Below are 72,089 nucleotides of genomic sequence, written 5' to 3'. Positions count from 1 at the left end.
CATAATTGCTGTCAAAGTGTCTTTCCAGGGCATGGTTGTTCAGATCTGTGACAAAGGGAGCACCTACAGTCAACACAATGTGTTTTGCCATGTCAGACACTCTCAGTACGCAGAATATAATACACAGCAGTTTCACCGGCCCTTCCTGTTAACCACACCCACAGTACCTGATTGGCTAATACCCACAGTGCCATGTCAATTGGGCAACATGGTACGTAGGGCAGATTCCGGTACGTGCACCTCCCAAAGTACGCGAGGGCAACACCCCTGTAAAGATGAAGCAGTCCTTCTTCCTTTTGCACTATCTTCTCTGCAGCACTTTCTCATTGGGTTACGCGTAAATAGGCACACACGCATCCACCAATTGCATCGAAGCCGCCATCATCCAACACTGTCACACCTGTACAACACTTCAAATGTACAAGTGTCGTGCCATTCCAAAGCACGCCCACTACAAAGTTCAGTAAATGTATGCACGATGTCTCCATCCACAGACATCTGCATTGCCACCCAGCATGTGGAACGTGTAATCCCGAAAGAACCGTGAAATCCACTATGTTTTCATGATAGTGGGGGCGGGTCGGGTTGAGGGGGGGCCAGGGGTGTCGGGGTAAGAAATATCAAGCTGGGTAGGGCATTGGTTCTTTCATCGTAGATGTATGAAGTTTTTTTATTATTTTTTTTTATGTGCTTGCCAGCAACTTGTTTTGTTTTTTCTCTATATATGTGTTTCTGTTTGCCTCTCCTCACATTTTTTACCACATTCTGGTCAATGCTTCTTGCACAGTGTGAAAGAAAACATCATTGCCAATGGCACTCAAATAAATGCCATTCCTACGGAACCACTGCATATTTTCGGGACCTCATGATCTCATAGTGGGTGGAGAACATGCCAGCAGTCTGCATAAATTCACGCATAATTCTGTTTATAACACACCTTCCAACCTCTGGCTGGGGACAAATTACACCGTCATGGGCCCATACTCCTCTTGGTGTTATGCATGAGAAAACGATCTTGGCAGTAGGAAAAATCTGCATCATTGCGTTGAGCAACCTCTTCATGTGACGGATTAAACGTACACATGACATGTAACCCGAATGTAAACTTCCATAGTGCACCACAACAAAGTCAACGTTCGTAACGGACACCACATATCTGTAAAAGTGAAGCATCCCGCCGAAACTGCAGTCACCCTGACAGCCCCAGAAAGCATCCACTCCTTCCAACCCGAAATTACCAGCAACGCCTCTTTGCATACAACACCTGTACAGATGGCGCACAAAGGTATCACCGACGATAAGCACTGTGCGTCTCTCCATCTCCACCAACCTCACGACACAGTATTGGGACAAAATGGTACCGCCCCTCTGGTCAACCACAACCTAAAACCTAATTGCCTATTTCCCACAATTCCATTTTCATGTTCACCATGCTCATAATGGCAGAATGTGGCACGTGCATCTTCCCATCTACACTGAGGGGCATGGCCCAGTAAAGCACACACAGTACTTCTTCCCTTTGCACAGACATTATTACAGCACTCCCCCGTTGGGTGCTGTCAAATTTTTGAACACTCATGCAGCAATCACATACAAAACCTCTTCATTGCACACTATCACTTCTGTACACCACTCCATATTTACCGTTAAACTCTCTCAGTACATGTTCCATTTGATTTCAAAGCCCCTCCACCAGAAACTTCTACTAAAGAATGCACAATTGCAGCAACCACAAAGATCCCGAGGCACACCCAGCACACCTTTGGCCATGCACACAACAGTGCAGTGCACAGCTTTCCACACCCACCACAACACTATGGATCTATGCATGCGACCATGAGGGTACCTAAGATTATGCACAACTTACCATATGTAGCAGCACTTCTACCCAACTCTCCCACATCATAAAACACCCATTCACGAAAATGTGTCACAATTAGCAGTGTCCACAAACATACCACTGCCTGCACTACCCCTATCCACTACCATTCACAAAGTATTGTGTCACTGGCAACCTATGCACAACAGCTTCACAACATTGGGCCTACTTCAATACGTCTGAACACAACAGAGAAACCAAGCACATGTAAGCTGCACTTCATCCATACCCTCTTCCATATTTACATTACATAAACACTGCCACCTGTGGCCACACTACACAACTTCTCAGTCCACCATCTCCTACCATACACCAAATACTGTAGCATATTGCAACTATCACCACAACCATGGAACGCACATTACACGCTTTGTAACTCACTTGTGCTGCTGTTGCAAGTCTACAATGTGCTCCACACCCATTCCCCAAAGATCACCACCCTGTGTCTGATGCACTTTCATACCTGCATTGCTGAAGTAGGTGTGCTCCTTGCACACATTCCCCACACCGTAATGCAACCATGCATGTCAGTATGTCACCAACTACCACTATGCACATACGCACCACTGGCGCCAGCACTCCAACCCAACCTCCACACTGCAATGGATATGCATAGGCCTACGGCCTTCAGCCATGCACCCAATAGTCTAGGCCTTGCACACACCCACCGCAATGTAATGCAACCAGGCATGTCACCATGTCACCAACTACAACAATCCACATACACAGCACTGCCACTAGCACTCCTACCCCTACCTGCACACCGCCATGGATCTATGCAGGAAAAAATTGCAACAGTTACCATAATGTACAAATAATCCACTGTCTCCTGCACCACTGTGAACTTTCATTCACATACTACGGCCGTGCCCACTTCCATTCACAAAGTATTGTGTCACTGCCAACCTATCCACATACTGTTCACACCATTGGCCCTACTCCAACCAGTCTGCACACACCACACTATGTACGCACCCCCATCTACCAGATGCAGTGGCAGACATGCATTGCTGTGGTGAGTGAGCTGAAACCCTAGGCTCTTGAGTGCATGGCCTACGGCCTTCACTACATCCAGTGCCCACACTGTATTACTTTTCACTGCACCATCTCCAACCACACATCAAAAACCTTACCATGTTCCAACAGTCACCTGGTCTGCAAAGCCAAACACACACATGGCAGCTCACTTCTGCTGCTCTATTGCATCTAGAAATATGCTCCACATCCGTTCTGTACAAGTCACCACCCTCTAACTGATGCAGAGTCCAAAATGCATTACTGCCATGGGTTTGCTCAAGTCCTAGGCTCTTGAGTGCATGGCCTACGGCCTTCGGCAATACATCCAATAGTCTAGGCCTTGCACACACCCACTGCAATGTAATGCCACCAGGCATGTCATCAGGTCACCAACTACGACAATCTACATATACAACACTGCCACTAGCAATCCTACCCAACCTGCGCACCACCATGTAGCTATGCAGGAAATAATTGCAACAGTTACCATAATGCACGATAAACCACTGTCTCCTGCACCCCTGTACACTTTCATTCACATATTACGGCCGTGCCCACTTCCATTCACCAAGTATTGTGTCACTGCCAACCTACCCACATACTGTTCACACCATTGGCCCTACCCCAATCAATCTGAACACACCACACTATGCACGCACCCCCCTCTACCGGATGCAGAGGCAGACATGCATTGCTGCGGTGAGTGAGCTGAAACTCTAGGCTCTTGAGTGCATGGCCTACGGCCTTCACTGCATCCAGTGCCCACACTGTATTACTTTTCACTGCACCATCTCCAACCACACATCAAAAACTTTACCATGTTCTAACAGTCACCTGACCTGCAAAGCCAAACACACGCATGGCAGCTCACTTCTGCTGCTCTATTGCATCTAGAAATGTGCTCCACATCCGTTCTGTACAAGTCACCAACCTCTAACTGATGCAGAGTCCAAAATGCATTACTGCCATGGGTTTGCTCAAGCCCTAGGCTCTTGAGTGCATGGCCTACGGCCTTCGGCAATACATCCAATAGTCTAGGCCTTGCACACACCCACTGCAATGTAATGCCACCAGGCATGTCATCAGGTCACCAACTACGACAATCTACATATACAACACTGCCACTAGCAATCCTACCCAACCTGCGAACCGCCATGTAGCTATGCAGGAAATAATTGCAACAGTTACCATAATGTACAATAAACCACTGTCTCCTGCACCCCTGTGCACTTTCATTCACATATTACGGCGGTGCCCTCTTCCATTCACCAAGTATTGTGTCACTGCCAACCTACCCACATACTGTTCACACCATTGGCCCTACTCCAATCAATCTGCACACGCCACACTATGCACGCACCCCCCTCTACCGGATGCAGAGGCAGACATGCATTGCTGCAGTGAGTGAGCTGAAACTCTAGGCTCTTGAGTGCATGGCCTATGGCCTACGGCCTTCACTGCACCCAGTGCCCACACTGCATGACTTTTCACTGCGCCATCTCCAACCACACATCAAAAACTTTACCATGTTCTCACAGTCACCTGGCCTGCGAAACTAAACATACATGCATGGCAGCTCACTTCTGCTGCTCTATTGCACCTAAAATATGCTCCACACCAATTCTGTACAAGTCATCACCCTCTTAGCTGATGCAGAGTCAAAAATGCATTACTGCCGTGGGTGTGCTCAAGCCCTAGGCTCTTGAGTGCATGGCCTATGGCCTATGGCCTTCGGCCATGCACCCACTAGTCTAGGCCTTGTAGGTCTAGGCCTCCTAGGCCTCAAGGAGCACTCCTGTGACCCCCTCACCCTCAGTAATGTTTAGGCTTCCCTTCCTTTCCCTCTGCTTTCGGCCACCCCTGCCTCCTGAACCATCATTCTGCCCTGCTCCGCTAAGCAGCCAATGCACCCTCAGAAAGATTGTGGAATGTGAGCTATGACGGATGACCCAATTCTGGATTTGCTGCCCAAATGTTACTCTTCCTTTGGGATTTGTTCCTTTAGTCATACTTGCTACAGAGTGCACTAAGGGCAAAGGACGCATTAGATGTTATCAGACCTTTTATAACTTACGCTTAATCCCCTTTAAGTATCACTTAATCTATGTAAGTCTTGAGAAGAACCTGAATGCCCCTTTCTTCCTTTATTAACCCAGCTGGCCCTATACAAATGTGACTCTTGTCCTCCCGACAGTGACTGCTGTGCCATTTCTCCCTTTTTTAAACTTGCCATGTCTAACAGCTCTTGTTCCTTTTGCCAATTCAAATTTAATCAAGATTGTTTTGTTGAGTGGCCCTGTCCTACGTTCCTGGAGAGAAAAAGACTGGTTCTTCCTAAACATGTATTACTGGTTTATTATTATTATTATTATTATTATTATTATTATTATTATTATTATTATTATTATTATTATTATTATTATTATTATCATTATTATTATTATTATTATTATATTTATTGAGCGCAGACCTAATTTCAAGAAGCAATGGAGCGCTTTACAGCAGTATACACCAATACAGATACATAACGGATCCCTTTACAGTGGTGTACAACATTACAGATGCATAACGGAGCACTTTTCAGTGGTAACAACAGAACAGATATACAGCGGGGGGTAGCATACAGTGGAGGAGAGAGGAGGGGTACAGCTGTACCGGGTGGCAGGGAGAAAAGGAGAGGGCGGCATCAGCGAGTAGGTGGCACGAGGGGCAACATGATGGCCTAGGTGTTGAGGAGGAGAGACTCCTTGAAGAGGTAGGTCTTGAGTTTTTTTCTGAATTGTAGGAGTGTAGGGGAGAGTCTGATGCCGAGAGTGAGGAGGTTCCATAGTCTTGAGGCATAGGCAGAGAAGGCTTGTTTTCTGGTCCTTTCCTTTTTGCAAGTCTGCAAGTGTCCTAGCTTCTGGTGGTGCACTGTCTGCTGGAGATGCAGTTTCTCTGTGAGGTAGCTGGGTGACTTGAGGGCGACTGCCTAAATAGATGATGCAGCAAGACTTGAAGGTGATTTGTGCATGCAGTGGGAGCCAGTGAAAGTCGATGAGGGCCGGGGTGATGTGGTTGTGTCTGCATAGACTCTTGATGAGGCATGCGGCTGCGTGTAGGACACTTCTCAGGGGCACAAGGGAGGATGACGGGAGGCCATCAAGGAGTGGATTGCCCCTATTCAGGTGGGATAGGATCAGTGCTTGAATGGTGGATCTAAAGCCGTCGGTAGGAGGAAGGGCTTGACTTTTCACAGGAGGGAGAGTTGATACCATACTGAGTTGTCTTAGCTATGTGTGTCTTGAAGGAGAGGTGTTTGTCGATGTGGAACCCGAGGGACTTGGCGCAGGAGGTGATCTCAGGTGTGAAGCCCTCAGAGTTCATGGTTGATAGCCAGGTCTGTATGTCTGGGTGTTCGTGTTGTTGGTGAGGAGTAGGAATTTTCTCATGATGGGGCTGAGCTTCAACTATGCACTGGACATCCAAGACTGGATCAGTGAGAGGCAGGTTTAGAGCCTATGGATGTCCTTAATGGAGTCGATCTTGAGGTATAGCTGTGTGTCATTTGCGTATTGGTGGATGTGGATGTTGTATGTGGCTAGGAGGGCTCCCAGCGGCTCCATGTATAGATTGAAGATCACTGAAGAGCGGATGGATCCATGTGGCTCCCCACAGGTGACGAGTAGCATTGGCGATCTCGAGGTGTCTAGCTGAACACACTGCTTGCAGTTGTCGAGGTAGGACTTGAACCGTCATAGGACAAGGTTGCGGATCCCCATGCGCCAATGTCGGGTGTCCATAAGCGCCTAGTGGTCCGCTATGTTGAAAGCGGCCGAGAGGTCGAGTAGAACCAGGAGGCAGTGGTGGCCGTTCTTAAGGATGTTGAGGGCAACATCAACCACCTGTATGGTTGCTGTCTCTGTGCTGCATCTGGGTCTGAATCCAGATTGGTAGGCTTGGATGAGATTGTTGGGGCCAATGTGTTGCTGCAGTTGTGCGGCTACCGCTTTCTCGATGATCTTACCTTGGAAGGGAAGATGAGTGATGGGGCCATAGTTACCTAGGTTGTCAGGATCCAGAGTGGGTTTCTTTAGTAGAGGGAGGATTTGTCCTGTTTTTAGGGTCAATGGGAAGGTGCCTTGAGTTAGGGAGCTGTTGATGATCTCCAGGTAGGGAAGGAGAGCTTTGTGGGGAGGGTCTTGAGGATGGATGATGGGAGGATGTCATCTGTATACAATGTGGCTTTGAGCGCGGCCAGGGTTTCAACCAGGTTCTCTGTCGAGAATGTCTGGAATGTTGTACAGTGTGTGGAGATTTCAGAAGGAGGGACTTGAGGTGGGTCTGTGGATGCAGACCTGGCATTTATGTGCTGGCAAATCTTCTTGATTTTGTCAATGAAGAAGGTGTTAATGACGGTGGATATTTCTATGGAGTCTAGTATGGCAGGGTTGGGTAGCGGGTCGACGAACTGCTTGACTGCTTTGCCGAAGTCTCCGCTTTTGTTGTTGGTTTCTGCTATGGTATTCTGATAGTAGGAGGCCTTTGCTGTGTTGATTAGTTGGAGGTGGGGTACTGAGATTTCATTGAAGAGTGCCAGGCCAGATGCAGACATGGAGTGGCACCAGGTTTTTTCTTGTTGCCTGATGACTCTTTTGCTGGGGTTGAGTTCTTGCGTCTACCAGATTGCTGACTGTTTCGGTTTGCAAGTGTACTGTTTCAGAAGCACGTGTTGGTCAATGGAGGCTGATATTGGGTGGCGTTGAGTGCTTCCAGTCGAGAGTCGCAGTTCAGTTGGGGGTGTTCAGTCTATGTAAGGTGTAGGTTGGCGACATCTTCTGTGAGGGCGTCCACTGGGAAGTTCTTGAAGGACCTGGAGGTTTGTCTGCTGGGTTTCTGCTGGGAGTGCTTGACTGGGGTTGTGTGCAGGATGGGAAAAAAATGTCTAGATGGTCAGACCAGTGAAGCGGGAAAGGAGAGCTGTAGTGGAGGAAAGACAGGCGTTGATGATTAGGTTGAGGATGTTACCTTTCTCGTCTGTTGGGTCTGTGGTGTGTTGTGTGAGTCTGAGGGTGCCGAGAAGGCTGAGGAGAGCTTCCTTCATCGGTTTGGTGGCCTTGTTGCCTGGGGGGTTGAAGTCTGCTAGGAAGATGTTGTTTGCGTGTGTGGAGGTCATGGTGGTGACCAGGTCGATGAAGTCTCCATTGAAGGCGGTGTTGGATTTGGGTGGTCTGTAGATGAGATGGAAGGTGACTTTGTCCATCGGGGAGAGTGGGAAGTGGCAGGAGAAGACTTTGAAGGAGCCAATGTTGCTGACATCAAGTCTGGTGCAGGGCCATGAGGTCTTCTGAATGACTGCAAGGCCTCTGCATATCTTGTTTGGACCTGTCTCTGTGTTATGATATGATATGATATGATATGATATGGTATTTGTAACGCGCCTATACACAGGTGTTTCGAGGCGCGACGAGGCAGGGAGGGGAGGAACAAGGGGAGCAGACAACGATCCTACTAGGCCAGGTGTCATTCAGATCGCGCAAGTGCAGGGGTGGGGGAGGGGGAAAAGTGCAAGGGGAAGGGGAGGGGGGGAAGTGCAGTACAAGGTAAGTGGCGTAAAGTAAAAAATAAATAGGGCCAGCTGGTGGCAAGTGCAAGGTAAGTGCAGAACAAGTGCTGGGGAAGGGGGGGCTGTAGGGATACAGAGACAGTCCCGCAGTGCAGAGGGGTTCCAGGGCATCAGTGCAAGTGGAGAGTGGCTGGGCCCAGGGCCGAGGCCATTTAGAGAGGTCCAGTTGCAGGATCAGTGCAGTTTCAGTGAAGAATATTAGCTGTTCAGCAGGGGAGAGGGAGAGAGAAAGCAGAAGCAAAGAGGAAGGTTTTGAGGTGCTTCTGGAACCGGAGATGGTTCTCCTCGAGTTTCAGGGAGGCAGGAAGGCTGTTCCAGAGGGAGGCCCCTGCCGCGGAGAGAGATCTACCCCCAGCTTGTTGCTTCGAGAAGCGGCTGACCCTGAGGGAGTTGGAGGCGGATGAGCGAAGGGCTCGGGAAGGAAGATATTTGGGAAGAGAGAGTTGAAGGTATTTAGGACCCAGGCCCCAGAAGGCCTTGTGGACAATGCAGAGGGTTTTGAACTTTATCCTCGCAGCCACTGGGAGCCAGTGTAGAGATTTCAGTCCTGGAGAGATACGATCCCTGGGCTTGAGGCCAAGGACAAGTCTCGCAGTTCTGTTCTGGATGAGTTGCAGAGGGCGGAGAGTGGAGGCAGGCAGATTAAGATAGAGGCTGTTACAGTAATCCAGCTTCGAGAGAACCAGGGCTCGGTAGACAGTGAGCTTCTGGGGGAAGGAGAGGAAGGGAAGAATACCTCTGAGGAGGTGCAGCTGGTAGTGTGACCTCTTGGCGACGTCAGAAATATGAGGAGAGAAGGAGAGTGTGGAGTCGAAGATGACCCCAAGGTTTTTTGCCTTGCAGGTAGGAGCAGGGAGGGGGCCAAGGGAGGCAGGGCAGAGAGCTGCAGGGAAGGAGGGAGTGGGAGTACCGATGAGTAGAATCTCAGTCTTACTGGCATTAAGGCAGAGGTCATTGGCGGCACACCATTCTTGGATAGCAGACAGACAGTCAGAGATGAGGGAAGGAGAGGGGGAGGCTGAGGGTAGCCTGAAAATGAGCTGGGTATCGTCCGCATAGCACTGGAAATTAGGGCAGAGAGCGGCGATGCGGTGGGCAAGGAGTGCCAGATACTGGTTGAACAGCCAGGGAGAGAGATTAGATCCCTGGGGGACACCACAGGTGGAGAAAAAGATGTCGGAGAGGAAGGACCCCAGTTGGACCTGGGAGGGTCGATTTGAAAGGAAAGAGGTCAGCCACGCCAGAGCCTGACCAGTGATACCCAGGTTTTCCCGGAGACGGTTGAGCAGGATGGCATGGTTGACAGTGTCAAAGGCAGAGGAGAGATCGAGCAGAATGAGAACACACGGAGTGTTGGAGTCGAGGTTCAAGAGCAGGTCTTCACGGATGTTCAGGAGAGCAGTTTCCGTGCTTCTGGCAGCTCTGAAGCCAGATTGATGGTCATGAAGACTACCAACAGATTCAGCATGGAGGTTAAGCTGGGAGATGGCCAGTTTCTCCAGGAGCTTGCCCAGGAAGGGAGTGATGGAGATAGGGCGATAGTTAGCCGGGCAGGAGGGGTCGGAAGAGGGTTTCTTGAGAAGAGGGTGCACAAGGGAGTGCTTGAGGGGGGAAGGGAAGACTCCAGAGGCGAAGGAGTGGTTGCAAAAGTCAGCCAGGGCAGGAGCCAGGGAGTCAATGTGGTCCTTGATAGTTTTGGAGGAACAGGGTTGAACCTGTTTAGACGAGACTTTCATTGATCAGACTTGTCTGGAAACCTCGTCAGCAGAGAAAGGTGGAAAGGCAGAGAAAGAGGGAGGAGGGGTGACTGCAGAAGGGCCAGAGGAAGAGCCGGGAAGGGAGGGAGGGAGGTGAAAGGAGGAGAGCGAGGACAGGATGTCCTGAGTTTTTGAGATGAAGTGAGAGGCCAGTGCAGTGCAGAGGGCCTGGGAGGGGACAGGAGAGGTAGAGACTGCAACAGGGTTGGCCAGCTCCTTGCAGATTTTAAAGAGTTCGGCGGAGTTGTTTGATGCCGCAGAGATGCGGGCTTGGATAAGGGCTCTCTTCTTGGTGAGAACGGAGAGCCGGTACTGCCTTTGGAGCAGGCGGCAGGCCAGTTTGTCAGAGGATGAACATGATGCACGCCATTTCCTCTCGGCAACCCTGCACTTGCGTTTTAGGGTGACGAGATCCGAGTCATACCAGGAGTTACATTTGGCTTTGAGCTTCAGGCGGATTCTCATGACGGGGGCAAGGATATCAAGAGTAACAGATATAGCAGAGTGGAGCATGGAGAGGGCTGTGTCAGGGTGGGAGTCAGCCGAAGGGGCAGGGGGGGCGAGAAGGTAGCAGCGAAAGCCTCAACTGACACACGCTTCATGGGTCGGATGACCGAGAAGGTGGGTGGCAGTGAAGAGGGTGGCTTTGCCTGTGGGGTAGGGAGGGTGAGGTGGGAGGATAGGAGAAAGTGATCACTCCAGGAGAGAGGAGTGGAGAGAGGGACGGAGAGGGGAAGGTCAGAAGAGATCAGAGCATCAAGAGTGTGCCCAGCAGAGTGAGTAGGCCCAGACGGGAGAATAGAGAGTGAGAGAGAGTCGCAGAGGTCACGAAAGAGACCAGTGGGGGGACTGGAGGCATCAAGGTGGATGTTGAAGTCGCCAAGAAAGAGGAGTTGAGTGGTTGAGGACAGGAGTGAGGAGGAGAGGTCAGCCCACTCAGAGAGGAAGGAGGAAATTTGACCAGGTGGCCGATAGATAGTAGCCACGGTAAGGGAATGGCTAGGAGAGAGAGAGAGTCGGCAGACACGACATTCAAAAGAGGAGTAGGTCTGCGTAGGAGTGACAGTGGCAGGAATCCACTCAGGGAAGATAAGGGCAACACCACCCCCTGCACGGTTAGGCCTGGGCATGGAGAGGATCTTGTAACCGTCAGGTAGGAGTGTGTCAAAGCTGGTGGCAGAGCTGGCTGTGAACCATGTCTCAGTGAGACAAAGGACGTCGAGGTCCAGTTCCTCAAGAAGGTGACAGATATCGGAGGAGTGCTTGATGGCAGAGCGAGTGTTTAGAGTGGCAATGTGGAGAAGGCTGCCATCCTTGAAGAACTTCCGGGGAGGGGTACAGATCAGAGGTACGCCCTGCGGAGGTATTGAAGAAGGAGGTGAAGAAGGAGCACGAGAGGGGGCAGGGAGGGAGGGTAGAGGCAAGGTAGCCAAGGATAGAGGAGGGGGGACAGCAGGAGAGGAGAGGAAGTTGATGAGGTGTGGGAAGCGTCTATCGAAGAGGTGAAGGTTGGCCTGAGGGCCTTGGACCAAGACGGTCCCATTAGCGTAGACATTAATGATGGCCTTAGAGGAGCGGAAGGGGGCCAAGAGGACATCCCAACGGGTGCCACCATTAATGGGAGAGGAGGAGAAAGGAGAGAGCACAGAGACCATATGAAGGGTCCATAGGTCAGGCGAAGGCACGAAAAAGAGGATGTCAGTGAGAGTTTCCTTAGAGCAGGCATTAGTGTAGGTGTCAGCGATAGGGAGGCCTGGGTTGGAAACCAGGATGTCCTTTTTAAACTTTTTCCTACCAGATTTAGTGAGGAGAGCAGGATAGTCAATGGAGAAGCAGTTAGAGAAGATAAGCGAGACAGAGAGCACCATGGAGTAGAAGGGAGGGGGTGGGGGGGAGACAGACAAAATGAGAGCACGCAGACAGGAAGTGAGCGGCAAGCACAAGTTACCACAATTAGAGCAAACAAACAGTAAAGCGTATTAGGTACCGGGCCACCTAAGTTTGAGAATCCTGCGAGGGGAGAAAAGCACCCTAGTTTACCACAGTTCAGAGCAAACAGTAAAGCGTATTAGGTACCGGGCCACCTAAGTTTGAGAATCCTGCGAGGGGAGAAAAGCACCCTAGTTTACCACAGTTCAGAGCAAACAGTAAAGCGTATTAGGTACCGGGCCACCTAAGTTTGAGAATCCTGCGAGGGGAGAAAGCACCCTAGTTTACCACAGTTCAGAACAAACAGTAAAGCGTATTAGGTACCGGGCCACCTAAGTTTGAGAATCCTGCGAGGGGAGAAAAGCACCCTAGTTTACCACAGTTCAGAGCAAACAGTAAAGCGTATTAGGTACCGGGCCACCTAAGTTTGAGAATCCTGCGAGGGGAGAAAAAGCACCCTAGTTTACCACAGTTCAGAGCAAACAGTAAAGCGTATTAGGTACCGGGCCACCTAAGTTTGAGAATCCTGCGAGGGGAGAAAAAAAACCCTAGTTTACCTCAACTGTGAATACAGTGAGGCAAGGCCCCATGCGGATGTAACCAGGCGTAGGAGGGGTGGGCCGGGGAACGGAGAACAGGTGGAACTGGCGCCTTGCGTCCCCTGCGGACACCTGCAGACACACAGGGAGCCGCACTGTAGGAGTCGCCCTTGGCCTGGGGCCCTTAGCCGCGGGGGCTGCCGGGCAGAGGGCTGCCCAGGAGGGGGAGGTTATAGGCAGAGGGAGAGGAAAGGGGGGGGGGGGTGTGGGCGGGCAGGGAGGCGGGGAGGGAGAGGAAGACCAGGAAGTGGGAGGGGGGAGCAGGAGCAGGCCAAACACCGCGCTAGGAGCGCGAAGAAACAAACTTATTATTACAATAAAAATAAACACTCACGGAGGCCCAGGCAGGGCTTCCCAGGCCTGCTGTTCCCCTCAGGCCACCGGCGACCGCTCTCCACGCTCAGCTGGAGAAAGAAGCGAGCGGGGGGAACGGCCGTCGAGTAGGCCAGAGGGGAGGCAGGCACACAGCCAATCAGAGGGGGGGGTGGGCGGGCAGGGAGGCGGGGAGGGAGAGGAAGACCAGGAAGTGGGAGGGGGGAGCAGGAGCAGGCCAAACACCGCGCTAGGAGCGCGAAGAAACAAACTTATTATTACAATAAAAATAAACACTCACGGAGGCCCAGGCAGGGCTTCCCAGGCCTGCTGTTCCCCTCAGGCCACCGGCGACCGCTCTCCACGCTCGGCTGGAGAAGAAGCGAGCGGGGGGAACGGCCGTCGAGTAGGACAGAGGGGAGGCAGGCACACAGCCAATCAGAGGGGGGGTGGGCGGGCAGGGAGGCGACGAGGGAGAGTAAGACCAGGAAGTGGGAGGGGGGAGCAGGAGCAGGCCAAACACCGCGCTAGGAGCGCGAAGAAACAAACTTATTATTACAATAAAAATAAACACTCACGGAGGCCCAGGCAGGGCTTCCCAGGCCTGCTGTTCCCCTCAGGCCACCGGCGACCGCTCTCCACGCTCAGCTGGAGAAAGAAGCGAGCGGGGGGAACGGCCGTCGAGTAGGCCAGAGGGGAGGCAGGCACACAGCCAATGAGAGGGGGGGTGGGCGGGCAGGGAGGCGGGGAGGGAGAGGAAGACCAGGAACTGGGAGGGGGGAGCAGGAGCAGGCCAAACACCGCGCTAGGAGCGCGAAGAAACAAACTTATTATTACAATAAAAATAAACACTCACGGAGGCCCAGGCAGGGCTTCCCAGGCCTGCTGTTCCCCTCAGGCCACCGGCGACCGCTCTCCACGCTCAGCTGGAGAAAGAAGCGAGCGGGGGGAACGGCCGTCGAGTAGGCAGGCACACAGCCAATCAGAGGGGGGGGTGGGCGGGCAGGTAGGCGGGGAGGGAGAGGAAGACCAGGAAGTGGGAGGGGGGAGCAGGAGCAGGCCAAACACCGCGCTAGGAGCGCGAAGAAACAAACTTATTATTACAATAAAAATAAACACTCACGGAGGCCCAGGCAGGGCTTCCCAGGCCTGCTGTTCCCCTCAGGCCACCGGCGACCGCTCTCCACGCTCAGCTGGAGAAAGAATTGAATGCTCTAGGCATCGGGGACCAGGATGTCTAGGATGTGGATGGAGGTGGGTGTCAGCGAAGCTTTGCTGAGGAAGATGGCATCAAGGTCATGTGTAGTGATGAGGTGAGGATGGCGAGGGGGTGTTGATGGGTTTTGAGGCTGATGTGGGTGAGGTTGCTGCATTGCAGAATCCATCTTAGATGAGGGGCGATATTGTTGGCGTTGTCTGGTGATGGTGGGGATGGCCTGTGGGGACGGAGGGAGAAGACACATATCGATGCGTGCTTAGCTGTTGTCTGAGTAGGAGTTTGGGCTCTGAGTCCTCTCAGTCCGAACAGGACCAAACAGGATTTGCCCTTTTCTTCTGCTGCCCTTCACGTCTGCTGCCCAGGTTAGAGACACCCTTGATCTAAGAGTTAAGAGCAGAAAGGAAGAGGCAGGGCTAAGAAGGTGGGTGGGGTTTAGGCCAGGTGACCTAGATACACTTGCACCTGCTCACCAACTGCAAAGGAAAGAGCCTGGAGGGCTGCTTAAGTAGGGAAAAAGTGTGGGAAAACAGGAAGTTGCCAACAGTTTAAGGTGATTGACAGGTGGGCAGGGCTTAGGCCATTTGACATAGATCCACTTGCACCTGCTAACCAACTGCTGCACTCTGCCAGTTCTAGCCCTTTCTCTTGCATTCATTTATAGCTGAGGGTGCAAGCTTGTTTGACCCTATGAAGGGGGCTTTCCTTTTCAGCTATCCATTACCGGCATCCTGTTGGATGGGAAAAAAAGAAAAGTATGCCCTCATGCACACTTGAGACACGTTGCCCACTGTTTTTCTCATGTCACTCCTTCAAGGCAAACCCCGTTTGAGGGACTTAGCCTGCCACCTATGGTCACCATGCCTAGTGTGCATTTGCTTCCCCCTTCTCTGATGCAACCCTTTGAATGTATACATTATCTACCCTCTGGCCCTGGACCTAAAGACACCAATGAAGAAGGGAATCCCACATCCATAAGTCTCAGGTGTGGCTGATCCCTGGTGCTATGTTGCCTTCGAATGGGTGGTCTAATGGCATGCCAACGGATGCCGGCAATCTCTCGTCATGCACAGTGCAAGAGTGGGCTGTCCTCGTGCACTGCATTAGCAAGTGCAGACTTAGGTATTGCTTTATCCCTTATTCTCCTCACTGCTGGTATACACATTTTATCGCAATGGTGCATGAAGTAACACGTTGGCCCTCATTCTGAGTAGGGCGGTAAGGGATACGGGCACCGGTAAGGAGACCAGTGTCGGTAATCCCTTACCGCCCTACTACGAGGTCCCTTAGCGGATCCCTTCCTTAACGCCTGGTCTGACCAGGTGTTAAGGACGGGATCCGTTAAGAGACCTGGGCACAAATAACGGGCTTGGCATACGCCTGCCCGTTATTTGCACCCTCCCCATTCCCATTGAGTCCTATGGGGGCTCAAATGGGAATGGGGAATGGTTTGGTGAATGGGGACTTACCAGTCCCGCCAAGGTCTGACTAGACTGTTAAGTCCCCATTTCACCAAACCAGACACGGTACCGTTATTGGTGGCAGTCATGGCGCTAGTAGCGCCATGACTACCACCAACCTCGGAATGAGGGCCATTGTGTGGAGTTCCTGAGCTCAGTGAACTATATGATATGATCGTTTTTTTTATAATGCGCTTGAGGACCCGGTTATCAAACCTGTGTTGCTCTGTGTTGTCTTGCTTCCAAGGCGAGCGCGTTGCCGCTGCGCTATCCTCCCGAGACATCTAGCAACGTTTTAAGCAATGCTGTTTGATCTCGACGATGACACTTGCAGACAAGCTCTTTTCTGTGATTTCTTCCAATTAAATATAAGTGGCAATAACTTTAATAAATGACGCCCAGCACACACACGATGGTCTGGTCATTTGGAGGTGGCATAGCCTCACCATTTCAGTGCCAGAGCTGCATATGATGTTGTCCCGCGGAGGATGAAAACGTACGTATTTAGTGGGATTTTTCGGCAGGCACCAAGTCTATCATGCGTGACTAAAGAAATGTTTCTTGAAGAAATACAACTTCAAAAAGCTGTATGCTTAGTTTTCTTACCATTGACCTGTCGCGGTACATTAATGGGGAATGCTCTTGAATATGTTTCCGAGCAGCCGGCATGGAAGATTCCTGTCATGGGGTTAAACACCAGCTTGCCAGGGTTTGGAATAACGGAAACTGGTATTTCCATGGCTACCTATAATAAACGTCGCATTGTAATAAACCGTCCCGCTTGCTAGCGTGACATACTTCACACCATTTCTCTGCCAGACCTATGGTAGGCTTGACCTCTGTATTTTGCTGTGACTGCTTGACCCTTCACCTCTCATGTGTCTGTTTTCTTATGGTGCGCCTTTTCCTCGGTCTTTTCCTCTACCCATAAAATCCCAGCGTGCGGGAGAGAAAGACTTCGAATGATAGCGTGCCAACGGTTGCCGTCACTCCTGCGCTCCTCAGCATGCCACTCACCGTTCTTGCTACATGGATGAGCAGTGCCCTTTTATAGTCAGCTCTTCTCATTGGCTGGACCAGTTACGGGATGTATTCCATGCTATTAAAATTCAGATTAAAAACTCCTTGGCACACCAAATTTAAAACACTCCTCTTTGAATTTTAGACAGCATGGATCGCGGTCATTTTTACCATGACTTTCTTTTTTTAAAGCGCTTTGAAACACATTGTGTATAGGCGCTATATAAATAAACTGTCATATCAAGCACAGTCTGCTGGTGGTCTCTCTGCTCCGTGCCCCCCTGTGGCTGCTGCTCTGTCGTTCTTTGATTGGGAGCGGGGCTTTCTCTTGCAGGGAACGTCATATGCCCCACAGCATGAAAAGGATTCCATGATAAAATGACCCTGCGATGAGAGAGTTTTCCAATAATTTGTATCCGTCCTCCCCTTTCAGAATTTGCAGTTGAAAAGCAAATGCTCCTATAAAATTTTATTTTAAATAATTGTTATGTTAAGTTATGTGATTTGTATACTTTCCAAGTCTGGTCTGTAAAATGTGATTATTTTAGTTCATGGTAAGAACTGGAAATTAAAGTGGTAAACCGCAGAAATTGCTGAATGGGTGAACATCCCTGCTTCACCTCTTAACCATATGTGATCCTGGACATCATATTTAATCTGATATTTCCTAACCTCTTAAAGTTACCAGTCCCTAAACCTTTCAAAACTGTCAGCACTTCAGAGTGATTGCCTTCTCAGGGTGCCATCTTCAAAAAATCCTCACTCATGGTTTCACTGGCTATAGTGTTGCTTCATCTATAATACAATTAAGCATTGATATATTGCATGCCACATTCGCTTGTTTCTTTGCTCTCTAATGGCAACAACACTTAACAATGATGGGGGTCATTACGACCCTGACGGTAGGGATTTAACGAGGCCGGTAGAGCTGCCGGCCCCATTAAACCCCTACCGCATCATTACGAGGTCCGCTCGCGGGAAACGGTAAGGACGCCTGGTATAACCAGACGTCCTTAACGGGTCCCGCGAGCGGCCCAGCATGCTAACAACGGGCCCTGTATTAACGGGCCCGTTGTTAGCATGCTCCCCATTCCCATTGAGCCCTATGGGGGCTCGAATGGGAATGGGGATGTACTGGGGTCAGCTTCCCTCAATGGGGAAATACCAGGCCCTCCAAGGTCGGAACGGCCCGGTATTTCCCCATTCAGGGGACCCGGTACCCGGAATGGGGGAAGCCATGCCGCAAATAGCGGCATGGCTACCTCCAAGGTCGTAATGACCTCCTATGTCATTCTTCCAACCTCAGTCTGTCTGGATATGGACACCTATCTGGTAGCTCCTAATCTGCATCCGCTATTTATGTGTAGCTTTCTCCCTGCTTCCAATTGGTCTCCTATATTCCTATATCCTAAATGCCTGAGCACTTTTGCGTTTTGTGAGGCAGCTGATCGGAGTCCTTGCTCTATTCTGGGTTATGCAGACCTTTTTCATTCGATCTGTGTCCTGCATTTATACTGTAGCCAGTATCCCTTCCTCATTGCTGCTAGTGAGGAAAAAAAAGTGTCCTCTACCTATGCTCAAACACAAGTACCCTTGTCGTGGACTGCTATTGTTGCCTTTTAAATGCTACTTGTTTTTTATTCTGGTTACAACAACAATGAAGAGGAGAAGGTCACTGAAAGGGAGTATTCATGCTTATTGTGATCATGGCCATGAAGCATATCAGGTCATGGGATGCGATCATGATGAGGGGGTGGGGGACCAGGGATTCTCGATCCATTCATTTCTTTGGTTCAGAAGAGTCAGGCCCTAAAGGTGTCAATGCCCCAGGCCCCAACAGTGTTTAAGATGGCCCTGGATATTGCCATATATCACCATATATGATGAGGGCACCTTAATATGTCCATGTTTTGCTGCAAAATAGTATACAACATAGGCAGCAGCATAACACAACTGCGAAGTACAAAAAATGCAAAAGCGCACAAAAGCTATTCATGCCAACAAACCGGTGACTGCTTTTGTCACCTAAAATCACCTAAGATGGTGATGAAACAGCTTGCAGAAAAGATGACATGTCCTATTTTATAGTCCTAGCTTCTTTAGGCACATGAAATGTTGCGTTTATGTACAGTACTTGTAAGTTTGTTCACATTATAGTGCAACGTTTAGTTGAGTATCAAGTTCTATCGAAAACCTGATAAAATTAATTGCTAATAACTTTTGACTCGCATGACGGATTTGGTCAATATTTTCCGAATAAAAAGTTTGTCATGGACCACCTCCACAACCCTGACTGGAAATTACTGGAAAGATTAGTTAAAAAATGAAAAAAAAGCAATTAAGATAGCAAACAATTGCTGTTTTTGGCCTACTCCCATTCATTTCCCCATAGAGAAAAAGTCAAAATGCCAGTTAATACTGTTGAATGGAATTGAACGATGTATGAAAACAACTTGGGTACAAAGTGTTGACTCCATTTCTCGGGGAGGTCTGGGGTTATTCCATCCAGTAGTTGTTAAACAATTTGATGGAGAAGAGGGTTCCCCATTCTCCCCAAATTATAGGTATATCTCCCATGGTGCTTTGCAATAGAGAGGCTTTTTCAGAAGCGAAAAAGCCATTTTTTTTGTTCGATCCAAGAGATAAACAGGGTTATTTCCAAAATAACCATGGTTAGACGAAAACGTAAAGTGGAACAAATGCCATTCAAAGGAGGAAAAAGGAGGAAATGGCATCAGGTTAGAGGAGGGGATAGGGAAAGAGAACACCATACGGAATTTGGGCAGGGGGTGGGCGTAGATTGGGACCAAGTTCAGAGCTCAAACTTATTCTCGTAACCAGGGTTATTTTACGAATAACCAGGGCTATTTTATGAATAACCTGAGTTATTTGTAGTATATCAATAGTATCAGTGTTATACAAAACACGGTTATGGGAAAACGTTTTTTTTACAAAGAGAGTTAAAAATGTGATTAATAAAAAAAAGTGGAATGTTACAGCTATAGTGAGGTGGGGGTAATGGGTGTGGCTGAAGACTATGGCTATTGGGTTACTTTAAGGAACCTCATAGTCCAATATGTAAAGTGGACATGGTTGGGGGCCATGGTCAATGGCCATGACTGAAGGCCATGGCTAGTGGGCCCCAACAAAACCTATTGGGGCAACATGCCAAGGGACCACAGTGAAAGGCTGTGGTCACTGGCCATGGCCAAAGGCCATGCCAGTGTGCTAAAAAAAAGTGGTGTGGCCACGTCTGACGGCCGGGGCCATTGGCAAGTGGGCCCATCTAGGAAACATAATGGAGCAATATGTAGAGTGGCCAAGGCCAAAGGCCATGGGCACTGGCCACAGCTAAAGGTCATGGCTAGTAGGACTGGATGAAAGCTGTTGGGGCAACATGTAAAGGGGCCCCGACCGAAGGCCGGGGCAAATGGTTATGGGTGAAGCCCATGGCTAGTGATAAGGAAAGAAAGCTGTCCTCACTGGCCAGGGCTGAAGCCCTAGCCAATGGGCCCGAAAAACACTTAGAGTGGCCACAAGAAACATATTGGGGGAGCATGTACAGTGGACATGGCCGAAGGCCATACCTTGTGGCCTGTAAAAAAACATGGTACAACAAAATCCTTGAAATTCACCATAAAAACCTTAGTTAAGGTGCAGTTAAGTTGTGCCCATTTAATGCAACACAACCCTTGAAATTCAGTCGATGTGGGAAGTCATGACAACCTTAACTCAGCACGTTCCCGTTGCAAAGCTCAGGAGTAGATACATATTAGAAGTGAAGAGGTTCACAACATACAAAATGGCGTTATGGGGGACATCAACGGGAGCGTGCTTTGTAAAGCTGGTTATACTTTCCCACAATCGCTGAATTTCAAGGGTTTTGTTGTGTTAAATCTGCACAACTGCACCTTAACTAAGTTTTTTCATTGAGTTATAAATATAAATGCATGACTACAAGTACCATCATGTAACATTAAGAGAGCCTAAAAGCGAGGACTGGAGAATAGTTCACACCTGATAGGGGACAATTTGAAATTGCTATGATTGCCACATGGGTTATTCTACTTTTAAGATTTGAAGGCATTGCCTAAAAGAGCATGTATGATTAAGTCACCTGCTTAACTATATGAAACAGCTCTTCAATGTAATGCTGTTAATGATGCAAAAGAAATACAGTACATACGTAATGAGAACAGCAACAACTATATATGAAATATTTATTAGGATTGCGATCCGATTTAGAAACGGAAGAAGGTTTACAACTGTACTCTTTCTTGTTTGAAATTATAGTTCTCCCATGCCGGGGAACACAACATTCCTTTCTGTATTTAAAATGTTGGTTTTAACAAGTAATATTTCTGGGGTAATCTAGCCCTCATTCACTTTTTTCAGTCTTTTCCCTTTTATTCCTGCTTTTTGAGATTCTATCTTCCCAGGGTACTCTCCCATGTACATAGGCTGCTTAAATCCTTTGGGAATTGCTAATGATTGCAAGTGCTTTCTCCAGGTACTGTCCCCTGGCCTCCTGTTAATTAGAGAGTCTCTATTTGTAAATGATTTAAATTGTGTATAAGTCAACTACTCTAATTGTGTACAATAAATTAAATTATTTTACTAGTCTCTTTTAGGAAGGTGTAACTAATTGACTTCAAGACATGTGTATTATGTGCCTTAATTTTTGTTGTCAGTTCTAAGGCATCAAACGGGACATCAGATTTGAAAGCTGTAGTTATAGAATTACGTTTTGATTGTAAAGAACTCGTACAGCAGAATCCAGTGGTGGAATTTCTTTTGTTATATAGATACTTTACCCCAGCAACCCTTCGATTAAAAAAAATACAAAGTGCCACAAAATGTGAACAAGCTAATTTCACAGACTAATCGGCATTCCAAAGTTTTTTTTTAAAAAAAAAGGTTTACTTTATGATTTTATTTACTTTGCAGGTAGCAGATTCAAAAATCAATATGGGCTTTCAAATGCATGCCTCAGTGGCAGTGCAGATCACCAAGCATTAACCTTAATAGAAGCCCTGGGGTCAGAGAATAAGTTCCTTCTCAAACATTAGTCATCACTGATTAAATTGCCTTCTGCAGGTGCCCCCTATTATACAATCACTGCTAAAGTAAAGTGTGGATTGAAAGGCACTGTTATTGGTCACCGCGTGAGGGAAGCTGCTGGAGAGGCTTGCGATAGGTCTGCGGGGGCTACTTGACAATGATTTCATCAACATTAGGGGAGGGCTTCAGCAATCCCCAGCCAGTGGCTGGAGCTGCCCCTGCTAGTGTGACATATGTCTAGGACAATGCTCTTAGATTAATTTTGAAAGGATGCACTCATGGCTGAATGTTTTATTTACTATTAGCTACAAATTTGAACTTTTTTCACTCTCGATGAATATTTGCTTTTTTATGGTATGATTTATATGCAACACTTCCTAAAAGACCTACAGTGCGTATGTATATATTCTGGCCAGATTAAGATTTGTGTACTTGCAAATATTAATCTGATATATTTTCTGCAAGTCACTTATTCACATGCACGGAATGCGTAGAGAGGTGCCAGTAATAACGTTGTACTAGGAAAACTATTGGGGAATGCAAAATGTTATCTTATTTGAAAACCAAGAGTTATTGATTTATTTAAAAAGTCAAGATATGAAATACAACAGTGGGACTTTAGCGAACTCAATATTAACATTCTTAGTTTGATGTTTTTCTGGGGCACTGATTGATCATGAATGCTTGAGTCACTAGCTACAATTCCAGTGAAGGTATCAGTGCACAGAGAAATATGTTGTAGGGAGAAGGGTGATTAAGAAAAACAAAAACATTTTGAATCCCAAGAGAGCTTCAGCTCTCTGCCAGAGCCTTGAAGGAATATCTACAATTACACTGTTGTCTGTCAGCAGTTCTGTGATGCGAAAAGTGGATGTTGGTGCTTCATTGCATCACCATTGCACCTCGTTGCACCCCCTCTATCCAGTGATTCACCTGCCCTTTTCCATGGCAATGCCTTCCTTGTTTATTGATGGAAGGGTGAAGGTATACATCACTACAGACGCCATCTTGAAATCATAAATCTGCCTTCTGATGTGTTTGTTATCCTTGCAATACATTTTAAATTTCTTCAGCTTATTTCTTCCTTCAATCTTTTTAACTCAGTTATTTCTCATTTCTGCAGCGGGCATATCTCCCTTTTAAAAAGAAAGACTCCACAAGCAGAGGGAACATGACTCAATTATTAGAGACACATTGACTGCAGGGACAGCTACATCTAGGATCCATGGCAGGCCAACCTATAGGTCATGACTCCACTGGGGATCCGCAGTTGGATAGCAGCCCCACTATTGGTTTAGAAGATAAGTTATTGGGCCCTATTAGAAGACGCCACAAAACTCACAGAACATACAGAGATTGAGTAATTCAGGAGTCTTCTTAGGGTAGGGATCCTGGGCCCACTGCCCCTAACACATACGCTGTACCACTATGCAGACCAACCCAAAACTCAGTGGATGAACACTTAATCAATCAGGATCTAGGGGCAAGCAAAGGGGCTAATGATAGGAGCCCAGTAGGGCACACGAGTGCTGCTTGAGCAGAGCTAACGTCTGCTGTAGTTGATCTAAACATCTGCCTTTGCCGGGCTGTGCTACACACGACTCTACTTCAAAACCCATCTCTCTCTCTTTTCTTCTCACTTACGCTCTCTGATTCTGTATGTCTGCCTCTCTTTCTCTTATTCCATTTCTTTTTTCACTTCTGTACATGACAACATGCCCACGACGTTTGTTTGATGCTCAACCCATAATATAGTTTCTTGTTTCATGCTGGTACTTGTAGATTTCATTTTCTCTTTTGAAATCCATGACTAGAGTCCTAGAATGAAAAGAAAAGTCAGACTGGATGAGCATCCGTCACATGCCCTCTGTTCCTCCTCCTCCAGTCTCTCCGTGTGTAGTCTGCCTACAGAGAATTCTAGCTTTCTGACAGACCACTTGGAGGAGTATTCAGTGACACCCAGTTGTCCATCAGCAGCAGCTTGAAGCCAATGATGTCTCTGGTTTGGGAATTGTATCACAACTCTTTTCCACAGCTCCTTCCATGGTGCCCCCAACCACCTCCATTTCTTGACTACTAATGTAAAGTAAATCCATCTCTTTCACATGCTGCAAAACTGTAGGGACCTTCACTGCCCTGCAGGATTCAGAATCTAATTTTGAAAGTGCTAACTGCTAATACACATTGTCCAGACCCATAGCATTAGAAACCATTGTATTTTTTGGAGTAAAAAACAAGTTTTTAGAAAATATGAATATTAACATTTTAATATAAGTAGGATCCTGCAAGGAAAGTCAGGTCACCAAAGGGCTGTGACCATTTTTGTTTTGTTCCTTCATGTAGCCTGTTGAAATGGTGTTTTTTCAATATTGTTGTTGGGTATGGGGGGGTTAAAAAATAAAGGAATACCTACTGCACTGTAGGGAATACCCTCCTCCGCAGGGCGTGAACAATATTAAGTGTTGCTGCTGTATATCTTGAGTTCACCATTATCACAGTCGCCCAAGTCCATGGAGGAAGCACTCCATACCTCTTCTGAGATCAGCCAGAACAAACGCATTTTCTCTGGAGAACAGGATAAAAGGTGTGTGTGTGGGGGGAGGGGGGTTGCGAAGGAGTAGGGGCTTCTGTCTGCCGTATACTGTCCTCTGCTGTGGAAGCAAAGTGGAAACGAGCAGCTAGAATGAGGTAACACCGTTGAACTTATAATGTGCCTTTTGCAAGTGAATCGATTGATACCTGTTAAAAGTGTTATGTAATCTGGAGGCAGATGTGGAGAAAACAGTCCTACAAAGAATTGAGGTGGTTAACAAACACTGGTGTGCAGGACCTGACAGCACAAGGGTGTTGCTGAGCAGACAGATTGAAGAGCGAAACCAACAAAAAACTGCAGAATAGACAGGCATTGGCAACCGTTTTGGCATTAGAAGTTGTTAACCACTCTACCTCACACCTCTCTGTCCCCAAACTCACGCCTCTCTTCGACCACCCACCTTACCTCACCCCTCTTTGCCCCACACGAAAAGAAAAAAGAAAGAAACGTATTTTCAACTATGACACACTAAATAAAATAAATAAAACAGTAACAAATATTGTTCTATTTAACACCTGCTAACCCATTCCAATAAATAAATTGCTGGACTTGTAAAACCTTTAAAAAAAACAAAAAAAAACAAGTAACAGTGCAGTAAATACTTCGGTTCTACTTGCCCTGAAATTCCAAACGTGTCTAAGTTACTGCTTGCAAGCACGCAGAATTGGGCACAATAGAAAGATTTCTCTTCACTGTGCTGTATCAAAGTAATGTGATAATTTTATGTGTCAGCAAATACACACTTGCAGACATTTCTTGTATTATAAGTATAGGGATTTCTGGGGTTAGCTGGAGTGGTGGAGCAGGAGTGAGCTAAGGTGGGTGATAACAGGGTGACAGGGTGCCATGGTAAGCATGTACGAGCTAGAGTTGGCGTGGGGATTGGGGATAGGCAGTGTTGAAGTAGGAGTTATGGTGTTACAGACGCAGTCAGTGGGCAGAGAAGGGGGGAGCAAGGATTGGTGGACTAGTGGGCATCAGGGACTGAAGCAGGTCTGGCAGTTGGGATCAGACAGCCGTGAGGTCGGTAGTGTGGGTACGGGCATGGAGGGGTGATGTAGGAGCAGTGGGGTTGGCAAGGAGGAATGAGGAAGGGTGTTGGCAGGGAGGGATAAGGTAGGGCGGGTGCCGGCACTGAAGTGTGAGGTATGGGGCCAAGAGGGGTGAGGTAAGGTGGGTAGGTGGGTGATCGAAGAGAGGGGTGACTTTGTGGATAGAGAAGGGTGAGGTAGAGTAGTTGGGACATAGAGGTGTGGGGTAGAGTGGGTGAGGTTAGGGAGTCGTGGGATATGGTCAGTGGGGCAAAGTGGGGTGGGGTATCCAGCAGAGAAGGATGAGATAGGGTAATTGAGCAGGTCTGATGGGTAGGGTATATGGGTGGGGCAGAGAGGGGCAGGATGGGTGGCGAAGAGATGGATGAGGTGTGTAGGGTGGGTGCAGAAAGGTTTGAGGTGGGTAGAGTGGGTGCAGGCCTGGAGGGGTGAGGTAGGACAGGTGCAGGGTGGCAAAGTCGGATGAGGTACGGCAGGTAGGTGGTTTCAGGGAGGTATGAGACAGGGTGAATGGGGGCAGGGTGGTGAGTGGTATTCCAACCTCATCCCTTTATAATTGGGGACTGCAACTGCCCTGCCTGCCTTCTGTGCTGGGAGCAGTGTACACACTTGTCACCATAATGCTTCATTAGACATTGCTGCAAAATAATGGGGGGTGTTTGACTGTTCTTCTCTAAGTAAAGGGTACAAAACTAAACACGAATATGCAGCTCTTAAGGGTTTAACCTAGTCTGCACCCCTCCGTTCACAGAATGTATCGCCCGCTACTGTGCCATCTGCGTCAGCTGAAGTTATTCTTATTCAGCAAGAAGATGGCATTCCTTAACTTTCCCTAAGTACCCAATTGCTTTGAGCTCTCACCTACACTCACATCCCAGGGCTGCACCATGAACGTTCTGAGCTTCGATAAAGAAGCACATTGTTTAAGTAGCTGCACACAGGTTGTTTGTTTGTCACTGAGCATGGCACTCAAACATTTGTGTTTGAAACAAACCGTACATGCGCTTGACTGTTCCCAAAATTGCGCCAATTGCACTAGGGAAGAAAATACACAGATAGCCCCTATGTGCTTCTTAATTTCGTAAATCTTGAGCAATCAGCCATTGTAATAACTTCACTTTCAGCAAAATGTAATTATTTCACAAATCTGATGCAGCCCTGAAAAGCTTTCCCAAGAAGCATTTTAAGTCATGTCCATCCTCCACAAAGTTGATCTAGGATCACAGGTAGTATAGCTCAGTGGCAAAGTGTTTGTCTCATAGCAAGACAGATGCAGAGCAACAGTGGTTCGAATCCCTGGTCTGTGCTTTGGTATTAAGTGTGTTATAAAATACAAATTCTAATGAATTTTTTATAGCCTTTTTTAATGGAGAGATAAGCTGCTGTGACCACTCCCTTGCCGTGTTTCTGTGCTCCGTGCAAACTGGTGACATGCACTGTGGGCGTGTGGGAGCAGCTGTCACAACACAGCTTAGACACTGCCTCTTCCAGCGTGTGCTCAACTGCTGCCGGAGCCAACCCTGCCATATAATCTCTCCCACAAGCAGTGGCAGTGCAGAGAGACCGCGCGGGTCACAGCTGCTGAGGGGCACAGTATGCAGCGGCGCTGTTGATGTGGAGCAGGAGATGAGCCTTGTACAGTGAGTGGAGCGACACATACAGGGTGCTCCCAGGGCAAAATTATAACAAACTCATTGGCACTTCGACACAGTAAACATGATCAATGACAGCACCTTTGCAGAAGCACAGCGGTAGAACACAAAAGTAAATAAATGATTGCACGGTGTAAACACACAAAGACTGGAGAACTACCCATATCATACTGACATTGCGCACTGCACAGCCAATTAAGTGCTCCTTACACAAAAAACACTATACAAATCCCCCACAGGTCACTAGATGCACATTTTCAGATCCATTTAAAACCAAAACATAACTATTAGACTACCTTGTTTATTTTTAATAAAATATATGGTGAAATGTGTAACATAACATGGAACCTGCAGTAAATATATTTTAAAGCATCAATCAAGTCAAATAACTTTTTTTATAACATTAAAACATGGTGGCTGTCATTTTGGAAGGAAAAATGGCTGACAAATTCACCACACAGTACAAATTCAGTGCAAAAAGAGGTGTGGTTGGAGGGAAAATGCGTGGGAATCACTTAGCAATGGGCGTCAGGGTGGGACACATAGCCAAACTACATAAATCCAGCCTCATATGTCTTCTGCGTTGAAAAGCATTACAAACCTACATTCAAAGCCTCTATTTCAAGCTCTTATGTTAAAGCTCATATTTTAATGACAATCGTTTTGGCTTTATAGTTAGCGATTTTAGCGCCACCTAATAGCCAACACTTAACAGGACAAAGCACGGGCAGTAAACATTCAAGGGAAGAGGGAAGAAGTCCAAAGGAATACCAGCAAACAAGTTGAAGGGACAGAGTGCTATTCAAATCAGCTGCAAAGGAGAAGCCTGAAGAGGAGTCAGAAGTCAGGAAGCCAGCCAAGTGAGCAAGAATGAGGAGAGCAAAGTTGACTATCCGAAGAAAGGAGACAGATTACAAATTCAGAAGACAGCCCGAAGTTCGCAGTTACAAATACAAACTGCAAAAAAGTCTCAAATGGAAATCTACAGGGTGGAAGAAAAACAGCGATTCCAAAAGACATGACAAAGTTATTAATCACAAGAAACAAAGTTGTAGGAGTCTGTAGTAGGAATACTCTGGTGTTGGAGCACAACAGTCGAAATACACGCCATCTAAGCCGGCATCCCAAAACATGGTGCTCATGCATGACAAATGCTATCCCTTCACTTGGGGCATGTGAAGGAAATGCGGTATTGCCACCATACATGTCAGCAGGCAAAGAACATGCTGTAATATGTAGCTCCTATCAAACACATGCATGTATCCAGCTGCCTATGGACCACTGTGGCTACAAAAAGATGCAAGAGGTAAGGTGTCATCGAGGCACATTGGCAGCATAGCAAAGGAGGGGAGGAACAGAGTGCAAGCCTGAGCCCATCGGAAGGGCTTAGCAGAGGATTGCCGGAATCAAGAGCTAACGGCTGCCCTGTATGTAGCACGCCGTACGCTTGGTGCTAGTCTGCAGGCTTGTAATATGGTTGGTTGCATTTTTGATTACATGATGCAGGGAATTCCAGTGTTAGGGACAAAGGGTGATACAGGACTGATTGCAGTGTCCCATGGGCTTGGCTCAGCGGGGTTGGGTACGGTTTGAAAAAGTAGAGCTCGAGAAGTAGAGCAGTGGGAGAGAGCCCTAGCATGGAGGGACCAGGCCATGGATGTATTGGGAGATTAGGGCAGAGAACAAATAAAGGGAGAGTACCATGAGGAAGATGGGGTGATCGTCTTGCCTGCTGATGAGAAGAGTAGAAATCAGGCTTGCCAAAGATTGTTAGGTAAAGTGGGTTCCGCTTCTGTAGATTTTTCAGCAGGTTTAATCTGGCTGTGCTGTGCAGGTTACAAGTGTTGGGCACGTGGGCACTGATATATTGTGGTAGAGGATCAGCGGCTTTTGAAGCAGGGTGCAAATTCACTTTGGTTTTGGAAAATTCTTAAAATGTTTCTGTTACCGCCTTGAAAAAAAACAAAAACATTTGCATCGTTTGGGTTAAGGAAGGCCCCAGAAGGCTCTTGGCATAATTTTCATTTTTAGGAACCACCTACCCCATATAACAAATAGAAACACATAATAGAAAAGTCAATAGTCTGACTTTGTAAATACATGTGGTGAGATTTTGTATTTGTTAAGCTTGCACAGGAATTATCCTCTGCATTTGCAAAGCCAGGAGTATTGGATTTGACAATGATTTTTCTTTTTTTTTCTATCATCTTATGCCTTACTAACAGTGATGCACTACCATTATAATAGATCTGATACTGTTCTTGAAAGGAACTTTTGTACATGTCACTCTTTTTTTATTGGCCGAATTGGTTGTTTTGCTGATACAGCTTTCTGAAACCTGTTTATCTTTTCACCACTAGGTGGCTCTTTGGCAATACCTGCAGGCGATGGCCACAACATAATGCGATCAGGAGAGTGTTTCTGTGATGTCCTTTCAAAAACACAGATGTGCAAGCACCTGTGGTTCAGTGTAACATCAGTGAATGCGGGTTTCATCACCTACCCGATTTAAGCATGATAGATTGATGAGCAGGGCTTGAGTCTGGTAAATCCCGTGTTAACTGGGGGAATGTCTCAGCCACTGGGTGGACCCCTCAATCAACAGGGCAATAGGTTTTGAGCAGCTCCACCAGTCTTGTTTTGGTATAGGGTGAATTCTACTGAATGTAATGTGCAGTGTTCTATTGTGCTTCATTTATTTATTAATTATTTAATGCTTGTTTTTATCGGGTGTGTGTAATCTGAGCTACTACTTTTTGGGGCACAGGAAATAGTCACATGATGCCTGTCAATGCATTCAGTATTTCTTGTTTGTTATTTATTGGTTTTATTTACTCTCTGCTTTTTCGGCAAGTCCATGAACATGTCCTGTACATACAGTACACAAGCATTGGGCTCCATTGAATCCTCTCAGTAAACAGCACATTCAACACCTAAGCCATTGAAGAGCATGACGTAGACCTCTTTTCAACCACATAGGCACTCATACGCTAGCGGTTTGCTGTAACACTGGTGGCACAGGGCTGAACACCTGACTGATGTTCCCATAATAGATTGGGGTCCAGGCTCTGAATACATCATTATCTGAGGGAATTCATTATCAACTGGATGAACCCCTCAATCAACAATGCACCAGGTCTCGATATGCTCCAATAATGTCCTTTTGTCATTTTTCTGGTGATCAGGAAACACTTTTAGACAACTCGTTATGCTGAGAAGGAGAGGCTCACCGACTGTCTGAGGTTTGCAGTGCACATTTTTCTCGAAACCAGTTGTAGTTTTGCAACGGTAGTTATCAGGGCTGGTGCTCGAGTTGCAAGTTTGCATTGCAATGGATTTTGCACCACTTCTGCTTTTCCCACTCTCACCCTTGCCTATTGTACATGACTCCGTTACTTTTTCACCCCAGAGTCCATAGTACGGCTGTCCTTCTCTGGGTAGGGTCACAATTTGCTTCTATATGGACAAGGATGGTATTAAAAGCCCACTGTGATATATGATATGGTATGATAGGATAAGCCATTTATAACACGCCTGTACACAAGTGTTTCTGCTGTGGTGGAGATATGTGCTGTATAAAAATAACCAGCATAAAATTGCATAACACTCTGACCGATTTCCAGACTGCCCATAGATATGTATGGTTGGTATGAAAAGGAAAGTAAATGTGGGAAGAAAGGTGGAAATAAAGGGAAAAAGGCAGGACATGGATAGGGTAAGGGAGTAGAGGCGAAGGTGTGCCTGGGTCGTGAATCCCCCTCATAAAAAAACATGACCATGTTGGCAAATTTACCAGTTTGCGTCATCCTCTGGTTCTGTCTCTGACCATGAGGGCAGGGGTTGCCATCATATCCAACGTGCATCCACATATTACATTAAGAGGAACTTTATGTGCCTAGCAGAGTCACCTTTTGGATTCAACTCAGCCCACAAGGATGCATTACTGTAAACGGTGACACAGGTTGGGGCAGGACTACCGGGTGCAGCTGGTAAATATAACATCATTTCATATAAATAACCTATGTTATGGCTTGGGATGCAAGGCCGGAAGTAGCGCGGGGTGATGCCTGATGTATTGTAACAGGGAGGGCCACTTTTGGAATTAGAAGAGCATGTAGTCAGCACCATTGTCACATCTCAGCCAAACTCCACACAAACCTGTAGGCACCTCCACCAACATACACCTTTCATCTTATTCCATAGGTTGTGGTCCAGGAGCCACCAGCACCAAACTCAAAACATGCATTCATACACTTTGCACGCAGGCGATTCACAACTGACTCCCCAGTCACACAGACAGTGATTTGACATGGGCACATCCCTTACCTGGCTACACATGAAGGACCAGAGAACAAATACTTAACACCTCTTATCCATGTGAATTCACAGAGAACACAGCCAGTGACGAAAAAGAACTGTCTGGCACCCAACCTACTGCCACATATCATCCTGCCACCTGCGTCCCACTTACCAGCATATTGAAAGCCAGTCCTGCACTATCCAAAACAGCACAACAGGGAAGAAGGTCCTTAAATTGCACTTACTCCTGCAGGAGAGAAAGGGAAGGAGAAAACCCAACACTGAGGCAGCATACACTGTCCATCCAGCACAATATGACCGGATAGCCCAGTCAGGCCAGCGGGCCAGCCCAGCCAGTGCAAAAGTCATGCCTGAGCAGACACTGGTGACACAATATGTGGCTTTGGAATGAACAAGGAAGTCTTGCGCCTCAGCCCCTCCCCCAACTGGTGACCTTGGACATATGTGAAACCACCATGGATGTGGGCACTGGCACCACACACACACACACAACACCAATAATCATTTTTATTTTATTTTATTATTAATGTGTTATAGCTTAACATAAGCTTTTCACATAATATAAAATATAATATTACAAAGTAAACAACTAATAACCACATAATGAAAATTTAAAAATAAAAATACGTACATATCAGAGGAAAAAGATAAGAGACAAGAATACATAAATAGGGCCATTAGGCCCCTTGTTTGCTAGACATTAACTCTTTTACCTTTTCACAAGGTTCAAGTCCAGGAACAGTTGTTAATGATACATAAGTAATCTTTTTGTTTCCAACATAACTTATTCCCAGACTAAACCTCCCTGAACACACAGGTAATTATATATTTGTGCCCATATATATAATAATTTCTCGACAATCATCCAGACATTATAAATTGCAATATATAATTTCATTCCTTTAGCATTAATTGCTCTTTGCCAAAAATCGTTGCTACCAACATATTCCGGGTTATGGACAAAGTCTGCATAATAAGTTATATAGTGTTTTGTCATAGCCGTACATCTGGTTAGGACGTGTTTTCCTGATTCCACTTCCATCTTGTTCTTACACAGCCTACAGCCACGTTCGGATAGGGCGTGATTATTCTTGATCCCACTTATGGCAGTACGGGTAGCTGATCGATCCTTAGCAAAAGAATGAATCTTCTTAGGCGCGGACAAGGGCATAGATTCAAATAAAATAAAGGTTTCTTGAAAGTGTAATTCATGAATTGCACAAATTTATAGCGTTTTAATTCTTCCAAATGTGCAAAATTGCTGATCCAGTCGTGTAATTCAGATTTCTTGGCTAGTGCTCTAAGCAAGGCAGTTGAGACCAGTTGTTGTTTTTGGGTCCAGCCAATAGCTTCAAGGTAGTTGTTAATATTCTTTTTCATAAATAAATACGAAGAAGCTTTATTAATCTCAGAATGAATTGCAGCTAACAGTAAATTATCTGTATCAGATGTTACTTTTAAATATAGTTCTGCTCTTTTCCTGAGTACTAAGGACTTCTAGGAAATAAGGCCCAATTCTAGTCTAAGAATAGCCATTGGGATGCATCCCGGTAGACTAAGTATCATTTTCCAGAATTTTCCTTCAAGGATTTGGAGCCAGTCTAGGTCCATCAATTGCAGTGCCTCAAGTCCATAGATTATCATTGGTGTTAATACCTGGAGATAAAGTTGGTGTGCTGACCAGATGGTGTACCCACCATAGGTTTTAGAGAAGCGGTAGATAAGTGCTGTAACTTGTGTCGCTCTAGTTATTCTGGTTTGTTTACAGATAGTATGTTGCCCCTTAGGCTCAACCTCGACACCTAAGTATCTATAATACGGGGTGTAACTGATTGAAGTCCCGTATATGTTTAAGCTGACTCGTGATGACTTCTTGGAACTAAACTTTACCATCTGAGTTTTATTCATATTAATAGCCAGACCATGGGTTTGGGTATAGAACCATAATGCTTCTGCTGATCTCCGTATGCCGCTAATAGTATGGTCCATGATGACGAGGTCATCTGCATATGCTAAGACTACGCAATGGGCGGTTCCAATCTTGGGGGGACAGTTATTTTCCAGAGATAGTGCCTTTGGTATATCATGGACAAACAAGTTATACAATATAGGTGCCGTAACACATCCTTGTTTCACACCACAGTCTTGAGCGATCTTATTAGTCATATTCCCTTTTACATCTAACTTGAGGGAGACTGTGGTGTTACGATGTAATAACTTGAGGTAGTATAATAGTCCTTTAGGACATCCCAGATATTCAAGCTTGGCCCACAGTAGTTCCCTCGGCACTAGGTCAAAAGCGGACTTAAAGTCTATGAACAAGGCGTATAAAGGCGGATTACCTGGTGTTCTAGCCTTGTTACAGAGAATGTCCATTACTACAAGGTTGTGTGTTGTGGAATATCCACTCCTAAATCCACATTGAAAACGGTCGAGAATCTTTTCTTTGTCTGCCCATGTTTGCAGTTCTTGTAATAAATATGCTGCAAATAGCTTGCCCGTACAGTCCAGCATAGAAAGCAGGCGATAATTGCCAGGATCTGTACGGTCACCTCTCTTGTATACAGGAATCAAGATTGCTGTCTGCCAAGACTCTGGGACTTGTCCCTCCTTCAAGATTTTTTCAAAGAGTATTTCGAGGACTTCTGCCCAGTATTTTGGATTACTTTTTAAAACGGCATTTGCTAGTCCATTAGGTCCTGGGGCTCTGGAAGATTTAAGCTTTTTTATCCTGTAATCAATGACTCAGCAGATACTTTAAAAGGGGCTATATGTCTACCCTCGCTGGTCCTCTCCTGTGGTTTTCCTGATTCATACTATTCCGGGTTTTCAAAAATTCCTCCCATTGGGTAATACCGATCGGGTTGGTTAAGGGGGTGTTGGTATCTCCACGAGCCGTACTCAGCAGTCCCCATATCGATCGGGAGTTCCCAGAACATAGTATTTGGACTGTTGTTTGCCATCTGAGCAATTTTGTTGCATAGCGTTTCTGCTTGAGCCATGTTCTATAGTCCTTTTTCAGCTTCTTACTTAAGGCCAGATAATTATGCGTTGTAATTGAAGCTTTACGTAATTTTCGCAGATCGGCTCTTAAAGTTCGCTTCGCATTTCTGATTTCAATGTCAAATTTATTAATACTCTTAGCCTCTGGTGCCAGCATATTTGTTTTAACTACTGCGTGGCGATTTGAAAATGCTGTGATCCATTCTTCAATCTCCCTGCTGGACATAGCCAAGAGATCTGAACGACATAGATTAGGATTGTTAACTGTATATTTTGTGGCACGTTTAATGTTATTATCAGACCACCGAATCCTGGAGATAGCATGATTTGTCTTCAACTCTCCAATAGAGCTACATGATGCCTGCTGTATAACATAATTAAATGATAGTGTCAGAGTAGCATGGTCACTCCAATCATTAGCCTTGATCACCATATCTGTGACCCAAGTAGTCATGGTGGGGCTTACATAAATATAATCCAGTGTACTACTGGATTTGGAGTTGCCCCATGTGGATTTTCCCGGCTAATCACTGATGGTTCTGCCGTTTAAAATTTCAAAGTTCCATGACTTGAAGAAATTAAACCATAACCATCCTTCTGTGTTTACCCTTGCATATGTCAGCTTGACAGTTTTCTTCAGCAAAGGATTTTTACTTATGTTCGTCTCTCCAATCAGGTGGCAATTAAAGTCCCCGGCGAAGATCACCATATTTTTCTTTGATTCTGTCATCCAGTTGATCAATAATTCGTGGCAAGCCTCCTGAATATGCTCTGTGTGCGAGGATTCCGGTGGATTGTATACATTGACCAACAGGACCTGTTCCATTTTGTCCTTGCCAGGGAGATCTATTTCTACTGCTAATATGAATTCCTCCATATTCGTATAGATACGGGCAGATCTTTGTGGATGTAAAATGGCAGTTAGTAAACCTCCATATGGCCTGCCTCTTTGTCCCTTTTTTGCCAACACCTGATATATGGTATATCCATTTAGGAGAACACTGGTCGTAAGCCACGTCTCCTGCAGACATATACAGGTATGGCCTGTTAGTAAGGGGATAGAGCCGTCAGGTGCTTATAGGTGACTAAACCCCCGGCAGTTCCATGATATTACGGTTAGATCTCATTGGCTTACTGTTGTTCCTGGCAAGGACTCTACTAACCACTTAAGAACCTTTTGTATGTCTCCCATCTGTATAGCGTCGCCTTTAGGCAGCTGAGGTAAGATCCTTTCTTCCGTCGTTGGCCTTGGCATCTGAGTCGGCCACTGTGGGTCAGTAATATTGGGGTCAACATCTTTTTCCACATCCACTTCCCTCAGAGTCATTTTGAAGTTGCGGAATAGCTCCGCAGTTGCTAAAAATTTGCAATGTAAAGCCGATGTACTTGAGCTCGTTACTTTCAAAGGTTCAACATATTCAAAGTCCTCGGATCGTAACACTCTCAACTGCGGGATGGAATGCAATCAAGTCATCAATGCTGAACGGGTAATCCAGTCATGATTGCTGGATTGATAGAGGTTTTTAATCAAGCAGATTCTTCCATTTCTCAGCGCTGTACTGTTACCCTTATCCTCAGCTAGTTCTGCTGTTGGTATCTGAGGGTCATTGGTTGGCAGGATTGTAACAATTGATGAATTATTTGTATTATTCTGGGACGAATTCATATCCTGATCTTCTTCATATAGAGATAATTCTGGTTCTAATACCACTGCTGATTGTGAGGTATTGCCTTTGTCCTTAATAAGCCAACTGGTAAGTTTCCCTTCCTTTCCTGCATTGCGCTTGCGGGCTTGTGCTGCTCTCCGTTTGACTTTCCTTTGTCCCTTTTTGGGCGTACTGCCTACAGTTGGTCTAGGGATTTCCTCCACTGACTCAACTGAGTCAGGTAGTATAATTGTTGTCCTTTGTCGTTTTCTTCTTTCAATCGCTTTTTTAGTCAAACGTCTCTGTTTCCGCGATAAGTAGATTTCCGAATTGTTGGTAATGTTTGGGTCCAAAGTCCCAACGTCAGAGCCAACATGTGTGTTGTCCTTGATAGGCGCGGGCTCAGGCTCCTGCGGGTTCTTCTTTTCTATATCTCCTGTCGCAAGTGCAAGGGTCACATCTAGTATTTTTCCGCACATTTTTAATAAGATGTTTAGTGCAAATTGTACCGATGCAACAGAAGCTTGCAAATCACATAGGCTCATACAGCCTTCTCCTTGGTCGCTGTTGTTTTCAGGTTCCAGAGAGTCTAAATGAACTTCAAGATTAGGTGAAGCAGATAATCTATCTAATGCTTCACGTTGTAAGACTGATGACTGCTGTTGGTAACTGTTAGATCGATTACTCATGTTACCTCCAGGTAGCGGTGTCATGGCTCTTTGCATAGATAAACAGAGGTCTAACAGAGAGTTATTGTCAATTGTGCTCTCCCCCAGCCCCACTGAGTTGTTCGTCATACTGTAGCTACCCGGTTTCTTCTCCATACTAGGTAGTAGACTTGTGGGGTTTAGGGTACTTGGAGGTGGGAAAAAGTTGGTAATAACTCCTTTCTCTTTTGAAATAGGTATCATATCCTTGCCCTTTTTCATTCCTGTTGTAGAGGACCTGTCTTTCTGGTTCCGCAGGTTATACCTCGTGGCAGAACACTTCTTAACAGTTAACATACTAGATCTCTTCCTTCCCTTCAGTATCGAAGTGAGACAAACAAAAGGAGTTCCGTTAACCAAATGTCCAGTAGAGCAACTTAAGTTGGAGCTATAGGGCGCTCACAATCAAGTGTTGCAAGTCACGCACAAAGGTTCTTGATGATATTATTGTGCAGATCTCCGATAATTAACACAGTTGTTGACGGGCTTGGTTGCAAATCTGCCTGAGTGAGTCTGAATTAGATACTAGGCTCAGTTCCAACGTAGATGGGAACATCTACATCCACGTTTATGCGTTACTCCCAGTGTTGCCTCTAGTTAACCTAACATTATTCTAGGCACAGAGGACAACAACCAGTAACGCAGGTGCGCTGCAATGGAGAGAGATAGCAAGCCCAAAGGAGGGAGAGAGGGGGAGGGGATAGGGGGAGGGGAGGGAACAGGGGGGGTGAATAAGGGGGGTGAGTAAGAAGCACCGGGCACTCTGCCTCCTAGGTACCAGACCCCTCCGATGGTTACTTCCCCAGAGGCACTACAGCCCACGCTGATTTAGGGTGGGGGGGCCGATGCAGGGGGGTGGGGGGCGATGCGAGGCGTTGCGAGGCGGAGGAGGGAGAACACAATCCCTCAGCTCTCCACTCGCAACTCGCAGCTCCTCACCTTTGCTGCACACGCCTCACGCCTCACCCACAGATCTCTGCCTCGTTCCGTTCAGTTCAATTGTGTTCCGCGATTCCGCGGCTCTCCCCAGCCCCTCCACGGTCCTCACAGCCTCGATCCTCGATCCTCACGTCTCACAGATCACTGCTTCCGGCTATGCGACGCTCGAGGAAAGGACCCAACACCCACAGCCACGCCAGCCTCAAGCCGCGCGTCAAGCCGCACCAGCAGTTACACAGCTTGTCTCGCCCTCGCAGTATACCGTGTAACGTGGCCGCTTCCGACGTGAATTCGGTGCTACAGCTCTACAGCTCTCAGTTTCTACAACCAATAATAATAGGCATTGACGACACTTATGGAGATCAAGGTGGTACATGTGTTTGGTCCCCAGTTAATCACTACCTCAACCATGGACCTCTGCAATATAGTCCACACATCCCATGCCGGTCCACATACCTCCCGGGATGGGCCCGCCTGCCAGTTTGGATGAGTACAGTGACGTACAACACCAGTCCATCATCTATCCTAAGGAGATGGAGAAACAGCTCCAGCGCTAGGAGGACATATCAATGCAACACCTGAATGTGCAGCAAAACACAAATCCGATCACACTGCTTGCCATGAAGTTGTGCTAGCCCCTGCAATAATTCAATTCAGTTGTGTCAAGATCCCAGACACCACAAAGCTCTGTGAACACCACATATTAATCTGCCATTGGCAATATTCCATGTCGCTCTACATGGCATATATATCCCCCACCTCGCATTTCAAATGCAAAAGGGAAGAGCCCACGCCAATACGCGCCTACAAAAGACATAATACTCACACATGGACTGGTTTAGGGTTTGTTTGGGTGATATATGTGGGAGGGGCTGAGGTGAGGGTTGGGATTCACTTTTAGAGGCGGGAGAGGGTTGTGTGTTGGGGTTGTCTTTTGTGGCTGGGGGAGGTGTGTTTGTTGGGTTGAAGTTGGGGCAGGGGGATTGGGGTGTGTTGGAGTTGACTTCTGGGGAAGGGGAGGAGGGCGTGTTGGGTTGACTTGTGAGGAGAGGGAGGGGTGTGTGTTGGAGTTGACTTCTGGGGGAAGGGTCCGGGTAGCAGACAAAAGGCATGTCAGTAGGTTATTTAAATTAAAGGTTCTTTTTCAAGCATATACAGCAGTGAACGCATGTACCAGTGTTTGCTATGTCTATTTTAGCAGGCAAGCTCTCATGTTGATGGTCCAGACTTAAGTGTTTCTGTTCTACGGCACACATGCATGTATTTTCTCCTTTTGAGATGACATGTACTAGTTCCTACTGCATTAACATGTGCAGGTCACTAGAGGTGGAGATTGGACAGGTGCAACTGTGCAGTGGTACCTGCCATGTCCCAATACATGTATATCATGTCCTCAAGACCGATTGCCTTACAACGATGTGTGGAACCAACAATAATAACAGATGACAGCTCTCAAATAGGAGAAGCCTTATTGTAGCACAAATTAGCCTCAGTCACAGAACTTGGATGGGCATACCATGCCTCGGCACTCATGTGACGAATGTGCACGAAGCCTAGCCACAAACCCCAACGGTGCCAATAGTGGCTGGATTGTTGCTATGTTATAATACCAGATTGCCATTTCCTTTCCCTGCGCACCCATCCTGCTGGGCGTAAACCCTTTTGAGGGGCGCCCACATGTGCAGACTGAAATGCATCATATGTACGAGCACTCTCTTTGATATCTTGCTGGGCCTCCACCAATAGCTGCCTCGCGATAAGTCCATTCCTCAAATTCCAGTGGGAATGCCATGCAGGTTGTTACATCACATCCTCTTCCTCATCACTGTCAGGTGGGATGTACACATTGAGGGGCACCAGCACATTGTATCAATGACATTATGCCCAACCTTCTGCAGTGCCTACAGCCGAGCTTGATCGATTCTCTGGAGGCAACAGAAACTTGCTTTGAAGAGTGGAAAGGCTCGCTCAGTAATGCTGGGTGTTCGAATGCGGGTTGCATGGTGCCACCTCTCCACTAGCCTGTGTGTGATCTGCCGGGTGGGAAGAGCCATGCAAAAGCAGATACCTGGCATCACCTGTATGGATGTGGGCAATTTGTGATTGTTTTCATTAGTCCTATTTTATAGACATGACACATAATTATGGTTCATAGTGATAGGGTGAGTTCTTGTATCTCTACTACAGTGAGTAGCACCTGTTTAGAGCCCCCCACCCCAGGCAAACCCTGTGCTCACCCTCCTGCCACCATATACTTCCTGCGATCACCCCCATCACAAGGCACTTACTGGGACTAACGCTCCCATCACCAGACGCTCTTTGTTCTTAACGCCTCCAACAGAGGTGTTCCCTATGCTCACCCACCTTCACTCCTTTGCACATTCAGGGTATGCTGTTGTTTCTGATTTCTCTAGACCTGCTCTGTTGCATGAGAGGGCACAGATGGTGCATGTTTACAGGGATGGGTCCCTAGAATACTGGATAATTGTGAGTTCCTAGTAGTTGCCTTTGATTGCCTGTGCGCAGTTGCAACGTGTAGTAGGGTTCTCACATCTGGGTGAGGAGACGTGAGAAGGTAGGCTGTGCCATGCCATGCACTAAGACAATTTTGTTTTGAAATGTGTCAGTAACTAGGTATAGTTGGGGTATTGCAAAATGTGCAAATGATTATGGAGGTGTGGCTTTGAAAAGTCCAATAGAAGCATATTTGCTGCAAGCTAGCCAGGCAGCCCTATATGGGGCAAAACTGTGTTCCCTTTGTTGTAAAACACTGACTGTGATAGAAAATGTATAAAGAACATTGCAGGGCTTCCATCATCTAACTCACCACCTTCTCTGCTTCTACAAGTAAGTTAATCTACATAGCCTGCGTTGCTTAGTCAATATGAAACCCTTGTCATACTGGGTAAGAATATGGAGCTTGCTGTGTTAAGATATGGGGTTGCTCTGAAGGATGTCCTTTCTCAAGACGGAGGGGCGTCCATCCAATGCTATGTACATATTGAAAAGGACCTGAACAGCTTGTGCTACAATGAATGCTGGCAAAATCCAGAGACAGTTGAAACAAACACTAAACAATCATTAAAAGGAAATAGAATTAATCAATATGAACTAGTACGAGTTTGAAAAGAGAATTGTTTTCCTACTTGTATACATTGTATGTACTGTATTGTAGTTGTTATTTATATAGTACCTTTTACCATTATTATAGTCTCAATGTGCTAGTTGTGGGAACACCCTTGGGGACAGAAGTCCAGAGTGTTAGAGATCACCTAGTAGGGTTAGAATGCTTGTGTGCATTTGGCCACCATAAGGCTTAGCAGTGCTGCCCAGGCTCTGGTAGAAAGCAACCCAAGAGGTCAGGCATGTGGATGGGTGCTGAGAGGGGTCAGGAGATGGTGTGAGTGCTACAGACTTCCTATTTGTCCAGCTGGCCGAATTTGTCATAGGTCTTCACTGCATACTGATGTCAGAGGTGTTGAGGCGTAGTCTGGTGTAAGAAAGCAGAACAATTATGTGAACAGCGAGACTGAATTTGTCATAGTCGTTGCTGTATTCTGATGTGTGCAGGTAAACCTGCCTGTTGCTAATGTCCACCGGAGTGATGCGTTTATACGTAACTAGAAACTTGGCTGGAGATTTGCTGTATGTGCACCTTCTCAGGTAGTGTGATCCTCTGTCAATTCTTGCAGCTCTGACAAAATGGTTAGTGACAGCGACAGGCTATGCTCCACAAATTGCCACTAGTGGAACACAGCCTATGTTTTCAAGCTCTTCCAGGTGAAGAGCATGGCAAATCTTCCCAGTTAGTGTGCGCACACTAAAACCTTCACAAATGTTACCTTTAACATGAGAGGCCAACCGTGTAGTTCATCCATGTGCGATACCTGGCCACCCCTCATGTCCTTCCAGTGCAATTGAGGGCAAGTTGGCGATTGCGTTTAGGAGCAATACATGAGAAAGCCCAACCTGCCCTTCTGGCATGAGACATGGCCATTGCACACAATTCCTCCCAGGTTAATGCCCTGCCAGACATCACAATCTATCGGAGTGCGGCAGTGCTGTCGTTCTATCTCAACAACTTTGACTGCGATTTGCCTGCTGTCCCCATACATGACAGGTGCAGTGACTAATCAAACCTGTGGCATTTCAAGGTGTGAAAAGGAGACGATTGACTGTGTCCAGCTAGTGGTGCTTAAGAGAGCCAAGGTCATGATAGGTATTTGATAGTGTGTGAGGGCCAGGCTTCGGCGATAATAGCCACTGCCACCTGGCTCTGTGAGGTCGGGCCGCTGCGATAACAGCGAGCACCGCCTGTCAGTGGTCAATGTTCGTATGCTTGGATTGGGAATTGGAAGGTTAGGGACGGGTTTCAGGATATTGTGAGAAATAGCCAGGTTTTGAGGACTTTTGAAGAAAAGGTAGTCCTCAGTGCAGCAGATGTGCAGAGGAAGGGTGTTTCTGATGGTGGGAGAGAATGGTGCTTGAGAGAACCAAGGTTGTGATTGGTGTTTGTGCCGCTGCGATAACGGCCAGCGCAACCCGGCAGTGGTCAATGTTCATATGCTTGGATTGGAATTGGAAGGTTAGGGATGGGTTTCAGGATATTGTGGGAAATAGCCAGGTTTTGAGGATTTTTGAAGGAAAGGTAGTCCTCTGTACTGCGGATGTGTGCAGAGGAAGGATGTTTCAGATGGTGGGAGAGAATGGTGCTTGAGAGAACCAAGCTAGTGGTTGGTGTTTGGGCCGCTGCAATAATGGCCAGCTCAGCCTGGTTCTGTGAGGTTGTGGCCACCGCAATAACAGACGGTGCCGCCTGGTTGTGAATGTTTGTATGCTCGGATTGGGAATTGGAAGGTTAGGGATGGGTTTCAGGATAATGTGGGAAATTGGGAGGGTTTGAGGAGTTTTTTGATGGAAAGGTAGACCTTGGTGCAGCGGATATGCAGAGGAAGAGTGTTCCAGATGGTGGGAGGGAATAGCGAGGAGGAAAGCGGAGCCCGCTTATAGGTTTCTGAGGGGTTGGTAGTGGATGATCTTTTGCTGTAGGAAGTCTGGTCCAATATTATGAGGGCTCAGTGTGCGATGCACATGGTTTTGAAAGTCACTCTTAGGCTGATAGGGAGCCAATGTAGTACTCTGAGGGCGGGTGATATGTTCTCTGTCTGAGAGAGCAAGTAGCAGTCTGGCTGCTGAGTTTTGAATTTGTTAGAGTTTCCTCAGCTGGTGTGCTGGGATGCCAAGATAGAGGGAGTTGGTGTATTATAGGTGGCAGATGATAATGGTCAGTATTCCAGAGACTCTTTGAGGATAGGAGAGATACGGAAAGATTTGCTTTCGGATGTCTAAGTGGAAGTGACAAGTTCTCCATACAGAGTTGATGTGTTTGGAGAGAGATAGGTCTGCATCCATGGTGCATACAATATTTTTAATGGAGGTGGATGCGACAGGTGGGGCTCCCCGGCTTGTGGCCATGGTATAGGTTGGGGAAAGAGAGGGATTTGCCGCATATTAGGATTTCTGATTTGCCTGGGTTGACGGTTAGGTGGTTGGTCGTCATCCATAGGTCGATAGACGAGAGGCAGGAGGCGAGGTTGGGAAGTTGGAGGCTGGAGTCCTGGGAATTTTGAAAAAGATATGGATGTTGTCTGCGTAATTGTAGCAGATAAGGTTGTGAGATTGGATGAAAGCAGGCAGTGGGTTTAGATAGATGTTGAAGAGGAGTGATGATAGAGAGGCTCCTTGTGGGACCCATTTTGTGACGGGCAAGGAGTGGAGGAGAAAGGTGGAAGGAAAATGATTTGCAAGCGATTAGAAATGAATGAGAAGATCCAATTGAGGGCTGGATCTTTGATGTCTATGGAGAGGAACCTGTTCCTCAGTATTGTGTGGTCGATGGTGTCAAAGGCAGCACATAGATGGAGGAGGAGGAATACAGCACATCCTTCTGAATCAGCAGTTATTTTTAGGTCATCCCAGATAGAGACAAGGAGGATTCCGTTCGACAGGGGGGTCGATATCCCCAGTTGGGCTTGGTTGAAGAACCTATTGGCTTCTGTGAAGAGGCCAGGTTGCGTATTTGCAGCATGGTCTATTCGTTTAGCAATGAAGCTGGTGATGGAGATTGGGTGGTAGCTCGATGGGGAGAGTGGGTCGAGGCTAAGTAGAAGTTTGACATGAGACGTTTTGAAGGCCTTTGGGAAGATGTCAGATGAGAGGGAGTTATTGATGATGGTGTGGGTGACTCTTCCTGCACAGGATCTTTTTTAAGTACGGAGGGTGGGCAAGGATTGGCTAAGTGCTTGCAGGTTTTAGAAAGCGGCCTGGGAAATAGGTGTGAATGAAGGGAGCGCTGGTAGGAAGGGCGAGGAAAGTGTTGGGTTCAAGAGAGGGTAGGGGTAGAGGGAGCGATCAAAACTAGTTCTGCAGTGATGGTGCAATGTTTTTAAAGCGTAATGTTAAAAAAGTGTTTGAAAAGTTCATTGCAGAGTGCTTGTGTTTTAGGGTAAACGGGGGTTAGACAGTATCGGGACTTCAATTCCCCTATGATTTTTTTGTAGTTCCCTGCATGAATTGTTGAAGTTGGAGATTCTGTTTCCATAGTGTTTTTTTGTGGCTTTCTTGATTTCGGACAGGTATGCCCTTTCAGTCTTTTGGAGGCCATTTTGTTTTGTGGAGTAGGGTTTATCCTTCAAGTTTGCTCTAGGCAATTCTTGAGGGTTTTGAGAGCTTTGAGGGAAGGGGTGTACTGCTTGGGGAGTGTGCTTGATTGTTGGGATGGTTGATGTATCGGTGTGAGGAGGGGTCACGGCTTTGAAGAGCCATTGGTCGAAGAGGTCAATGGAGCGGTGTCCTTCCTTGCAAGAGAGATCCGGAAGTGTAAGTAGTAGGGAATTGACCAGGTCTGGGTCGATGATGATTTTATTCCAGAGAGGGAGGGTGGTGGGGGAAGTTGAAGAGATGTTTTCTGGAAGTGGTGGGTTGGGGGAGTGGTGCTGAAGCAAAAGGAGTATAGCGTGGTGATCAGTCCAGATAAGAGGGCGAGAAAGGAGTGGCAAGACTAGTTCTGACATGAAGAATATTGTGTCGAGGGTGTGCCCTGCAGAGTGAGTAGGGTGGGATATCAATTGTGTTACGCCAAGAGCTTCCAGATCGTCAGTAAGGGAGCGGGTCATAGGGTTGGCAGGAACATCAAACCACATGTTAAAATCTCCTAGTTAAGTGAGCAAAGGGTGCTAAATCAGCGTGGTTGAGGGGGAGTCACAGATGGAGTCAGCGAAATTCCGGTCGTAGCCCAGTGGCCTATATAGGAGAAAGAAGCTGTGGGAGAAAGAAGGGCTGAGGTGGAACTTTGTGAGAAGAGATTCACATTCAGTGCCTCAAGGTAGGTTCTCGGTGGATATTACTGAAAGGTGTTGCTTGTGGAGGATGGGCGGACCCCCCACTCTGCTGGACCTGTTATGTTCGAACAGCAAGTAGATGGTGACAAGGCCTCATGTGCGATGGGATTCAAGTCATCTGTGAACCAGCTTTCAGTGATGAATAGGATGTCTGGGTTATCAGTGGATATGAGGTCAAAGATGTTGTGTTCATTTTTGGAGATCGATCTGATGTTAATGAGTAAGTAAGATAGCTTGAGAGAATTCTGGTATATGGTGGGATTCAGGAGTGCTGGGGATTTGGGCAGCATCGGGGGACTGAGGATATGGGAGGGAAAGGTGGGATGTTCAGAGGTTGGGAGGTTGACAGGGATGTTGGTCTGGGATGGTGTTTGATTGCTAGGGGAAAAGTGCTAGTACAACGTTGGGGTGGGGGGAAGGCTGGGAGAAATCGGGAGGATGTGCAGGGGGCTCTAGGGAGGAGACGGGCAGAGGAATGTTTCAGTGACAGTCTACGATGAGCATGTCCTGTGCAATTTGAGGTGCGCTTGAGGGGCAAAGGAATGTGAGAGAAAGTAGGGGAGTTTGTTGATTGTAATGTGTTGCCCAAGGTGGCTCGTGCTGTGCTGAGGGAAGGGACCATGAGTCTGGTATCATAGGGGGTGAGGTGGAGGGCACAGAGGTGGAAGATGAGGGGCGGTGTAACAGCGCTGCTAGAGCGCAAGAGGGTAGGTTCGGCAGGGAGTGAGTTATGATGCGAGATGTAGTCTAGAGTGCAATGATGGGGTTCGGGAATGTGGCGTGCCAACCACCTTATTCCTGTTGAGGTGCGGGGAGTGGGTGGGAAGGCTAGAGGGTCAGTTTGGAAGGGCGGGTGAGTTGTGTGAGTTGGGGGCTCATGTGTAATGAGAGGGATCTGGAGAGTGGCATGCCATTGAGCTGCCTGAGTTGCCTTATTATTGGTGAAATGTGAGGTGCAGGGGGGATGCTGAGAGATGGGAGAAATTAATAGACTAATGAAGTGTACTGAGAATTAATGCAGTGCACTAAATCACATTAGTTACTAACTACACAATTTGTGTGTTAATTCCCAGGTTTTGTGAGAATTACACTTGATATATCAGTTATGTTATCATCTGTATAAGTATGTGTTGTTTTAATGGTTTGTATACATGTTGTATCATTGACTGTGAATACATTTTATTTTACCAGTTACTTTGACTAGTGTCTGACCAAAACGACTTAGGCATTTGAACCTCAGTCTAGCTGCTGGCAACTATCCAAACCTTATTGTGTCAAAGGGTGGGGTAGCTTGGACTCACTTGTGTGTGTTGTTTAACTGATTAGTCCCTCATGAGTCGGGCCCCCCGATAACAAAAAAGAGGGATCCACCCAGAATATATTATAACCCCAATATATATTATAATATATATATTTTCCCCACATATATCGTTTGAGTGCATGTAGTGCCACAGTTAAAATACTTCTATTATTATTACCGCATCTGAAGAGGTAAATATGTGTCTTTTAACATGCATGAATAACTAGGTGGAAAAATATTACAGTTACAACAAATTTACTCACATGAATGGAAGTAGGACTTACATTTTTACTCTCTAAAAATAATTTTTACTCTCTAAAAATTATTTTTACTACCCACTTCAAAATCTTATCTGGAGCCCTCTTAAACTTGTCCATAAACTGTGGTGATCCACATGAGACTTCTTAAAAGTGTGTTATAAGGGAATGAAGAGGGTTTTTGTGGTTCTTCAGTGTGTTTTATACATCTGCATACTTCCCAGTGTAAATGGACTCAGTCAAGTACGTCATTGTCATAGGAATGCTGCTTCCATTGACAGAGGCATGACGTGGGGAGGTGGGAGATACTTGACAATGTAACATATTTTATGACACAGCACACTTCAGCCAGGAACTTCTTCCACTGACCATGAATGTGGTGTACAATAAAAAACACCTATTTATTTTTATTTGAACCCTGGGTTCTTTCTTGAGAAGGCACCTAACCCGTCTCACACCCACCTTAACAAATACCCTGTGTCTCAATGGACCATGAACCAGGGCGGTGTGTAACAATGAAATATTTATTTATTTTTAGAATTCAAATGCAAAATCAGTGCAAAACAAAATTTAGGGCAGCAGCCACCACAGTGTTGCAATACAAATGCAAAACCTTATAACACAGTTAATTCAACTTATAACACAAGATACATACACCTTTAATTGAAATGGAAACAAAGTCACTTTTCTTCACAATCACGATGGTACATAGGTTATGCACTCCCCCTGCAACACATCCCCCAAACACCTGCTGACTAAATTCTGTGTGGATGGAAAACAGTGGCAAGGAGTCAGAAAGAAGAGGTAAAATCGATCTTTAAATTCAGCCCACCACTCTAGAATAGGAGGCAAGAAATGAAATAAAAACCCTCAAAATGAGAAAAATGGCTTATTTGGATTTTACTGGTTACTTATAGATCAGTTTACATTTGCGGTAGAATGGCTAGGACAGAAATGTGTGTGGCTGCACTAAAGAGACAAGGAAGCTTACAGGCTACTGAGCAGGGCACTACAGCAACGTGAACACAGGTGAGAAAATCAATTTTTTGGGAGGAAAACAATGCACAGGAAAACGCACACAACAGGATTGCAATTGCTTATTTCACACAGGCTTTAAACTGGCAAACAGCTAAGAAAATGGGCTTAGCAGTCAAAATGGGAAATTGGTTTTTGGGATGGGATGAGGAAAAAAGGCACAGAACAGATAGGATACTGAGGGGAAGGGATGACTCTCTATAGTATGATAATGTAGGTTTTTTTAAGGGAAAATGCAAGTCGGATTTCAGAGAAAAGCAAAATACACCGGTAAATTCGGATTTGTAAGCACAATGAATAGTTCTACTGAGACTATTTTAAGGACTATAATTATTAAAGAAAGGCACTTGATATGAGGCGATTGAGTTCGAATTGCAACCAGCTCACCGTAAATCTCTTTATAGGGGAATTAATATATTTAATTCAAATGATACTAAGGACTTACACAAATAACTGAAAGAATTAGAAAAGAAATATGCTAACAGATATAGGCTAACACAGATTCTTCTAAAGAAAGGGTGAACAGGGGATACTGGCAATCTGGGAAATGACTAGGGTTGTTATGGGATTTTAATAAGATTTGAACAGGATGCAAGGTAAAAGAGCGGGATATGCAGTTTTTAGGTACTGGGTGATGTGATAACTACAAGGTGCGCTTGGGTTTTGTCATTTGGACAGCCAACAAGGTCTCTGGACAGCAGGGCCAAGGATCTAGTGACTGGGACAGTGGGGCCAAGAGATTTGGTCACTGGGACAGCTGGGCTCTCCTGGATGGGTACAGCTGGGCAAGGTCAGGTCACTGTGGACAGTGGGATGGGTGAACTGGGCAAGGACTGGTCACTGGACTCTCCTAAAGGGGATCAGCTGCCTTTCCTCCTTTCTCCCTGGACTATTGGGTCTGCCTGGGTCTGGATGGTCCTGCCTGGATGGAGTCAGATGCCCCTGGATCTGGTTCTGGAGTCTTTAAATCTTAATTTGTGCATATCCCTTGTAGCTCCCTGTCTCCCCCTTATATAGCCGGAGCGACATCATAGAATTTTACAATCTGGGGGAAGTACTCTAGACTTACCCCTCAAGTGGGATAACCCAGGCTTCTGATGTCCCCTCCTCCCTCTGGGCTGATTGGTTCAGGGGAAGTGACCTCATTTTATGTGTGTGAATTTTATGACTCCCTTTGTCTCACATGCCTATTTTTTACAAAAATGAGTTATGGAACAAAACATCAAATTTACACTAGGCACCATCATAAAATGCAGATATGCAGATCCCATATTTCACAAGGAACTGGCCAATCCGAACGCCAATTCTGTGGGATGTTGCATCGTCCTTTGGCACCATTTTAAGGAGAGACATAATATTAACTTTTCACATATTTTCATCAAGTTTGATGTCTGTGCCATTTATACTTCACCCAGAAATGCATTCCAGTTCCCCAGTTGCTAGAAAGATGCACATGGTCTCATTGTGCTTGTCCAAAAAGCCCACAAAATACTAGCATAATATTGAATTCTTGCTTTTTTAGGGTGCTGGGCAAAATATATTGATGTACAACAGTTTTTAAAATTAATGGGCCAGATTAGTCACTTGTGTGGGTGGTCCTTCCACTCCCTCAACCAAATTGTCTCCTCATGGGTCATCCTAAACAAAGGGTTTCCATGACTCCCTTTTGAAGCCATCCAGTGGGTGCTGGGAATGAATGTAGAAGAAATCACATCTCCAGGCAAAACACAGCGTCCAGTCACCTCCTTTGTATTTGATGGCAGTCCTGCCGGTCAGTCTGGGATAACCTGTAATTATCACACTATCAGTTCCATAAGAACAGAACACATACCCTTGCAGCATCAGTTCACTGGTAGGTGTGAAATTAGCCTTTCTGCCAAACTAGTTTGACAGGAATTCCTGGGCCTCAGCTAGGCTGATTGAAGTCTTTTTTTTGGGGGAGGGGAGAGCATAATATACATAGCTTTGCAGCCTCTTTACCCACATATACAATTGTGTTTCTGTGCGAGCCACGGTATTATTTCACATTTAGTTTTCAAAATGTAATTTTCCTGCTTTGCAAAAGCAGATTTACACGTGTTCTTTTTCTCTCATGGTAATTTCACAAAATGCAATTTCTGCTGCACACAGTTCCTTTGCATTAACTTTCTGAAAGGCTTTTAAATATATGGTTAGTTTCTGGACACATAGATATGCTGCAAATTGTTTCTTGATAATTGACACGAGGCAAGAGAGAGAACCACGCTATAGCTTTCCTTTGCAGTAATTTGCGTGTGCTTGTTCATTTCAAAAGTAAACCCTAGCCGTGTGGACTGAAACAGAATTTTTTGCTTTTCATGGACTTTATTAATGAAAACAATGCCGTTCTGGGAGGGATTGCCTTATTTTATGACAATCAAATAAAATACACATGCAGAGCTGTGTTTTAATGAAAGAAAACTGTGTGATGTTTAAAATGAAAGCAGGCACAAGTGCGATGCCGTCTTGAATGCAGGTCATTTTCTTGTGCAGCCTTGAGTCTTTAAATGAAAGAACAGCAATGTTGAGCCATTGTGAATTGAAGTTATTTTCTCTGGATTCACGTGAAGGGAAACAAAATGCAACCATTCTTGGGGTGGCTGTGTTCAAATCTCGCCACACATGTGCTAAGCAGACAAAAGCACAGCTGTTTTTGGGTGAATGTTGAAATGTGGTTTCTTGATGAAGGGAATTTCTGTTGGGGCTGGTAAATGTACCCCACAACAAGAACCCGAGAGTAATGCTCTGGTAGACATCTGTGGCAAATTGTGGCTTGTTGGGTCAAATCCATTTGAATTGCACACCAGAAGAGTGCTGACCCACTACACCAAAACCACCATCAGGGCATTGCCACACTTTACAGAACCCACCATTTGATTATTTATATGCTGAATGTAGAAATACCTTTATGAAAACCTAGATTTCTTTCTATGTCTGTGATTGTTCCATTAATTATCATAGTTTATTTCTATGTCCCATTTTATTTGTGCCATGTCATATATTCTTTCCATCCCCACCAACCCAATCAGCTGGGCATCTGGGTTGTGGCTTGGGGTAGGGATGGGCTTCAGGCAAGTTTCATGCATGCAGCCGGAGTCGCTCTCGCAAGACTAATACTAATGCTTCACATACCTCCTTTTCTTGAGAAAAGTGATCTTCTTATTCAGTCACATAATCCTTGCACTTCACCGGCTTCCTTCTCACCCTCTGCAGATGGCCACCACCACTCCCTTCAATGGATGTGCGAACTTCATTGCCCCTTCACTGCTTTCTGTGTGTGCCTGATCAATACGCTCCACCTGCCCTTCCCTGATACCCCTCAACTCAATCTCTCTGTTCATCAGTTCACCATTAAGTCCTGTTTCAAACTTCTCACTGCTTTCTTCTCTCTCCCTTTTTGACACTCTTCTTTTGCTTGGTTGGGTGCGAGGCGATGAACTGCTTGTTCCCACAATCCATTTTGCTAACACTGCCATCTCACTCTAAATTCCACTTTTTACCATCTTGAGTGCACACATGATTTTTGCCCCTCTTCATATTCTTGATCGCTCTAACAGGACTCTGTTACCCAGCCCTTTGAGGCAGTCTGATCTTCACCATATCTTCACCATATCGCCCTCTTCTACCTCTTTTCTTTGAACAGCCCTGCGGTTGTCACACACTTCTTCATCTTCTTCATGTAATCCTTACTTTTCTTGATCCTCCACTCCACTTCCTCCATGTTTACAGTGTCATCCTCTTTTATTCTTGACAGCCAATTTGGCACTAATGCAGATGCAGCTCCCCTGCATCTCAACATATGGAATGGTGACAGCATGGTGGTTCAATTTGGAGTGAGTCTGTAAGCATCGACTGCCGCTTTCACCACCTTGTGCGGGTCTATACCAGATGCCATGGCTAGATGAATGGCTTCATTTATGAAACTATTGGCTCTTTCCTCTAGCCCATTGGCTTCGGACTGATACAAGGCTACCTTGATCAGCCTTATGCTGTAGTCGCACATTCATGTGGCCATCACAGTTGACGTCAATTAGACTCTGTTGTTAGTCACTAATATTTTGGGTAGTCCTTCACTTTGAAACAGCGACTTTGGGACGTCAATCGCTGTACTCGCTGTGATACCAGGGACAAATTCAGTCTCTACCCACTCCGATAGATAGTCTACAATTACTATTCTGTACCTTTGCTCAGAATTCATGGCTTCCATGTGGCCTATGAAGTTCAACCCCAACTTCTGCCAACCTCGCTGCAGGATTTCGGGGCGTAAGAGAGATGCTTGCCTCACTTTCAATCTTTTTTCACTGTTTAAACACTTGTGACATCTTTCCATCATATTCATTATATTCTGGTCCATGCAGAGCCACCAGTATTCTTCCCTTACCCTGCGTCTTGTCATGTTGCTTCCTAAGTGCATCTGTGGTGATGTGGGTTTTCAACATTGGGTTGAAAGGCTGAAGGCAGTGAGCTTCTAGTACCATTAATTTCATGTCTTCAAATGCAGCCTTCTGCTCCATTCTCCACTAGTACTCCACTCACCTCTCCAGCAGTTCCCACATGGGCGCTGTCATCTCAGAAAATCATGGTACATATTTTTTGCGTAATATTCCGCCAGAACCACAAACAACCTCAACTCTTCTTTGGTGGTTGGTGCAGGCGCCTTGGCAATTGCTTGAAGTAAATTTTTCTTAAGGCTAAAGCAAATCTCACATTATATGTACCCCAGATATTCCACCTCCTTCGCATTAATAATGCATGCCTCATAACGCAATTTTACTCCGGCACCCTGCAGTTAATTCAACACAATTCTCAGTGCAACATCAAGCATCTCTTCATCTTCGGCATAAATGAGGATATCATTGTAGAAGTATGATAATTTTCCAATATTGCGCAGTAAAGAGTCCACCAACCTCTGAATCATCAAAACAGTCGAGGATAGGTCGAATGACATTCTGGTATCGTGGTATGTGGCAAATGGGGTGATAAATGCTGTAAGCGACCTCACCTCTGTCCAGTTTAGAAAAGTACTGAACCTCCTTCATCATCAAGGTCAACTCATTGATATTCAGTAATGGTTAGCTGTCGGTGATTAACTCCATATCTAGGCTGCACAGGTCTTTGCAGATCCTGATATTGTTGGATTGCTGCTTTTTTACCAGAACAATCAGATTCAAATATTCTGCAAATTCCACCGTCTCAATCATGCCCTCTTTTACAATCTTCAGGAGCTGACTTTGTAATAAAGGCCTCACGATAGCTTGGACTGGTCTAACTTTGTGTTTGACTGCCAAATCACCTTCTCTCAACTGAATTTTATGGAAATCGTTTTGTATCCTTCCAGACCTTCTGAGAACAATCTCAGGAACTCTTCTCTGGATAGTGATGCTCCTCCTGCTCCTATGAAAAGGACTTGATCTTCCCTACTGGGATTCAGCTTCATATTCAATTTCACATGGTCATCCCACCCAAGCACTTCCGGTTCCTCCACTGAGAAATATACTCTTGTCAATGTCTTTCTGCTTTTAAACTCTATGCTTCCTTGTATGTAGCCCAGCAGGCATTCTGTGGCACAGCTAAATACCTGGTGTCAGTGTTTAGTCTTTTGAGCCTCTGCTTTGTGCTTTCCCACCATTTCTTTGTAAGTGCATATGTTCAATATATTCACGCCGTGGCAGAGTGTCCAATTTTCTTACAGTTGGTGCATTATTTGCCTCTGGCCAGACATGCATTATCATACACAAGATGTCAAGTGCTCACACGTCTGTGGCATCTCAGATGTTCTCTTGGTTTGTCTCTTTATTCTCTGGCATCATTCACTGGCCTTCCTTTGTTCCTTCAATACTGAAGGGTGTGCACCTTTGTACTCTGCAAGCTTCCTGCCATTTCTTTGCATCGGAGTGTAGACTGATTCACCACTCTGGCGATCTGAATGGCATTGTCCAACTGTACTTCTTATTCTAGTGTGCACTTGTCTTGCACCTTCCTGCTACTCGTGTGCACCACCTGCATGTTGCATATCAAATTTTATTTGTTGTCCATAAACTCACATAATTACGTCATTTCTCACAGTCTTGTGACATTGTCATCTACATGCTTAGTATTTTCCCGATTCCTAGTGTAAAATCCTATTCTGAGTAGCATTGTGTTATCTTTGTTGGAGTCTCTTAACTATCCTCGTGATAGCTTTATTACATACATTATCTCCCTCATCATCGACTGGTTCAGGCTTTGGTCCGGTAAATATTCTATTCCCTTCCACCCCCATCACACACAGCAGTATGGCTCTTCGTTCCTGGGGCGTAGTCTTCCCCACCTAAGGCATCCACACACGTATTAAATAGTGCTTCTCACTGGGGCCATGGAATGATTGGCCTACCTGGTGACTGTAGAACGCTGAGGGTGGTGTTGCTCCTTGCATGTTTTTTCACCAGCTATCAGTGTGGCCACTGGTTTCATCCTGTCCTAATCGCCAAATATGTTGTGACCTGGCAGTGATAAACCTCACTCAATATTGTGGTAAGAAGGTTTCAATCTGCAGATAGTACAAAGTACAATAAGGAAATTTGAATTGAGTTGCTCTTGCTGACATGGCTCCTGCAGGATCATATGTGATTGACCCTGTGAGCAGGAGGAGTGCTGCACGTGCGACCGCTCACCTCCTGAGTCTGCTCCTTGCCCGTGACCTCCACGTGGACGAAATTTTGCGAGAGTACAGCTAGAGTCGTTCTCGCAAGACTAATGCTCCATACTCTCCTATTTAAATTATTAGTACCTGGATGTTTTGGATGCTAAGTGCAATAACTAATTAGGGGTAGAAGGTAATGGGTCTTTACTGCAGCCCTGGGTAATGACCTCCATCCACTCAGGATGTTGTCTTACCAGGCCGTTTGCCAGTCGACATGGCCTGCCAACAAGGTAATTATTGAATGAAAATAATGTGGAACGACTTGTCAGCGGTTGTGTGAAAAAAACAGGTCCACTCCATTTCAATTTGGTGCCTCTTTCCCAAAAAAAGTAATAACAAAAAAAGGCGAAAGGGGAGTTTAAACTGGCAGTAAAACCATAGTAGTAAGCTATTTAACATAAGCAAGACATCATTTCAGCTTGTCCAGAATTTCCCATCTGTCCGCCTGCTAACCCTTTTACTGGAGTTTATTATTGAAAACATTCCTGCTTCACTCACAGGGGTGTCATGCTATCGCCATTTCCTGACGGAACAGCGTGCCTTGTCCTGCTCATGTTCTTCTAGCCAGTATTACGTTCTTTTAGCGTGCTCCTATGGAGACGACGCACAAACCATATACAGTGTAGCAGGCATTCTTTCTTGTACCCTCACCTTTGGCATGGCCATCTTAAGTGTGGGCGAGACAATGACTGGCTCAGCTCAGATACCATTCACAGGCTGCCTGTGTCCATATGCCGTATCATATGGTAAAACCATCCTAGCTAGACAAGTCAATTACCTTCTGTAGTTAGAAATGAGAGAATCTTTGCAGCCCTGGGATACATGAGACGTAAACATCAGTGCAGCTCTTCCTGTGTGACCCCAGACAGCTACTTAAGGTCCTAGCGGGAGGTTTGCATGCATTTTAAAAGCACATAATGTTGCAGCTCTTGCAGATTTGCACGCAGAGAACGCCCAAACATCAATAAATGTGCTGAGAAATGAGACCCATTTCACCAGTCAGACCTCCCCATTGCCTCTTAAATCTATACAAATGCGACGGCAAACAAGCTGCAGCGAGCCAGTGGCGCATGTAAAGGTGACTGGAAATCAAGCACCTGCAGGAAAGGAGGGTGTTCCAACGTGTTCCAGGGACGCAATGCGGGAGATAAACACATTTTTCATGGATGTATCATAATTCACCAGAGTACGAATACAGTGTGTTGGAAGTCAGCAGTAGGACTGGGCAGACACCTTGCGCTCACTGCTGAAGACGAATTCGTGTTTAAAAGCTATTTATTGCTATGTAACTGGTGGAAAGCAATGCAGAACGTTTGCAGATCTGCAGTGTTCTCTATTCACTGATGAAGGCAGGTTTTGGTACAAGGCAGGTTTTGGTACAAGTGAGTTTGCAGGTGGGGGTGGGCAAAATGTCCTCAGATGCACCATGTGAACAAATTGGCAACTATATTTTGTACCAGTTTTGCTCTGGTGCTGGGGCACGTGGTTCCCAGACACTGTTTTTACTGTGTTGATCTGATATTGTATTCACCCTCTCTCACGGCCATACGCCTTCTCCCCAAGTATTTGCACTCTAGCCCTCAGTGCATTGCCATTGGTCGTTGGCCATTTTGCTCTTGCGTATCGGTCTGTGCTCTCCAGTCCCTATTCTGTGGCAGGTGCACTGTGCCACTATTATGTGTAACCTACTCTGGGAGACCCTGAAATCCCATACAAGGCAGGGATGCGTAACAAAAAAACACTCTGCTAGATTGTATGAGATATTGATTAAAATCGAATTTGATAAACATCTTTTTGCCAAAATCACATACCCCACGTGTCTTCATTTCAAAGGGACAGGCCCCCGGGGAACATCATGGTGGAAAATCTCTACATTTTCCCTATGGGCCAGTGTACCAGGGACAGTATTGAGTGATATGTGTCAGGGCTCTGTATGGGAGACAGGCAGAGAGCTATGCTCTGCTGTTGACCTTTTTAGGAGGGGAGGATATTTATAAATCAGAAGACTTCCCAACAGGCAGGCTACCTCAAACACCTGTGTATGGGCGCGATATAAATAAAATATCATATCATATCATATCATGTTGTAAATGCTTCTATGAAACTTTCACCTTTTGGGTGCCCTGATATTAAGTGCAACCTATAACCGTAAGCCTAATTCGGGCCGGTCTAGTGTATGCCTATATTCCTCCCCATCAAGAAGACAAAAATATAGTATTTCGTTAATTTAATATTAGTAAAATGCACATGCAAAAATATATTGCAGAATGCAAATTACTGCATATTTAGACACATAGAAAGGTACTCCTTCTCTTCATTATCTCTTTTAGAATGTTGGTGCGTCTCACTTGCTTTCTATAGCATAAAAAGATTCGAATTTAATGTATACAATACATTAAAAACATTAGATCCATAAAAACACTCGGGTGCCTGGGCATTCTATGCATATACCTAGAAAGGAAATATACTGGTCGTAATCCTGTATTCATGCTGATTTCCTTATAACAGTGTAATGTACAGTACCTAGGTTACCCGATGCGGTGACGCAAGTGATTGAAATGCTACTGAAATAGTTTGAATGCAGACGCCGGACTGAGGCGCTTTGCTGCACCTCACTACCAATGCGGTCCTTCTTCTTTTAACACATGCTGATCTGTGGCATTTTGCCGAAATCGGATTCTTTGAAAACCTTGTGACGTAATGGACGCTTTGGACATGCCGAACAATTATTTATCTGACTGATAATTTTAGAATGCCTGAACGAAATTGTGCTGACTCAGTATCGACCTTGGCCTGATTGGCAGTATCAGTCACATATCTGATTAGTGCCCTTTCTTTAACCATCCAGCATAGTTTGGGGGGAATATGCATGCATTGTTTCATGAATGGGCAGGTCTTTAATCATCAGAGCGCTATAGAGTAACATATTTTCCCTTCCCTGAAAATAATCAGAGCTTTGCTCCAAAGTGTTGTTCGCATCTACACATCAAGAGGCATTTGGCTTTACCAACAAGATTTGTTCAAATTTGTATTTTTTGATTGTTTCTGTGCCTTGATAAAGACCCAAAGGGTCGAAACATGTGTTGCACCATTGCTCAGGTTTCTAGGGCACTTATGTGTATTTAGCACCTCTCATTCAGTGAATCACTTGTCTGAATTGTCAGTATCAATACATACTATTGATCATTACCATATTTCTATCTTTTTCATTACCAATTGTCAGCGCAACCACCAGTTTCTCTTTTTCGATTCAAATGCTACTCCATTCTCTCTTCCTGAGAGATGTGTTGTACTCGCAAGATCAGGTACTGGTCCTGGTGCTGTCAAGTGCAAAATCCCTACCAACCTGCTATGTGCCAGTGGGAAAAGTGCTAAGTGCCTACTACCTAAACCAATTAAAACGTGAATTTCTGAGCTTAGGTCAGATCACAGTCTTGTTGCTGGGCGCTGAATAGTTTCAACATGTATCATCTTCATCAGGGATAATCTTCCTCTGTGCTGTAATAAAATAAAGATATTTGTCTATGCTATAGTGAATTCACTTTAAATGTACTTGTATTATCTACACATGCTTATAGGATGGGGTCTAATTAGGCCAAAGGCTGTACCTGGTAATATAAGGTCCCTTATGGGTCTGGAAGTAGACAATATTTCTCGGACTATATCATCTTTAAGCACATTTGCAACTGTATCAAGAGAGTTGGACCATGCTATTCACTGAAAAATGTTTTATTGTTTAAATGTAACATTTTGCTTCTCTGTCCATTTGTGCCCTCTCTTCCTGGCTGTTCCGTTTCTCACCCCTCTCTGCCCTTGCACCCATTTGAACTGCTCTCTCACCATATGTCGTCTTTTGTCCTCTCTACTGGACTACCGTCTGCCAGTTCCCCTTTCCTGGTCTCTGCTCTCTCGTCCAGTCTGTGCCATCTCTGTAAGTTTCAACAAAGCTTATGTGGAAGGGTAGTTTTAAACCTACTGTGCAAATTAGATCGAAATATATAAGACGCAAGTCCAGGTTACATGTGAGCTGAGTGGACTGTATTGCCTGACTATTTTATACATCCTTAACAAGGGAGAGGACTCCCCAGAATACCCCCTACGCTTTAAGTAGGGTTAATCACACATAGGAAACCTGACATGTGATGGAATCTGCCCAAACCCTACAAACTCTAGGAAGGAAATTGCCTGTTTGTCAGTCTCTCAGTTCTACCAAATCTCAATCCACCTGCACTGACACTGCCCCCTTCCCACCACACTCGAGGATGTAAGGCTCTATGGATTTTTCTATGTCTCTCACTCTTCAACTCCCTCCACCCCACAACATTGGTCTCTGTCTCTCTTTGCCCACAGAGAGAAGTGTTCTCATATCTCACACCTTACTGTTTGGTGCAGACTGGCATGTCATTTTCTTCGAGAGATTTCCCAAAAGGCCAATGCAAAGGATGTAACAGACTTGCCCCCAGAACAATTGGCCTATTGACCTAGAAGAGGTAGCCTGCCTGTTGGGAAGTCTTCTGATTTATAAATATGCTCCCCTCCTAAAAAAGGTCAACAATCAACAGCAGAGCATAGCTCTCTGTCTGTCTCCTATACAGAGCCCTGACACATATCACTCAATACTGCCCCTGGTACACTGGCCCATAGGGAAAATTTAGAGATTTTCCACCATGATGTTCCCCGGGGGCCTGTCCCTTTGAAATGAAGACACGTGGGGTATGTGATTTTGGCAAAAAGATTGTTATCAAATTCGATTTTAATCAAATGTTTGTTTTGTGGTAGATTTGTCCTCAAATATATGTGGGGGGAGACCCCCCGCAGCCCATACCCAGATGAGCCCACTACGTTAGGTATTCACCTAAACCCACTGCCACATATATGTACTGCAGCATTTGTTAACATAAATTCAATTAAATCGATTCGATGAAATCTGCCATGGCAAAACCTCTCTCACTATCCCTCCCGGGGTAATTGGGTAGGACTGTGGCAAAGGTGGAGATGTAGGGATTTGGGAGCATCCCACAACTGAAGGAACATGAGTGAATGGTTCAGGGAAGTACCCACCTAGTGTTGGCATACCTTTGAGCATATCATTTAATTGGAAGAAGGGTGGGGTTTGAGCACAAGCATTAAAGCATCGGCATTGGTGCAAGCCAATGTAACATGTATCAAACAGACCAAATTCCAATTGTTTGTAACTGTATTTTCTATAGCCCTCTCTACATATGATGAGGTCCAAAAGCGGCTGAATGCAGTCACCTTGTAGGTAGGGTCAAACTGCCTCTGTACTGTAATCTTTAATATCCTTTTTGAGTGTATTCACTTTTTGAGAGTGTTTCATCTTTAAAGGTATCAATTTGTTGGTTAATATTAATCAACATATCCTTTGTTTCACTCATACTAGTATTCCCTACACCTTTTATTTCTGTTTCTTAAGCCCAGTAGTGATGGTGTCATTAGCTTTGTTGTCCATAATAATTGTATGGATCATTTTGACTTTTAGCGCTAAAGGGATTATATTGGTTTTTAAATACTCCTTTAGGAAATGTCTTTGCAGTTCAGTTCACCATAATTTCTAATTAAGTCTGGTATGTGGATCTCCTGTAACTGTTGAAAGGCAGCCCATGCTTACAGGGTACCCCTTAAATATATTGGGGTACCCCTAATCATGCTCCCACCAGATTAAAGTTCATCCTACTAGGGAATTAAGGCCAAGAGTCTTGTCTTGCAAGTATAACAATTTAATCTGTACAAAAATGAGGATGGGGCAAAGGACTCTGCCCCCAACCAGCATTATGTCCTTCTTCCGTGGCCGGCTCCTCCAGACTGATGCCAAGCAAGCGTCTTATATACTGTTCAACTTGGTTACTGGATACTGGCATAGCTCATCCAAAACGTTTTTTCTTGCCTTACAAGGGACGCTGCAGTCTTCCTTCTTGCATGGCCAGGTTACAAACTACTTAGCAAACTGCTGCCTATGCTGGAAAACATTGTCGCTCCATTTTTTATCATTTTGCTATATTATAAACATTTATATATAAACACACCTTCCCACCATACTCTCAACACTTCATTCAATATTCTTATATTTGATCTGGTCCAGTAATTCTGCTAGAAAACCCTGTTTTTACATACTGTTACATTGTGTACATGCGCCCCAGCCTGCCTGGGTGTTTTGATGGACAGGAAACAGGTGCTGAGCTACCTCGTGTGATCTGGCAGAGCTAGCCATGCCCCGCACAATGCCTGTAGTCTATTTTTAGCACAGGCTGCATTCCTTTTGGCACAGAGCTCTTTACCGTGCTCATAGAAAAACTAACTACAATTATACATTATTACAAATGTACCCAGCTAAATAGTTATTTGCACCTTATATTTAAATACTTACTATTTTCATTTAGCAGCCACCCATGTCTGTATGTGATTATATTTGCATGAAAAAGGCTTTCTCAGTGCTATAGTGCTTTGAAAAGTCTTGCCTAATTGTAAAGCACTTGAGGGGTGTAGGAAGGCGCTAGCCAAGGTGCTAGTTCGTCACCAACACTGTTCCTATGGCTGAGACTTGATCATTAACTTATCAAAGCTGCTTAAGAAATCCAAATCTGTTGATGAGTGAATCTGAGTGTCTGGCTCAGCCATACCATATTAGGGCAGAGGCTGTGTAAAGCAGTGGTCGAAGTGAGCGGGAACGGTCGGGAGCGGTGTTCCACTACTTTTTATTTTTTACTGTTAACAGCTCCACTACTTTTTGCAACCATTTTCCCCATTCCGGAACTGTTCTTTAAGAAGTTAAAGCACACTTCTCTACTTTACCACCGAGTATCAGTTACAGCTAAACTGAAATCTACTTCAACTCAATTGGCTATCAACTAGCTTGACGGCAACCCTTGAAAATGGTCCTTTCCTTTCTACACTGTCCCCCGCAGGAGTTACAGTTCCACTACTTTTTTGGTATACTTCTATCACTGGTGTAAAGGTGTGGTCAGCACTACCACTGTTACTGCAATATATTCAATAGAGTCCCTGTACAGTCACAGAGTGCTCAGTATATATTTCCTGCACCAAACAAAATTCTTCTATAAACATTCTGATGGAGCAGTACATATACAGCTACAGGTGATCTAATTTACAGTAAAGGTTTTAAAACATTTTTTTTCAGTTTATACACATATAGTGGACATTACAATGGTGAATCATTGGAGTGGCTTGTTTTGTCTTGAACTTTTTAAGCCTTCATCTTATGTTAACATAGCATCAGATTTACACTGAGGTGGTAGGTTCCAGTTGCATCACACGCTGTCTGCTGTCTCTCAAATTGATCTGGCACTGCTGCTGCATGAGCGGTTGCCTTGACCAGTTGTCACGCCTGAGACCTTAACATATCATGTTTCTCTGTTCAACACGTTTATATGGCCTAGCAAAAGGATTGCCAACATGTGTGTTTATAGCACCACAAAGCCAGATCCCTGCAAGGAGGGCGGATTCCTACAAGCTTGTCTAAAAAGCAACCCGGAAGAAGCATGGCGATTGAAAGGTCCAGGACTATGCTGTGGGGTCTTCACTGGCCTTGAATAGCTGGCCTTATGGCAGATGCATCTCCATTTTATGGCCTAGTTGGCACCATTTACTAAACCCAGTGCCTACTCAATGAACTTCATATTTTACAGTAGCCGAAGTCTGTCTTCCCTCCTTTAAAGCACTCGCTTGGAAGAATTCTGCTCTCCATTGTAGGTTGCATATTGCAAAAACTGGTGCTCTAACTAGAATGCATCTGCTTTACTTTTTAAACATCCCTTCAAGAAAAGGTTTTTAAAAATTGACTCCAACACTGTAATTTATCCGTTCAATATATTCATGTACCTCACAGTACAATATACGTTTAGAAGGTGCAGCGTATCACACATTTAAATACTGTGTGATACATTTACCCACTCAGCTGTACTTCCCCACATCACCAAGCTGTGCATCTGCAGTCACCAGCAAAATGGCTGCGTTGGCTCCTGTGAGCTTCATGGCCTCAAAACTGCATTTTTCAGCGACAAAAAGATGGTGGCATCATCTTGCCAAGCACATATTGGACAGGATGAAACAAGGGGGCACACTGAGGGAGCTTGCCAGTGTGTGATTAAATATACAAAAGAAATAGAGTGAAAAAGCAGCGCTGCTTTGCTGCCAGCCCCAAAGTCCCCATTGAAAAGGAGGTATTTTACCTTAAAATGATGCTGCTCTGATGCTATTTTTATCTGTTCTTCCTCAAACTACTGTTATTAATAAGGCCCTGCCATACCCATTCATATCCCCATTATGCTTCAGCAAACCAAGTATGACCCCTGAATGACAGGCTCTGTCAAACCAAATCTGAGAAAAATCAACAAAAAACTTCATTTTCCGCCGCACGTGAAACGCTTCACTTTTTAAGTTACAAAGGGCCTCATTACGACCCAGGCGGTAAGTTACCGCCTGGGCCGTGACTTTACCACCATGGCGTAAACTACGTTTACGCCATGGTGGTTGGCGGATTTACCGCCCCATTCCAACCTTGGCGGGGCGGTAAATCCCCATTTTCCCATTTTCCCTTCCCCATTCCCATTTTGCCCCATAGGGCATAATGGGAGTGGGGAAGGCGTTAATTATGCCACCGTAAATTACGGTGGCGTAATTAACTCCATGGTCCCTTAGCGCCATGTATTTTAACACCTGCTAAAAGCAGGTGTTAAAACCTCCATGGCGCTAAGGGACCTCGGAATCAGGCGGTAAGGGTCGGCGCTGTTTACGCTGCCGTAAACCCCTTACCGCCTGGGTCGTAATGAGGCCCAAAGTGTCAATGATCAGTAATTCAAAGAAACTCCAACTCTGGGCTATGTCAATTTCAGTGCATAGGTGGTTCAAATAAACTACTGCCTTCAAGAAAATAACTATGGCTTCAAAACGGTGTGGGAATCCAGATGGAAAGTTAAAAACCGAATTTGAAAGCAAAGAGCTAGCAGCTTGCCCCACATGTGTAAAATTGGGCTTTGCAAACTAAAGAAGAAAAATGCTTGTTGGAGAGTAACATGTTGAACAAAAACTTCTTCTTGCCTAGCAATGTGAAAGGGGATTGTACTGTGAAAATACAATGTATGAAATGGTTCTATTTAGCAGGTTTTCTTCCAATTCAGAACAAAAATAAATACAATTAAATCAAACTTCAGTGGCTGCAGGGGGGGATGTCAGCCAAAAACAGGTTTCTGCTTAGAGTATGACAGAAACAAAAGGAGCCCTCTCAGTAGATACTAACACCCCAGTGATAATTACTAGGTTGGACAGAATATGGTCTGGGCTGAGCCCTCTACAATGGAATTTCCAGGACACGGAAGTGTCACCCCCCCCACCTTACTCTGGAGGAAATGACAGTTGGTGGTAGCTGAAGAGGAAATAAATGGTCCAGTGCAGGGCAAAGGATGCCCATCTGTTTCCAGAGACTATTTTATAAATAAACTTTGAAGACTTTTAGCTCTGCAGCAGGACTGCAAAAATATGAAACTTTAGCGGTTTAAATATGATTTTTTTGGCTTTCAAATAGGAGATCTTGGCTGTCAATAGCATGTATGTGACATGAACGCCAGAAGAATGTGAATCATGGGGAAATGACATGTGATGGAACGTTAAAAATTAACAGAAGTAGGCCCTATGATAGTATGTACGCACGTGTAAAGTTACAGAATGTTAGGCTGAACATGTCACACTGAAAATGGCCAAAGATTATTAAAAGTACAAAACTATGTTTCACACATTGCAGAGTTGGACTGCAAGGGTCTGCATAAAATATGTAACCCGTTTATGTAATTTGCTAAGAGACTTCAACTGTATAAATGTACCATTGGTGGCAAAATCGGATTTTAGCTAAAGTAACTGTGGGAGGTTTTTGAACATTGTAAAACTCACATCATAAATCTGCCATCCTGCCCTTTAGATCCTACCAGCTGAGAGAGAGGTGGGGACTTGCACCCTTGACCAATCCAGTGGGTTAGAGGTGTGTTTAGCTAAGCCTGCCCAGCCGTATACTTGTATGATATCACTATGCATTATAAATAAGAGTCCATGACAGGTCTCTAGACACACACACCTGCTCCTGAATTCCTGCGCTGCGTTCCTGATCTCCATTCATCTTCGTGATTCCAGATTTTCCCTACAAGGCCAAAGCATTGCTGACCCCACTCCAGAGCCCACTGCAAAACCCAAGCATAGCTGATTCCTTCTCCCACAAGGCCATTGATCCAGAAAAAAACCACTAATATCCCATTATCAAAAAGGGGAAAGCGGTGGTACCTTTTGCATCCTGAAATCAGACCGGCTTGCTTCCCACTAACTGCTTGCCCACTGACTGCATCCAGACGTACCTGTGCACTCCAGTGACCAGAATTGCCCAGCTGTTCGCTACCCGGTGACCAGACCTTGCCCAGCTGACGTTTCCCAGGCGCACCACCGTGTGGTGACAAGACCCTGTTGACTGTCCAAAAATCCCAAAACTAAAAAAGTGGACTGAGAGTATAATCCCCACCCCATAGAAACACATAGACTACCTTGTCTTGCCTTTGTCCTTTTTCCACTCTCTAAGTAGTCATATTTATACCCTGGTAACTTGTTGAAACTGTTAGAATTATCCTTGTATTCTGTCCTTAATGTTTAAGTGCTAGCACCATCTCTTTTCAATTTTGTCTGGTGTAAATTATAAGCCCTTAGTTATATTTGGAGTAATCAAACTCATTTCCATATATTTTATTGTTGGGGTTGAGCACTGGGGGGACAAGGTTGAACTCGCGAATCTACCTTTGGAGCTTACTGTGTTCCTCTTTAACAATATAGTCTAGATAATTTCGTTTTAAGTAACCTTTGCCTTTCTCTTTAAAACTAAAGTTTTCATTTTAACTGCTCTATTTCCCTAAAACTGAACCCCATTCCACCCCGAAAATCTTATCCAAATCTTGAGCTACTACCACCCTTTCACTTCAGTCATATCCCTGTGATATACATCTAACCCTAGTCCAAAACCGCACTACAAATCAGAGTATTTCACCCGTTTTTATTAAAAACCGTTTGGGTAATTTAAAGCGTAACTGAGAAAATTGAAACCACAAGGGAATTGGGAGCCTGGGAGGCGGGTCACCAGGGAAAGAACAACAGTTAAGCTTCATCTCCAGTCTCCTAGAGCCAACCCTCGACATCACGAACTCCAGGGAAGGGGATGGGACCGAAGAGTATCTCGGCCAGTCGAGAAGGCGTCCCCGTGGATACAAGGTGAGCGTTACAGATCTGGGCATATCCCTGTAAATTTTCATGGTCCTAGCATAATCACAGTAGCTAGAATATGAACATTTTCGTGGTTCAGTCTCTGAATGTCGCACAGATTCCAAATTAGATTTACACTGTAAGCAAACTTTTCATTTTAATAACCTCTAAATTCCATATTTTTATCAGTTCAGTACACTTTTCTATGAGTCTTTTTCTTAAACATACAGTTTCTGTGCTTTCTGAATCCACAAATGGTTTGTCTCCGCCTCCAAGGTCTTGGCTGGGCCAGAGAGTCACCTCCTCTTCTCATTAGCATCCAAATGAGATATCCTCTCCTTTTGGTGGGAAGGCAAAGGGTGGTGTGTTCTCAGTGGGGGGAAAACCTCTTTGAAGTTTAGCTGAATCAGGTTACCTTACAGTAAATTGTGACATTGTTCCTTTTGAAAATTAAAGTTACAATTTTAAAATAAGCAAACATATCTTCAATTCCAGTCTTTTTCAACATGAAAATTAAGTTGTGGCAACCTATTGCATTTGATGGAAGTCTCTTCTTTCCCCACCTTAGATTTTGAGACACAAGTTTTAACATGACAGATTTAGAGATCGCCAGCTTCTGACAGAGGCGAGTAGCGGTATTGCGCCTATTTTCAACATATTTTTCCAAGCAAGCATCTTTAAATGTTGATTTTCTTCTGATAAATGTACTTCTGCTGACATTATATTTATGTGGGGTATCCAGAAAAGTGGTCGACTGTAAATTGGTCGAAAGCCAAGTGGTCGAATTTTTTTTTTTATTTATATATGTATTTTTTTGGTTTTCGTTTAGGGAAAAAAGGGTTTTTTAGAAAAAAAGGGGGTTGGGGGGGACCCCCCCAAAAAAAAAAATAAAAAAAAGGGGTGAAAATAAAAAAATAAAAAAATTCGACCATTTGGTTTTCGACCAAATTGGTTCGACCATTTGTCCAGTCGACCAATTTTTTTCGACCAAATGTCTGGTAACCTTTATGTGGATTCTTGAAGTAGAATGATGTTTAACATCCAACAAGGAAGTTGGATCTTTTGTGTGGTTTGTGAACTATAATTTTTGCAAATTTGACAACCAAGAAAAACGGATTTCCAAACAGCTCTGTGTTTCTTTTGCAATCAGCATTGCTTTTTCAAGTAGTCTCAGGCTGCTCTGTGGGTAGCCCAATGGTGGGTTTTGGCAGTGGTCTCCTGTGTTACCACTGACATAGGCAAAAGTGGATTGGCGGCCTATTTTTTTCAGGTTTTTCCTGCGCACTTCTGGGTGATTTTAGCATGCATACTGCTTTCCAGCGGCCATTCTGATGTTCCTGATGCAAGCAGCGCACAGGAATGTAGCAGGGCCTGGACTAGTGGTTTAAAACATCCCACAAACATGTCCAATTAGAGGGATGTAGACAAAATATATAAAGCTGCTATCTGTGATGCAAAAGGGAACTTTTACAACAAACAAGTGGAGGATGCAAATAACTATCCGTTGAAGCTTTTTGACATTATTAGAACCTTAGAAAAAGTGTGTATTTCGAGTACATCTTTCTGTCCATCCACCCAATAATGCTTCAAAACAGAAAAGGCTTTTGAAGCTAAGGTAGACAAGGCTTGTTCCAAGATCAAATACAAATTGGGTAAAAACATGGGCAACACACCTGCAATCATTAACACTGTGAAAAATGCAGAATTCTCCTTTTCCCCATTACCTTTTCTGACATGATTAACCCCCAGTCTAGACTATGTCCTTCTCAGTGTATAGAAAATATAATTCCACCCAATCTTATCCTCAAGCATAATGAGATTTTTGTCCCGTTCCTCGTTAGATCTGAGAAATCCTCTTTTGGTACCAATCAGGTTCCTGATGCTATAAAAAAAGTCTCTGTCACACCCTTGATTAATAAATGTGGCCTTGATCCTAAAGACCCAAACAATCAGAGGCCTTTAACGAATTGCAACTTTCTGTTGAAAATCCTGGACAAGAGCACCAGCATCCAGTTTCAGTTTCAGTCATTTGTAGAAACAGCCAACATTCTAGATCCGAGACATTCTGTTTTCCGCCCTCACAGGGACATTAGTAGTTCTATCCTCGGACTGTACAGCTACATCACTCGTGACATCCATCAGACTCACTCTTTGTTACCTCAAGTGCAGGAATAAGCTTAATATATAATGCTATTCGTCATTAAGAGATATTGACCTCTTGCATGTGGGCACATATTTTGTAAAAAGGGCCATGAATTTACCATTGTGTACTTCATAAAATGGTCCGATTTGAATATACAACTTTAGTGTGTGTGTCTTTTTCAATGGCCTCGGCCCATTATTCTCATCACCCACAATTCTTAGCACACCCACACACATCATGCAAACCATATAAAGCTCAAACAAAAGTGTTGATACCTTCTCCTCTGCTGTTTTTGTTTATGCTAAGGAAGCTTTAATTGTCAGTGGTCACAAAAATAGAAAATACATGTTTTCATTCGACATACACTTTAATGCATGCATTGATACATATGTCCTGGATGCGCAAATGTGATCTACTTCCTCGCGCGAATGTATATCGGCACATGGAAGCCAACAACCAAATTCCACATCAATAGGACATTTGTCCCTCCAGCTATTCTCCCAGTTTATCCGGCTTGTGTCTATTGGTGACTCTTATGCCTGCAATACAGAGATGTGCCTACCCACAACTGCTTTACCTCAATCAGTGCTGCTCTAGTCCATTTGATCCATTTGGAGGCCTACACTACTGCACATCACCTGAAGTTGGGACATCTCCATGTAGACTGGATTACTCTACACTAGTGGATTCCCATAAGGTCCTCTGTGCAAAATGTTCATACCTGCTATTCTCTCCTTCAAATGTGACACACATTTATTTGTGTCTTTCTCGATACATCAATTCATATGCTATCTAGCCCCCATTTGGATGGTGATAAAACATTTATTTATCCCGAAGAACACTGAGTGCTAAATGCAGGCTATTTTAGCGGAAGCATTTTGGAGATAGCGGATGAAGGGCATCTACCATTGTAATATAAATTACCCACGTTTGCAATTAGAGGAATAATTTACTCTGACAAGATTACCCATTACATCAATTTTAAACATTAAAATAAATAGACACTTATGCTTATTTTGTTTGTTATAGATTTGTTTTGTAAAGTACGTGCAAATACCGAATTTGAATGAGCTATTATTGATGATGAATGAATGATAATATCTTTGACTATTTCACTGTCCCAGTGCTTTGTGTTTCATTCGACTGTGTTGTGTAATTGTGTATACAACAGTGTATTTTTGCAAAATAAACTTTTGTTTGGGGTTACTAGGTGAGTGTGAGATTTACCATATTTTGTATGATTTAGAAAAACGATTGTGGCATATATTATATTGTGTTGCAACATTTATGTAAAAATCATTACCATAAATGTACATCAGCTTGGAAGGTATTTGCCCAATAGCCTATGGTTGCCATCAAGGATCCAACATCTTGCCCCATGCCCAAGAATTACCATACAATATAAAGATTCTTGTCTTTTCCTTAGAAATGCCATATACTACCCAGACATTTGGCACACCCAAAGAATTGTCATTAAATGCATTAGTAGTTCCCTATTCTCCAACTGCCCATGTAGTCATCATTTTTACAACTATTGAGAACCATTGCCAAGGTGCTTACCTCATTGCCAATGATTAACAACTAACCAAATATCTTGGAACGTGCCCCATTATCAAGAATTTACCTCAAATACCCTGGCACATATTCTATCACTAACAATTGCCATCAACTTCCAAGGTACTTTCCTTATTGCTATTTGCTGCTGAGATATTCACTCTATTGGCAAGGATTGCCACCAACTGCTCAGTTCCTTCCAACATTGCCAAGGATTGCCATCAACCTTCTAAATACGTCTGTCACTAGCAGTTACACTCAACAAATGCACACATACTTCCCCATTCACAAGGAGTGCCATCTTCTAAACAGGTACCTGCCACATAGACATGGATTGTTATCGAATGCCCTCCTTCTTGACTCATTTCTAAGGATTGACATGAAATGCACATCAGCAGCCTACTTAATTGCTTTAGTGCCAGCAAGTTCCCAGAGTGTTTTCACTGCAAAAGATTGACACCAGCTGCCCAGGTGTTTCCCTTGATGCTAAGAATTCCCATCTACTAGGATGTTCCTATTGTCAAGGATTGTGATCCACTTGCCTTCTACAGTGGAGGATTTGCCTAAATGCTGCTGGCCTACACTGACCCTCAAATGCCCTCACCCTTCTTAATTGTGAGTAAATGGTAAGAAAACATAGCAAAGCTCTATTCTTCTTCTGTGCACTCACATTAAATAGCAGCTGGCTGAAGATCAGAGTGCCACATTGTTTTACTCTTCCACCACCACACTTTCCAACATCAAGGAGGGAAGCACATGGGGCAGTGTGAGTGCAGTGATTTAGCCTGATTCCTTCCCTGTACTGCCTTTGTCCCTGCTGGGAGGGATGCGGGGGGGCAGGCATGTCGGAGGAAAAAGAGCAAAGGCATCTGGACAAACGATTGACATTCATGTTGTTATGATGCACCATCAAAATCCCTGCTCAATGCCCGAGGAAGTGGAGAGTCAGGGGACCCAGTCGATTGGATTATGTGGGACCTCCCAAAATGGCAATCCATGAGGGAATGAGGCAGAGTGGTCAGGAGCTCTACAGCTCCCTCTCCTGTCTGGCATCTAAAATATGAGTCTCTTCTTTCTCACATTGACCACTTGCTGGTATGACGCGGTGTGAGGAATAAGGGAGCATTATCCCTTCTCCCCAAGCAGGAGCCACCCCCTTTCAGGCTAGGGAGGTGAGCCGCTCTGCAAGACCCTCCCGAGGGGTCTGAGCAAGTGGAAGCTCACTGGGAGTGACTCCCCCTTAGGGGACAAGGACTCCCAGTCCTGAAGGTAACTCCCTATGCAGGGCACTTTATCTGCGTACATGGGACTACCTTCTATCAAAGACACTGTTTGGCTATAGGCAATGTTGAATCCAGCATGCCATCTAAAGGAAAAGGGAATATCCCATTAAGAAGACACTCGTATGAAAGTGGGACAAGTAGACCAGAGAGGAGGAGAGAGAACGGTACATAGGGGAAAACTCCTAATGTCAGAACACTGCGGAGAGGTGGAGCAGAGTTGAACCATGGGACCTGCAGAACTGCAAGAGGCCGAGAACCGTCCAACATGGTCGCATGACCACAGAAGTACCGTGGTGGGCCAGACGCCCATGTAACAACACTGAAACCTGCACGACAGGGAGTGTCAAAAGCTCCCATCTGCTGTTCGCTGAACATGGCCAGCTGCAAAGACGCTCATACGGTACTCATGTGAAGCCCGAAAGGAAGAAACAAGAAAGTGTACTGGAGGACAAAGCGATCTCTGAACAGGCCCATGAGATTCAGAGCTAACCCCTGGCACCTTTAAACAAGGGAGCCGCACCATGAAGAGGATGGGGTGCGGGATTCACTTACCCCATTACCAATCAATGAGGACAAATCAACGGTTTGGCAAAGCGAAGTCGGTTTAATGACAAGTACAAAAAACAAGGAAACAAATGGTAATCAAGAGTGATGCAATCGCCTGCCTTGCTTCAACTTCCAAATTCTTCATTCAGACAGCAATAGTTATACCCAAAAATCATCATCATTGATGTGTAACACTCTTAAGTTTATCATACAATTCTATTGGTTGGAAAAGGTAACTTAAGTATAGGTGCTATATCTGTATATGGTAACAAAGCGTAGGAATTGGATAACTCTTATTGTGTGGGCGTCTACGCCCATCCCTCTACATCCCTCATGATAGAAGTCACTACAAGCACAACGTCTAATTGGTTCTACAGCTATAGGACCCTAGATTATTCGGTCCGTTGTGATTTGGTGGGTTGCACCCCTATGCATAAATCTATACTTTAATTAGCAGCATGCAGAATAGACACCCAGGTGTCTTGTGCCCCAAGATTCACCCTGCCTCCCTTCCATCAATCAGTACTTTAGGGCTATGTGTCAATTAGTTGGCTGAGGATGGCCTCGAAACTGTAGCTTCTTATCTGGGAAAGTTATGGCATCCTCGGGTTCTGGGTGACATCAGACGTTGGTACCTCTTCGCCCTTGGCTGGTCACGTGTCTGTTCACCGTGAATCTGCTTAATTTTCCTTGTATTCATGTATTTGATTCTCCCGTAGCCTCGCCACCTGCCTGGGGCATCTTTATCTCAACCTTCACTGGCTGGCTGCTATGCTCTGAATTCTCGATTCTCCGGAGTTGCCGCTCTCCTCCCTTCCTTAGGTTGACCACGAATTCCC

This window comes from Ambystoma mexicanum, chromosome 7q, assembly GCF_040938575.1.
Source record: "Ambystoma mexicanum isolate Mex_15411 chromosome 7q, UKY_AmexF1_1, whole genome shotgun sequence".
NCBI lineage: Eukaryota > Metazoa > Chordata > Amphibia > Caudata > Ambystomatidae > Ambystoma > Ambystoma mexicanum.
This window is presented reverse-complemented; position numbering follows the sequence as displayed.